This window comes from Phocoena phocoena, chromosome 1 (assembly GCF_963924675.1).
Source record: "Phocoena phocoena chromosome 1, mPhoPho1.1, whole genome shotgun sequence".
NCBI classification, from domain to species: domain Eukaryota; kingdom Metazoa; phylum Chordata; class Mammalia; order Artiodactyla; family Phocoenidae; genus Phocoena; species Phocoena phocoena.
The window spans coordinates 16,369,518-16,440,423 of record NC_089219.1 but is presented as its reverse complement, the minus strand read 5'-3'; the positions used below and the strand labels follow the sequence as shown (position 1 = coordinate 16,440,423).

General features: G+C 52.8%; 1 protein-coding gene across 1 annotated transcript; it reads left to right on the top strand.

The window, feature by feature from the left end:
• Window positions 1–11,676: 11,676 nt before the first annotated feature.
• On the top strand, window positions 11,677–66,047 carry ECE1 (endothelin converting enzyme 1). Its single transcript, XM_065879729.1, is given in 19 exon segments — window positions 11,677–11,805; window positions 19,928–20,069; window positions 26,281–26,493; window positions 36,533–36,654; window positions 40,311–40,341; window positions 40,344–40,456; window positions 41,605–41,670; window positions 42,739–42,930; window positions 48,641–48,783; window positions 50,645–50,759; window positions 54,629–54,739; window positions 55,987–56,085; window positions 56,540–56,617; window positions 58,142–58,245; window positions 61,219–61,329; window positions 62,005–62,072; window positions 62,873–63,063; window positions 65,149–65,244; window positions 65,871–66,047. Coding segments are annotated over 19 exon segments (2,301 nt in total).
• Window positions 66,048–70,906: the final 4,859 nt, after the last annotated feature.

Genomic DNA, 70,906 nt, shown 5'->3' with positions numbered 1-70,906 from the left:
TCCAAAAACCCTTGAAGAGGAAGGAATGCTTCCAAACTCATTTTAGAGGCAAGTATCACCTTGTTACCAAAAGCAGACAAAGACACCACACAAAGGAAGGGAGGGAGGGAGGGAGTTGGGGGGGAGGAAGGGAGGAAGGAAAGAAAGAAAAGAAAAAAATTATAGACCAATATCACTGATGAACATAGAAGCAAAGATCCTCAGCAAAGTATTAGCAAACCAAATTCAACAATACATCAAAAGGATCATACACAATGATCAAGTGGGATTTATCCCAGGGATGCAAGGATGGTTCAATATTTGCAAATCAATCAATGTGATACGTCGAATTAACAAATTGAAGAATAAAAATCATATGATAATCTCAATAGATGCAGAAAAAGCTTTTGACAAAATTCAACATCCATTTATGATAAAAACTCTCAATAAAGTGGGTGTAGAGGCAACATATCTCAACATAATAAAAGCCATATATGACAAGCCCACAGCTAACATCATACTCAATGTTGAAAAGCTGAAAGCATTTCCTCTAAGATCAGGAACAAGACAGAATGCCCACTCTCACCACCTTTATTCAACATAGTATTGGGAGTCCTAGCTGCAGAAATCAGGCAAGAAAAAGAAATAAAAGGAATCCAAACTGGAAAGGAAGAAGTAAAGCTGTCACTGTTTGCAGATGACATGACACCATATATAGAAAGTCCTAAAGATCTTATAAAAAACTATTAGAACTAATAAATGAATTTAGTAAAGTTGCATGATACAAAATTAATATTCAATAAACTATTGTGTTTATATGCACTAACAATGATTTATCAGAAGAAGAAATTAAGAAGACAGTCCTGTTTACAATTGCATCCAAAAGAGTAAAATACCTAGGAATAAGTTTAACCAGGGAGGTAAAAGACCTACACACTAAAAACTGTAAGACACTGATGAAATAAATTGAAGAAGACACACAAAAAATGTAAAAATATACCATGCTTATGGATTGGAAGAGTTACTGTTGTTAAAATGACCATACTGCTCAAGGCAATATACAGGTTCAATGAAATCCATATCAAAATACCAATGACATTTTTCACAGAACCGGAACAAATAATTCTAAAATTTGTATGGAAACAAAAAAGACCCCCAGATAGCCAAAACAATCTTGAAAAAGCACAAAACTAAAGATATCATGCTCCCTGATTTCCAACTATAATACAAAGCTACAGTAATCAAAACAAAGAACAAGTTTTGGCAAGGATGTGAAGAAAAGAGAACCTTCGTGAACCATTAGTAGGAATATAAATTGGTATAGCCACTATGGAAAATAATACGAAGGTTCCTCAAAAATTCAAAAATAGAACTACTATATTATCCAGCAATTCCACTTCTGGGTATTTTTCTGAAGAAAACAAAAACACTAATTTGAAAAGATATATGCACTCCAGCGTTCATTGCAGCATTATTTAAAATAGTAAAGATATGGAAGCAACCTAAGTGCCCATTGATAGTTGAATGGATAAAGAAGATGTGGTGTGTGTGTGTGCGTGTGCGTGTGTGTGTATATAAAATGGAATATTACTAAGCCATAAAAAAGAATGAAATCTTGCCATTTGCAACAACATGGATAGATCTAGAGGGTATTATGCTAAGTAAAATAAGTCAGACAGAGAAAGACAAATACAGTGTGATTTTACTTACATGTGGAATCTAAAAAACAAAACAAATGAACAAATGTAACAAAACAGAAACAGAGTCATAGATGCAGAGAGCGAACAGGTGGTTGACTGAGGGAAGGCAAGTAGGGGGATGAGTGAAATAAGTGAGGGAGATTAAGAGGTACAGACTTCTAGTGGCAAAATAAAAGAGTCACAGGAATGAAATGTACAACATGAGGAATATAGTCAATAATATTGAAATAATTTTGTATGGTGACTGATGCTAGCTGGACTTACTGTGGTGATCCTTTTGTAATGTATAGAAATATCAAATCACTATATTGTACACCTGGAACTAACATAGTGTTTAGGTCAGTTATACTTCAAAAATAAATAAAATTAAAACAATTAAAACAAAAATAAATAAAAATAAAAACTGGATGTGTTAACTAAAAATAATAAATAGAGGGCTCTATGGGGTTAAAAAGCATATGCTTTCAAACCACTGTTTGAATCCAGTAACTACCTCCCCATTTTACAGATGGAAAAACTGACTCCAAAGCACGTGCCTTTCCCATAAATGATGATAATATTCAGGCATTGTTCTGAGTTTTTTAACTTAACCCTCACAACCCTATGAGGACCATACTGGTCTCCATTTTACAGATGAGGACACTGAGGCTTAGTTGGTTAAGTGGCTTGCCCAGAGCTTAGAATCCCAGGAGCCTAGCTCCCAAGTTCACACTCTCAGCCACTCCCAGCCTGACAGGCACACCTTCTCTTTTTGTCTTGCAGAGGGGAAGTCACTAGCTGAGGCCCAGGGTAAGGCAGTGTTGGAACTCAGTCCAGAATACAGATCTCCTGCCTCCCAGCCCAAGTCCTGATTACTTCCTTATGTCTAGGACATCACCGGGCTGGAGGGGAAGGTGGGCAGGCCTGTATGGACCCTGGCTCTGTTCTTCACTGGCTGTGTGACTTTGCACAAGTGAAAGGACCTCTCCGAACCTGTTCCCTCACCCTAGAAAAGGGATAATGGGGCCCACATCATGGAGTTATCATGAAAGCTAAACAGGATTTCCACATGAGTCGGTTGGCACAGGGCCTGGCACAAAGTGTGAGAGCCCTGGCCACCTCTGTTTAGGGATCCAAGGAGTCCCCAAGGCTTCCTGCCCCGCCTGCTTCCTCCCCCTCATCCCAGTCGTCAGCATCCCACCCATGTAACACAAATACTAATTATAACCAGTTCCATGAACTGCTTCCTGGCTGAGCCTAATTACTGGGCAGCTCAGTCATCACCATCATAAATATCACTAAGGGAGACAGATTAGCTTTGTCCGAAGTTTTATGTGATTATATCGACAAATGCTTGGGCATGCTTGGTCTTCCCAGCCTGGGACTTAGCCAGCCTGGTCATCCTGCACAGCTTAGTGCCCGCTGCAGGTTCCTGGTCTGCCTTGAACTTGGTGCTTGGCTATAAGAGTGGACAACCCAGCCCCTTTAACCCGGCCAAGAGGTGGTGCCTGAAGTGGTAGGGATGGAGCAGGTTGGGGCTGCCGTCTTATTTGTCATAATGGCAAAACCACAAGTTTTGGGAATAGATACACCTGGGCTCCAACCCAGGCTTTGTTAGTTACCAGAAGTGTGACTTTAGGGAAGTTTTAGACTTTCCTTGTATTACAGTAGTTTTACGCTACGTAACCGGGAAGAGTCAAGGAGATCAGGCGCGGTGCCTGGCGTGTCATAGGTCCTCCCAGTTCCTCCTCTTCCCATCTTCCATCATCTTCAGTGTGACCTGAAGAGCCAGCCCTTTCTGAACCCACCACCACACACACTAACATCTGCTGAGCGCTGCTTCTCTGTGAGGCACTGGACTGAGGACTTTATGCATCTTGTTGAATATGTATAAAGACCCTATGGAGTGGATACCATAATCATTTGATAGATGAGGAAACCAAAGCACAGGAAGCTTTGTCAAGGTCACACAGCTGCACTTGGCTGCTGGTCACTCTGGTGGGATGAGATGCTAGAAGGCTGTGTAGCTGCCTTTGGGGAGCATAGAGCAAGGGTCACAGTAAAGTCCTAGAAGGCTGCCTGCAGGAAGATGCCTGGGAGCTGAGGGGTTAGCCAGGGGAGGGAGGAGAGCAAAGGCCAGGCAGAGGCCAGGGGACATGCAAAGGCCTGGAAGAGGAAGCATGGTGTGTTTAGGGGGGACTGACCATACTTTACTGAGGTTCGAGCATGTGAGGGAGGGTGAGAGAGGCTGGAGAGGCGCCAGGAGCCGATCAGGGCCTGGGGTGGGTGGGGGGGCAGTGCTGGAAGCCCAGCCAAGGCTCATGCTTTCTTCTGCCAGTTCCAGGAAGCCTGCGTGAGAAGGAGAGTGACTGGATCGTATCAGTTAGTTTAGAAGGTTCTGCTGGAGCCAGCTGGGAGATGGCGGACTGGGGGTCTAATCAGGGAAGGCTTCCAGGCAGAGGCGGGGCAGAGCCAAGTGGGCCTGGACAGAGGGGCAGAGGTGACAGATGGAGACCATCAGGACGGTGGGGTGGAGAGAGGCATGGTAGGAGCCTTGCAGGGGGCCTGAACAGTCAGTGGTGTGGTGGGAGGGCCTACACGGGGAAGAAGGAAGAGGTTGCCAGCCAGGTTTGGGGCTTGGGTGTGGGCGGGCCTCCTCGGCAGGCGCTGAGGCACAGTCCGTTGGCAGCACTAGGTAAGGCTCTCGGTGCCTCCGGGGGCCCCCAGGCAGGTGAGTCAACACCAGGCCAAGCAGGTGAATGTTTTTCAGTTCCCGGCATGTGTGGGCAAGTCTCCCACTGCCGGCACGTTAAGGGGAGCCCAGCCTGGGACTCTGGTCCAGACTAGGGTGATTGACTCATTGGCCGGCAGGGTTGCTACCTTCTCTGAGGAGGTGGTTAGCAGCCTTGACCTCCCATGTATGCTCTGTGCCCCTGGCCTTCCAGTCTTTCTCACCTTTAGGCCTCCCTTAACTCCTAACTAACCTCTCCTAACTGTGCCCTAGCTCCTGCCCACCTTCCCACTTTCCATGCTCAGGCCTCCAGCTCCATCTGGCACAAAGTGGAATCTCCCTTCCCAGCCCCCCACCCCCGCCGTTATATCCCTCCCTATTTCCCACATCCCGAATGGGCAGCCTACAGTCTCCAGAAGAGGTCAACCTGAAAAAGAGGAAGAGGCCCTGAGAGGGTCAGGAAGATCTGGGTTTGAGTCTCAGCTCTGCCACTAACAGGCAAGCTGCTTCCTTTCTCTGGCCTCAGTCTCCTCATCTGTAAAATGGGGATCCCTGGGCTTACTTCACAGGGTGACTGATCATGAGACACAAATAAGATGAGGGTATAAAAGAACCTTGAGAACTGGGCAGTGCTGGGCTTGTGTCAGTGCCGACAACTTTGTTTTCTGTTTTAGGGGGCAGCCAGTTATTTTTTTTAACAAGTGTTTTATTTTGGAATAGTTTTAGATTTATAGCATTATTGGGAAGATAGAACAGAGAGTTCCTTTACGCCCCACACCCAGTTCCCCTATTAGTAATACATGGTACATTTGTCACAATTAATGAACTGACATTGATACATTATTACTAACTAAAGTCTATACTTGATTCACTTTTCTTTAAGTTTCTGCCTAATGTCCTTTTTCTGTTCTAGGATCCCACTGAGGATACCCCATTACATTTAGCTGTCATGTCTCCTTAACCTCCTCTCGCCTGTGGCCGTTTCTCAGACTTTTCTCGTTTTGATGACCTTGACAGTTTTGAGGAGTCCTCAGTGGATATTCTATAGGTTGTCCCTCAATTGGGATTTGTCTGATATTTTTCTTAGGGTTAGACTGGGGTAATGTGCTTTGGGGAGGAAAGCCACAGAGGTAAAGTGCCATTCTTATCACATCGTATCAAGAGTACATACTATCTTTTGGTAATTAGACTTATTGCTGACGTTAGCCTCGACACTCAGGAAGTCAGTTGGTTTTGCCTGGAGTACAGCAACAGAGCTAAATTCACGCCAAATGTCAGCTGAACTAAGGCCAAGATCAGAAAACCTGGATGAGAGCGGAAGCAAATGGGAAAGGTGACGAAGGAAAATAAAGAAAAGCAATTTATGAGGTGGGTGCTGTAGTGTGTCCCCCAGGTGCCAGGTCACTTGGGAGTGGGACACTCTATGCCAGGCAGTGTGTTTCAGCTCATTTAATCCTTACACTGAACCTTTTCATAAATGAGGAAACTGAGGCCTTAGAAGGGAAATGACATGGTCACATGAGCCAGGGAAACTGGAGTTGGGCCCAGGTCTGTCTTTATTGCCTCACTCCCACTGTTGAATAAATACTTTGAAGCTGCATTCCCAGGAGAGTAGAATAGGGAAGGTATGTTGCTGATACAGGTTTTTTCTAATTCACTTTATTCCACAGAGGATTCCTGATGGGTTATAACTGAAACACATCCAATATAATGATATGCAGTAGAAATGAAAAATCAGGAGCAGAGAAAATAGAGTGGAAAATGTGGACAAGGACGGAGCTGAGCATAAAGGCCAGAAAAGTGCCCATAGGTGAGCTTCTGATTTGGCTGTGAGCTTCCTCAGCCAATTCCTGTGATTCCTGTAATCAAAGAGCTAAGAAGCGGTTCACTCCTCCAAGAACTTTGTGGTAAATTTAAAAAGGAATTAATCACATGGAAATTTCTCATGTAAAAGACACTGAGCAATGTCACAGATATGTAATAGTCGTAATAGATGTTACATGGTGTCATCTTCAGGAGTGATGACTATATTTTTACTATATGCCCCTTGCCCACAGTTGTCCTATTTGAATTTTACATTGTCATCAAGTAACTAAACTCCACTGTTTCTTCTTTGCTGAACTCACAGATGCCTTTGCCTTGGTGAAGATCTTGGATACAAATTAACCAGGGATGGAGGGAAATAAAATGATTGCTGCCCATCCCCCCCCCCCCAGGTCCATCCCTGGGATAAAGACAGCGAGACAGAAAGGCCTGAACAAAATGCAGGTGCTATGCCGGGGGTACACCAGAGGGAAGGGCATAATTCCCTCTGACTGAGGCGGGGGACTTCATGGAGGAGGAGGTAGGCCAGTCATGGAGAGCAGTAGTTGGGGTGGAGGGGGCACAGTCTTGGGAAACATAGGCCCCTTGAGGGTAGGGACCAAGTCCTACTCAGGGCTGCCCCCTCAGCTTGCCGCACAGGGCCTGACAAGCATCAAGGACTCAGAAAACTCCTTTTGAGTGAGGGATAGATCAGGGGTCAGGGTGACGGCCACACACCTGAGAGGTACGTGAAAAGGGTGAGTCTGGAGAGGTAGGTTTGGGCCAATTGCCAGGCGGCCTTGAATGCCAAGCTAAGGAGTTTGGGTTTTGTTCTTTAGGCGGTGGGGATCTATTGCAGGCTTTTGAGCCTCGTGTTTTATAAGAATTGATGGTACAAATAACAACAGCTAACACTTGGTGGGCACATGCTGTGTGCCCAGCACTGTTCTAAGCACTTTATATTAACCATTTAAGTATCACAACAGTCCTACGAGCGAGGTGCTGTTATTTTCATCCCCGTTTTACAGATGAGACAGCTGAGGCACAGAGAGCCTGAGTCACTTGCCCGGGCTCACGCAACTGGGAAGTGGCATAGTGGGGATCTGAACTGAGGTTTGGAACTAGAGCTTTTACTCACTCTATCATTGTGCTTGTTAAGTGTAAGTATTTAACTAACATATAACCTGAGTGTGTATTAGATGACATGTAAAGATTCAACAGATCTCAACTAATTACTGGCACGAGAGGCAAGAACTGATGGGGGCTTTGGCCACAAAGGGCAGCATCCCTAAGGAGCTGAAACTTAGAAACAGAATGTGAAAATGGCTCAGAGGATGTGGCCACGGAGTCGCAAGCCTCTGAATTTCACTTACAGCTGCCTCTGACGGGCTCCTAGATTTCTTGGAAGATACCCCCGCCCTTGAGCAAACCAACCCCAAGAGCCATCTGAATGACTAACATAGTCGGGGCAAATCCCCGGTGAGATCACACCCAGTGCCCTGCCCCTGGGCCAGAGGACTTTGTTGTCAGAAACACACAAGCATTTACAGTACTTCTCATTTCTGTTCACCCCAGGCCTTTGATTTCCACAGGGTGGGGTTTTCAGAGCTGGGCACCATCACACCCTCCATCTGGCTTTCCTCACCTTCTCTGTGTAGCGGGAGGACTGGGGACCGTGGTTCCCACTCCTCCATTCTTGGTCTCCGCCAAGCCCTTCTCACACGAACACCAGGCCCACATTTCACATCCAGGGGCTCAGCGGAGCTGGGAGAGGAGCGAGCAGATCAAGGCAGAGACTCCCCCCAGAGCAGCAGAGGTTCTTCCCCTTCCCTGAAGCTTCCTGGCTGCGGGCATCCCCACAACCGCAAATGAGGCAATTAGGGAGAACGGCGCTGGCTGCCCTGCTACTCAGCGCCTCTGGACTCCACGAGGTCCCACCTGAAGAAGAAGCTCCCCCTCCACAAAGAGCACGGGACCAGGGGGCCAGGACCCAGGTTTCAGGCCCAGCGCTGCCCCTTACTAGCTGAATGCCTGAGGTTCTCTGGAGGCAGCGTGGTGAGGTCAGGCAGTGAGGATTCACATCCTGGCATCTCACTGTCTAGCCAGGTGACTCGGGGCAGGGGCGGGGAGCAGTAGGGGCGGGGGACGGTGTGTGCCGCCACCTCCCCAATCCTCAGTCTTCTCCTCTGTAAAGTGGAGGTGGTGATCGCCACCTCACAGGGCTTCACCCGGTCAGGATAGATACATTGGGCCCAGTGGCTCATTCTAGGTGTCTGGTCTGCCCAGCCCCTCTCCCTGCCTAGTCCCCTCCCACTTCTCCTAAAAGGGAAGTGATACCTGCTGAGGTTGGGGCTCTTGGTGGGTGTGGGGATCCAGCAAGACATTGTGTGGAAGGCCCCGCCCAGAACCTGGAGGGTAAGAGATAGGGCTGCCCTGTCGTTGGAATGTCACTCGCTGACTGGGGCCCACTGTGCTCCCCATGGGGCAGAGCCAGCTAAGCCATTCCCACGTCTGAGGTGGGTTCAGTTTCACTCCCCAGCCCCGGGCCGGCAGCATTGCAGGAAGGGCCCCTCATCTTTTGTGTGCTGAAAAATAAACAGCTCTTCGTCTCAGCGGATTTCTGGATTTCTGCTCGGGAGGTATGTGAGCTTCCCTCGTCACCCCTCCACGGACAGGCTGGCCTCGGCCCCTGGGATGGGCTGCCAGCCTCCTCCTTCTCTTCTCACCTTCGCTCAGACGCCTGTGGAGGCTCCAGCCCCCGACTAGGCCTTTGGGGATATAAGGCCTGACGAGACCCAACCCCTGCCTTCAAGGTTCTCCTACTTAAAGTGCTGTGCGCTTTCAATAGGAGGAAGCATGGGATGGGGGGCTTGGGGAGGCGGAGGATACAGAGCAGGAGGCCAGATGCTGCTTGGGATCAGAGAAGAATGGTCAGGAGAGCTTTCCGGAAGGGCTGACCTCTGAGCTGAGACGGAAGGAGGAGCCGTTGCTTCACTACACCTGGGCAAGTTACTTCCCCGAGCCTCAGTTTCAGGTTCTGTAAAAGGGGCCAGGAATACCTACTTCAGAGCCAAGAGCTTAAATGAGATGATGGATGTAGAAGAACTGACAAACACCTCATACCCCTAGGTGCCTAGGAAATAGTAGCTGCTGTGCCAGGCAGTAGAGATGTTTGGTGACTTGAATTTCTTTTTCAAGGGTCTTTTCCTGGGGCAGGTAACACCTGTTGCTTAGTGTAGCTGAGAGTCCTGATTTCAGAAAAAGCCCAGCTGTAGCCCAGCATGAAATGAAGCAGCCTGGGAGCCCTTTCTCTCTCTCAGGTGGGTAATGGGAAGTCCTGCACCCAGTGGGAGTGGAGCAGAAGACCCCAGAACTCAAATTCTTCCCACGCATCCTGCCTCTCCCAGGGTGCTTAGACGTGTTTCCTTTGTCTTTGGGCATTGCAAAATTAGATGCACAGGGATTCAAAGGCAGTTCCCCAGAGTAATTTTCACTTCCCCTCTAATTGTTCTACCATTCATTTTAAGTTTATTGAGCACCTGTGGTATGCCAGGTGATGGGGATTCTCTGTGCCAGACAAGGTCCCAGCCCTGATAAAACTCACAATTCTGGGGAGGGGGAAGGAGATAGACCTAAAAACCAACATAAATAAATAAATAACAGACTGCAGTAAATACTATGAAGGGGAAAAGGGGGCGCCGTAATTGAGAATTTGGGATATTTGCGGAGGTGACATTTAAACTGACATCTGAAGCAGGAGCTGGCCATGGGAGGAGTAGAGATGAGGAAAGAATGTTCCAGGTAGAGGCAACAGCGCTATAAAGGTCTTGAGGGAAGGAGAAACTTGGAGAATCTGAGGAACAGAGGAAGGGCCAGAGAATTGGGGGCCTGAGTGAGTGAGGTGGGAGCAGCACAAGATGAGGGTCAGGGTGAGCAGGGGCCATGGGGGACTGGTAAAGGGACTGTCCCTGCAGAGTTTGAAGCAAGGGTAACAAGATCAGAATTTCCTGTTAAAGGCTCGCTCCGGCTGCAGAGAGGGCTATAAGAAGGCAGAAGGCGAAGCCAGGAGACCTCAGGAGCTGTTACTGTGGCTGTGACCCTGGATGTCCCCTCAGCCCTCTGTGCCTGTTCCTTCACACACGTGCGACTGTGAGAGTCAAATATGGGAATGAACAGAGGCGCACTTTGGAAAGCTGAAAAAAATGTATAAATGCGGGGGATCCCAGGTCTCACTGGATACGGAGGGTCCTTTGGGAAACTGCTGGGTTAGGGTTGTCTGGGGTCTCGGGTGGGAGGGAGAGTGCCTGAGCACCCCACATCTGAGGGAAGGGTCACCTTCCTGATTTTCAACTAGGCCCCAAGCTGTTAATGTTTTGAGGGTAAGGTCACACCTGTGAGCCTGGAGACAAGCATGGGATTCCCCTCCAGCCACCCAAACGCACACACATAACATTTTTCATTCTAGGCCGGGAGAGTCCTCTGGAATTTTCTGAGATCATCAGGAACTCTGACTTAAAGACCCCTGAGGGGCTTCCCTGGTGGCGCAGTGGTTGAGAGTCCGCCTGCCGATGCAGGGGACATGGGTTCGTGCCCCGGTCCGGGAAGATCCCACATGCCGCAGAGTGGCTGGGCCTGTGAGCCATGGCCGCTGGGCCTGCAAGTCCGGAGCCTGTGCTCCGCAACGGGAGAGGCCACAACAGTGAGAGGCCCGCGTACCGCAAAAAAAAAAAAAAAAAAAAAAAAAAAGACCCCTGAGCTAGAGGATGGCGGAGATGAGAGGGGAGGCACATGCCTTTTATATACCACCCCTTTTTTACCCCCTAATCTTTCTAGCCCCAGGCGGCAAGACCGCTCTTGGGGCGCCTAAGGGACAATGGTGAGGAACCTCTTTCTTGACTGTTGTAGGCCAAATTAGGGGCACTTTCCTAATATCTGACTTTTGGTATCTGCCATAGAGGTTTATTTGAAGGGGAGCTTAATGTTTCTTCGAAGGAGGGGTTGCTGCGAGCCCCCTTCCTGCCTGCTGGGGTAAGGCCCCTCCACCCCATCTCTGGGAAAGGGAGCAGCCTCCATCTCCCCGGGGACTCCGGCCCTGGGGTGGTCTCCCCCGCGCGGCCAGGGAGGGAACCGGAGCCGTGCCGATCAGGCCCCGCCCGCGAAGGTGGTGCGAAGCCCGGCCCAGCCTCACAGCCGGGCTCGCCCGGGCCAGACCCGAGGGCGCTCGGCGGCGGCGGCGGCGGGGATCCGGGCGTCGCGGGGGGCACCATGCGGAGCCTGTGGCCGCCGTGGCCGGTGGCCGCCGCGCTGTCGGCGCTGGGGGTGAGGCACGGTGTTGCATAAGCGGGGAGCGGGGTGGCGGGGGGAGGCGGGAACCCCCCTCCCCCGCCGCGGGCCGGTCCGTGGGCCGGTCTCGGTGTCCCGGCCGGGGCGGGGCGCGGCAGCGGAGGCGGCGGGTGGCCGCTTCCCCATTCGGGCGTGAGAGCCATGGAGGCGCTAAGAGAGTCCGTGCTGCACTTGGCCTTGCAGATGTCGACCTACAAGCGGGCTACGCTGGACGAGGAGGACCTGGTGGACTCGCTCTCCGAGGGTGACGTGTACCCAAACCACCTTCAGGTAGGAACCCGGGCCCTCTGTGAGGCCCCAGCCCAGGCCCACCAGGCAGTCGCGCTGTTGCCGCCCCCGCCCCGCCCCAATCCTGCCGGGAGGGAGGGAGGGGGCCAGTGCCAGACCGGCAGCTCTGGGCTCCTTGTCGGAAAAAGTCTTTCTGGATTAGAAGTGCTCCTGAGGCGCTGGACTCCCCCCACCGGCCTCCCCTCCCCAGCTCTGCACCTCTCCAAACCCTCCCGACGACCACCTGCTACTGGGGCTACAGGCCAGGTGGCAGAGTTGAAGCATCCTGTAGAAGTGAGCTGGTCCAGTTCTCTTTTCACAGAAGAGGCCGTCCCTGAGTACTGAGAGACCTGCCCAGGGTCACACAGCCCTTTACTGGCAGAGTCTAAAACTGTCCCAGTTGTAGCATGGAAAGCCCTGGAATCCCATCAGTCCTCGGTCAGCTGGGGTGGTTGGTCACCCTGTCTGGTGGGCATTACCCCATTCTTCCCCCCAGTCCCTGAGTTTGCTGGGGGTTGGAGCCCATCCTCTGCTCCCCCTTTCCCTGCCCCTTTCAGCCTACTCAGGAAGCCCAATTCCTCCCCCACCCAGGGTCTGCCCCTGTGGGATTCCAATATGCCCACTGCCTCCCTGCCTGGTAGCAGACCAGTGAGTGTGGCTCCTTTTGCTCTTCTTCCCCTGTGGGGCTGAGTTGGGACAGTCCTGACCAGGACCTCAGCCCTGGTTGGGTTTGGACTCAGGCAGGTGGATGGGAGCGAGTTGGAAATATGAAGGATGCCCAAGGGGGCCCTGTGACCTGACTTCCGAAAAACCGGCTTAAAGAGAGGCTGGAGCAGCTCAGTCCAGGAGGACTTCTGCCAGGTTGACCAAGGGGGGCATTGAGGAGAGTATTGGGGCTGCCCAGTGAACTGACAACAAATCACAACTCCTCCGAAGGGCAAACTTAGGGTGTGTGGAAACTTAGGCTGCCAGGCCCAACCCTACTCAGGCTCTTAGAAGCTGGGATAATAATATTAGTAAAGGGAAGCAGTGTTGATTGAGTCCCTCCTCCAGGCTAGTTAAATAGGCCCAGGGAGATCCAAACTCATGATTCCAAGTGGTCTGCCCACTGGAATAGAGCACCTTTACCTACATCATCCCACTTAATTTCAGGACCACCCCCATGAGCTATAGGGAATACTGTTCCCACTTACAGATGAGGAAACTGAGGCTCCAGAAGGGGAGACAATTTGCCTTAGGTCACAGAGCTAGAAATCTGGGAGTGAGAAATCAAACCCAGTCTGTCTAGACCCTCTTCCCCATAGACCCTTCTTAAGAGGCTAAATCCAGCAGGAAATTAGATTTCTGTGGCAGGCACTTTTCCCTTCCCAAATCAAAACACAGTCTAATCAGCAATCTTTTTCAGTCTCATCTTTCACAGAAGGTTCTAAATATATCAGCACAGAAGCATTTTGGAATTCACAACAAAATAATATGCTGTGTTGTCATCATCATAACAGCAGCCCACGTGGGTATAGCCTTTTTTGAGGCCACAAAGTACATTCATCCGCCTGAGGCTGCCTGGCAGAGCGGAGGCAGCCCAGTCTCTGAAGCCGGGGGCCCACCTTTGAATTTGACACCACTTGTGATCTTGGGTGAGCAGCTTGATCTCTTTAAGTCGCAATTCCCTCATCTTTAAAATGGAGTTAGAGAAAATGGATGTGATACATATTTCTGGGCCTGCTAGGATTCTTGTTTTTTCTTCTGGTCATGAGGTAAGGGCCCCTGTGGCTATGCTGCGCATGACAAAGCTGACTCTCAGAGAGGTTGGGGACATTCCTGTGGTCACACAGCAATCACGTGGTTGGAGTGCAAACTGCCACTGGTTGGCAGTACACCAAACTGCCAAACTGGGTAAAGCGCCCATTTTCACTACAGGAAAAGCCAAAAAGCTTGCCCCAAGGATTCGGAGGCGTTTCTGTGGGTACCCAGCCTGGCTTTCCTTGAGACTCCCCGACTTCCCTAAAGCAAACGTGAACTAGCTAACGATCGTTCTTCTACGAGTCAAGAACCTATTTATCTCATCTTACAAAGCAGAGTTTTCTATTAATTTTATGTTTTTAATCATAGGGATTTTTTTTCCAATATAAAAACTTTGCATGCTCATTTGTGGAAAAAAAAAAGAGTCAAGGATAAAAAAAGATTTACAAAGAAACAGTAACCCCACCACTCAGAGATCACCGCTTCTAGTTTTTCACCTTTGCTTATATATATTTTAGAATATAGTTGAGCTCACTCTAAGTACACAATATTTTGTCCTGCTTTTTTTCATTTAGTGCCACTTCATAAGCATTTTTCTGTGTTGTTAAAAACTTCGAAAACATCAACTGTACCTCAATTTTAAAAGTACTTCCAGGGAATTCCCTGGCGGTCCAGTGGTTAAGACTCGGCGCTTTCACTGCCGAGTGCCCAAGTTTGATCCCTGGTTGAGGAACTAACATCCCGCAAGCCATGTGGTGGGACCAAAAAAATAAAATACAATTAAAAAAATACTTCCAAAACATGCTACCAATAAAAATCATAATACTTTACAGTACCAATGTATAAAAGTATATTTACGCAATCTGCTACAGTTGGACAGTAGGCCCAATATCTCTAACACTGTGGGTGACCATTTTCTAGACTTTCGAATAATTTCCTGTGAGTGATTGCTAGAAACGCAACTGCTTCCTCAATTTTAGGCTTCTTAAAATGGACCCAGTCCCCCCAAATCTCCCTCTCTTGACGGGCAGCTATAAAAATCAGCTACTTGATTTTTTAAGGTTTGGAAGCCCATTGGTTCTCAGAACTTCAAAGTCGTCGATACCAACACTAGTAAATGAAAACTTGCATCTTTCAGCCAAACTTGCCACCTTTTTGCCTGAACATGCTGACAAAGTGCTGTATTTAGCTGGAGCAAATTTCTACCTGTACCTCACCTGAAAGAAAGGATTTTTCTTTCCCTTGATCTCATATTTGAGGTACAAGTTAATTACAGTCAACTAAAATTAGTCACTGTGGACTGAGTACAGAATTGAAAGCCCTGTCTCTAACACGGAGCCCCAGCTTCGCCTCTCGTGGGCTCTGAGACCTGAAAACTACTCACTTAAACCACTTTTTTTGGCAAGATGCGGTTAATATTAATCCACCTCTCAGAGCTGTTGCAAAGATTGAAATGAGACAATATAGTGAAAGCACCATGTATAATACAACAGAAAATGCATTTGGTTGTTATCGGGATCATTATAAAAACTCATCAGGCATGATATCTCAGTGATGCCCTAAATGTAATACCTTTGCCTCTGTTCTGCTCATACTGGCTGCCTGGTCTCCCCACACCCCAGTGGCTCAAAGAGAAATAGCTAAAGATACACTTGCAGCCTAAACTGGGGAGCAGAGGGCCCCAACTGTTTACCAAAACCGTTGAAACTCATCCAGTTAATCCTAAAAATCAATTTTTTCAAGAAAAAGGAAAGCTGAGATATTGAATTCTTAGTGGTGGTTTTCTCATTTTTCTACCCCCGCCCCCCACCATGCACAGAGCTGTCTTTAGCAGGTGATTTCAGAGACAGTCCCACTGAGTGCTTTACAGAGACCTCTTTGCTTACCAGGAGACCCTTTCAGCTCTACCTGCCTGTTAGATCTTTATGCTTCTGGCCTTCGAGTTGCTCTGGGATCTGAGCTGGTCAGACCTGGCACCTCATCCAACTTCCTCATTTTAAAAATAGGTGACTGAGGTCCAGAGGCCGCCCAGGGACGCATGAGGGATCTTGAAAAAGTCAAGGGTGACCTTTGACTTCTCGGATTGGTGCCCTTTCTCCAGTGCCGTCGTGTCATCAGCAGCTGGGTGTTTCTCTGGGAAGCAAAGAGAGCTGGAAAGTGCTTCTTCTAAATACTAGACTTTGATCCTGTTTAGATATAAGGAGTCCCCTCCCTCCCAACAGGTACTATACTAGAAGCTGTTCGCAGTCATTGGAAGAGAGTCAAGCACAGGGGCAGAGGGGCAGGTAGGGCTCAGGAAGGAAATGGGGAGGACAGGAGGGCATTCTAGTTTCACTCTGGCCTGGCCCCAGTGGCCTCAGCCAGAAGCTCACCATATAGAAACTGTGCTAGAAGAAACTTCCCCAACCTAACACCCTGACGGAGGCAGGATATCACGCAGGGCCAGGCTGTCCTGGTCTGTCTGCTCCGAAAGGCTGACTTCAAGGCAGGCAGCCAGACCTCCCTGCCAGCCCCCACGGAGTGGTCTGGCCTTCGGGCTGCAGCGGGTGTGCTCCCTGCCAATCCTTTGGCCAGACTGACTCCTGTGCGCTGCTCCACTCAGCCAGGTCGCTGGGGGGCCAGGCAGTGACCCAGGAAAAGACTCTGCCTTCCCTCTGGAGCCCCTGTTTCCTCTGAAAGCCAGGCTCCCCGCCCCTTCTGCTGGCTTGTCTCCTGGGCCCCGGGCGTGGTGTCCCATCCTCGCCTGCAGAACTCGTTCTTGCAGAACCTTGCCGAACCAGGCCCTCACTTCTGTAACCGAATATCTATCCCTCATCAGGGCTTTGTTCCCTTGGCTCTGGAAACCCTGGGAACTCCTGGGCTGGACAGCTAGACAGTTCCTCCCTCTTTCTCGTTCTCCAGCTCTGTTTCCTTCTCGGTCTCCCTCTCCACCTGTCTTGCCAGCGCATCCTTTCCTCTCTGTTTCATTCTCTCTCTGCCTCACACGACAGTCGCTAGGATGTTAAGCCTGCCAGCGAGCTGAGCGTTCATGGTCATCCTTACCCCATCTTCCAGACGTCAGCTGGACGTCATCTTCCAGCTCTGCGGCTTAGCTGATGCCCCTTCCCTGTTACCTCTCCAGAGACCAAGAGGGCTGCCCGTCACTAATCTCCCGACCCTCCACGTCCCTGCAGACCCTTCTCTCACGATCAGCACGCCCTCATTTCCAAAAGGCCGGCTCTGAAGGAGGCAAGGCGGGGACAAGAGGGGCTCAGGGAGGAGACAGCACGGAGCCAGACAGCAGCGCAGACCCACAGCCCCGGCCCCGTCCGTTGCACCCAGGAGTTGGACAGGCTCTCCTGGAGAGGCCTCTTGATCCCGGCGCAGTCTCCCGGTGACTTCTCCTGCCGCAGGAGGATGCCCCTGGATTTCTGCCCTCAGATATGAGGCTTGTGCAGAAACCAAGAGGCCCGTCAACCTGGTCGTTCAAGTCGAGCAAAGAACAGTACAGAGGCTAAAAACCCTATTTTCAAATTCCGTTTGCCATTTCTGCCTAGAAATATGAATTTTTAATTTAATTCTGACTTAATTCTGTTTAAGTTTTGCAGTGAACACCATCTGTTTGTTTGACGTGAAACAGTGAGGCTCAGCTCTGCTTGCGGCTCCTGGGGGGCAGCGTGGCCACTCGGCTGGGGCTGTGGGTTCTGGAGGGACGTGGGTTTTCTCACGCTGTCTCCTCGCCCCACTTCCTGTGTTTCTTCTGGAGCTAGTACTCATACCTACTCTTAGGGGTGTTGTGAAGATAGAATAGCATCATCTAGCAACAAAATAGAATGAACGTGATGCCAGAAGCACAGAAAGCCCTCAAACAATACCTGCCATGATTACTCTTTTTTTCCTTCCCTCCCTTTGTCTTTCATCCTCTCCCTTTTATTTCTTCTTTCTCTCCCTTTCACCTCCTCAGCTTCCCTGCACCTCGGTATTGCTCTGTCCACATAAGAGAGGGTTTTCTGCTTCCCCAGCCCTGAGGGCTGTGATCCTTGGCCTCCAAGGGGACTGGGTACCTGTTACACCAAGATCACTCCATCTCTTAGCTTTTCACCCCTCTCCCCCCACGAACTGAGCCTTGGTAATGGGGGCACTGAGAGGCCCAGAGTGGGAGGCAGAAGGTGAGACCAGCTCAGGGGCCCAGGGAAAGTAAATGTCAGCATCCCCAGACAGGGCAAATCCTTTGAGGGCCCTCTGAGATACCGGTGCCCGGGGTAAACTGCGTGAGAGAATTGATGCCTCTGAAAAAGCACTTTATAGACGTCGATTGCTGTGAGCATTTCAGCATCATCCCAGGCTGTGTCTGCACCAGTAGCGTGGTCAGAATCTTCATGTCTCACGTTTTTAAAAAGGTTCTTAAGGGATTCCAGGAGGCGACCCGCCCCGACCCCCACCTGACACAGCTTCTTCTGTGTCCGAACTTCCTGGACCTCCACAGCATTGTCACCAAGCCTCAAGTTCCTTTTATCGGTTGTAGGACCCACTGTTTTTTTTTTTTCCACAAAAAGTTCTTGTCTTCCTCCTTCTCTAGAGCAGTAACCCCCAGTCATTTTCTTTTTTTTTTTTTTTTTTTTTTGCTGTACGCGGACCTCTCACTGCTGTGGCCTCTTCCGTTGTGGAGCACAGGCTCCAGACACGCAGGCTCAGCGGCCATGGCTCACAGGCTCAGCCGCTCCGCGGCACGTGGGATCCTCCCGGACCGGGGCACGAACCCGTGTCCCCTGCATCGGCAGGCGGACTCCCAACCACTGCGCCACCAGGGAAGCCCCCCCAGTCATTTTCTGTTCACAAAATATCCAGTGGCGACCGTGAGGCTGTTCAATGCCCTTCCCTAAGGTGACCAGCCTCAGATTCCCCAGGCGCCAGTGTGAGGCTCCCTGAAGGCTGTGACCTGCTCCTAGGGGCCGCCATCCCCTCAGCTGTTGGGGGGCACTCGCAGGTCAGAGGCTGGGTCTCCTCATCTCCCCTGACATCATCCCCTTCACCTCCTGGAAGGCTGTGGGTCTCCCTGCCTGCATGCCTGCTCCCCTCCAAGCCTTGCTCCTGCCACCATGACTTTTCCAAAGGGTAAATCTAATCGTATCACTCCAGCCCTCAGGAGGAAGTCCCCAGTCTTTCACCTGGCTTACAGCACCCCTTAGGATCCAGGCCCCCCTTTTCCCTTCCCCTCCCCATTCACCTGGCCAGCTTCTAGTTATTCTTTAAGAGCCAGCCCAGGCATCCCCACCTCTAGGAAGCCTTCCCAGACTGAACCTCTGCCCACCCCAGTCTGTGTCTTTATCTGCCTCTCTGCTGGGCAGTGAGCAGCTGAAAGCAAGGGAGTCTGTCTTTCCCCTCGGTCTTTCCAACGTGGCCCTGAGTTGGTGCTCGACTGTTGGCCACAATGTCACTAAACTGAACCCCACCTTCAGGGGACCCTTCCTGTCCCGCGGCCCTGGCTTTTGCAGGAAGCGCCTCGTAGAACAGAGGGGAGCCCCCAGCTGGCCTTGGGTCTGAGGGCCGGGCCGAGGACTCTGAGTGCTATAGACTGGTGGGTTCCTCCTCAGCCTGGAAGGCCCTGTCACACCCTCCACTTCCTCCCATTGTGCCTCCTTTCCTGTTTAGCTGGACTGTTAGGCTGAGGACATTTTTTCCTCCCTTTGAGGACCTGCTCCAATGGAGCTATTTCTCCATTGCATCTCCCCTGACATCTCCCAAGACTCTAATCTCTGACCCACAGGCAGGCTCTAGAATCAATACACTTGGGCTCAAATCCGAGCTCTACCCATTTAGCTGTGTGATGAGAGGCAAGGGTCTCACCTCTCCGGACTTCGGTTTCCTCATTTGTAAAAAGAAACTAAGAACACAGCCCTCATGGGATTATGACGGTTTCGACAGCTAAGGCTGTCTGTGCCCCTGGGAAGTATGCACTGTGGTTGGGTTATCATGGGGGTTGTGTCACCCCCAGCCTGTTGAAGCTGAGACTCTGAAGAGAGCCCAGCTGGATGTCTGCTGGATGCCTGCGAGTCCAAACATCCTGGTTTTTTTTTGAACTCCTTACTGGAGAAACAGGGAAAAGCTGATCTTTTTTTTTTCTTCTACCCGTATCAGGTGACACAAAAAACACAAGCCCAGCTGGGTTGACTGCTTGACTCGGATGTTTAGCAGTGAATCTGAGCTGCCGAGCAGGGTGCTGGTTCCTTTCCTGGATTAGGACTGATTCCATGGGAACCAGACCACCCCTGAGGCAGGAGGGGACGGACATCAGGCAGCCCTGGTGTCTCCCCAGGGCTGGGTTCTGCCGTGGAGCCCCCTCCTCCTGGGTAGTGGGGGCCCTGGGCTCACGTTCTCCTCGCCCCGCCTGTCTCCTTCCCTACAGGTGAACTTCCGAAGCCCCCGGAGTGGCCAGAGGTGCTGGGCCGCACGGACGCAGCTGGAGAAGCGGCTGGTGATGCTGGTGGTACTTCTGGCGGCAGGAATGGTGGCCTGCTTGGCAGCGCTAGGCATCCAGTACCGGACAAGTAGGTGCACCCGTGTTGCATGATGGGCTTCACTCACTCCTGCCCCAGGCTGTGTCCACTTGTATAAGGGGGCTTCCCTGCTCAAGCCAGGACTGGCCTCCGAGGCCAAGGAGAGAGCTGGGTCTGGAGGCTGGGGTTGCTGCAACAGACCAAGACCTGGGAGCTGGGCAGATGGGTGATGTTAAGGTTTGGGGGTCAGAAGGACATGAGTTCAAATCCTGGCTGGGCAACTTATTGTCCATGTGACCTTGGACAAGTCACTCAATCTCTCAGAGCCTCTGTCTTCTCTACTTTAAATGGAGAAAATAGTGCTCAGTTTGGGGATGTCTCTGAGGATTTGAGATGATGTCTATCACATACCTGGTGCCCAATAGGCCTTCTCTAGCCTTAGCTCCAGGTACTATTATTGTTAGGATGTGGGCTGGTTCGACACACGGGCTGGCCCTTTGCTCCATCCTCAGTTCCAACAAAATAGCAATAATGGCTTCCGTTTGCTGAATACTTTCCATGTTCCAAATACCAGGCCTCTCCTTTACGGATGTAATCTCATTGCCTCCTCACAGCAGCCCTGTGAGGTGTGGTTGCTTCTGGCCCTGTTTTCCGCACAAGGGAACTGAGGCAGTGGCGCTAAGTAACTTGTCCAAGGTCACGTGGCTAGTGCGAGAGGGAGTGGGGCAGCTGGAGTTCAACCATGGGCTGGCGGGCCCCAGAGCTCAGGCTTTGTAATTCATGGTGCACTCCAGTGTGGGTTAGTGCTCCCAGAAAAGCTGTCCTTCTGTGAGCCAGGGACCTTTGTGTACCTCTGTCATCTCATTTCTCTGTCCTACCTTGTATATGATCAGACCCCACTTCAATCCCACTGTCAGTGGCCGGAGGCTGGTTCTCTGTGTCTGGCTGAGTATATGTAGCAAGTGCCTTACACAGAATCAATGATCCATAAGCTCTTATGGACCTGGAAAGGGCAGATCCAAGTTAAAAATAAGGATGGGAGTCCAGTCAATTCCAGGATCTCTCCCCTGGGCCCCAAGATCCAGCTTTCTGCTGACAGTAGGCCACCTGCTTGAGTAGCCTCTGGGGCTCTGCCAAGAGTTTAACCCCATCAACTCGGTCACCTGGTACTCATCCCATCAGAGCCATCGTGAACCTTCACAGGATCGGGGAACATCAACTGGAGGTTTTGTTGAGCCTTCTCCACTGTGAATTTCCTGGCCTGCGTGGGTGGCCATGCTGCACTGGAATGAGGAAGGGATTTGGGGGCCTGGAGGGAGGGCAGGACTTCATCTGAGTCATCCTTACATCGCTCCTGGATCAAGCACTCATTCATTCATTCATTATTCCTTCCACAAACGTTTAATGAGAACTTAATCTGTGTCAGGTGCCTAAGTGGTACCTAAGAAATAATCGCTTAATTGTTTAACTGACTATTTAATGATTTGTAGATTTTTACCAAGTGCGCCCAGCACAGCAGGTGATTAATGCGTATCTGATTGATTAATGAATGATTTCTTAACCATATGTGCTGAGCATAGTGCCTGCATGCCATAGATGTGCAAATACTTTGCAAAATGAATAGTAAACGATTGAATGAACAAAGAGCAAGAAGGAGGATTAAGTGGGGACAGTCTTTCTCTACTGATCACCCTAGTCCTGCAGCTGCCATCTTCCTTTTTTGGCCCCACCACAAGGCATGTGGGATCTTAGTTCCCCGACCAGGGATCGAACTCGTGCCCACTACATTGGAAGCGCGGAGCCTTAACCACTGGACCACCAGGGAAGTCCTGCTGCAGCCACCATCTTGCTTCATCCTAAATCAGGTTTAGTTTAGAACACCCTGCCTGGAAGTATAGGCCCTAGCCAGCCTCGTCTGCCCAGCTCTTGGCCCTGTGAACGGGGAGCAGGCTAGACTCCAGCAGGCAGTATTGCCCTGAGATTGCCCCTAGGAGTTCCCAGGCTGTTTCTCCATCAGAAACCAGAAGGGAGCCCCCAAGGCCTGGCTTCTAGTGGTTGGGCCCCAAACAGTTCTGTCATTGCCAGGTGGGGCCCGCAGGGAGGAATCCTGCTTCTGTCTGTCCCTTCTACCTCGGGGCTGCAGAAGGTTCCCCAGGCTGGACCTGGGTGAGGGGAATTCTTCCCCCAGGGTGGAGCTGGGCCGGGGATCCGGTGACCCTTGAGCCAATTCATGTGTCTTTATCAGCTGCCTGGGCCTGGGAAAGCAGAGGCCTCCCCAGATATTGACAATAACCTCATTACCCAGCAGCAGGTGCTGGCTGGCATCAGCCACATTTGTGCAAACATCAGTCAATGCAAATTCTGATGATTCTGAAAGACTCACCTTTAAATTATGTCTGGGCACTTAAATACACATTTATCCACCTTCCTGCTGCACCATCCTTTCCAGAAACTTACAGATGCTTTGCAAGCAGTGACAGCAAAACAAACGATAAATTCTCTGGAAAATGTTCTGGAGTGTCTTACTTAGTGTCGAGGCCAGGCACCATCCAGACGAGTGTCTGTGAGCTAGATCTGGCACCTGCTCGACGGATCATGCACGTCCTAAAGGGAAGAGATATCTGCTGCATCCACAGGTGGTGACCAAGGCCTGGACGAAGCTCTTTTATTCACTCAGCCATTCATTCATTCAACAAACATGTACTGGGGGCTTCCCTGGTGGCGCAGTGGTTGGGAGTCCGCCTGTGGATGCAGGGGACACGGGTTCATGCCCCGGTCCGGGAAGATCCCACATGCCGCGGAGCGGCTGGGCCCGTGAGCCATGGCCACTGAGCCTGCACATCCGGAGCCTGTGCTCCACAGTGGGAGAGGCCACAACAGTGAGAGGCCCGCGTACTGCAAAAAAAAAAAAAAAAAAAACCATGTATCGGATAGCTGCTAGGTGCCAAGTTCAATGCTGGGCAAAGGAACTATAAATGCAAGTAAGATGCTGGCTCTACCCTCAGGCTCACATTCTAGTGGGGGATGTAGGCAAGGAGACGGCCATGACATAGCATGGCCTGTGCTCAGATAGCGGACACCCAGGCAGCCAAGGGGCACAGAGAAGGATGAGGGTCTGGGAAGTTTTCCCCGAGGAGGGGGAGCCTGAGCTGAGTTTTGAACGTGTTGACAGGAGATTGGGGGGCCTGGAAACCATGTATTAATTAATCAAATGTACATTAAGCACCTGCTAGGCCAAGGATCGTTGGTAAAGCATCTACAAACCAGTAATAGTTAAATAATCAAGTGATTGTTGCTTAAGTACCACCTGGGTACCTTGCAGTGTGCCTAGCAGATTAGGTGCTTAGTGAAGAACTCAAGCCTCTCAGACTGATTCCTGGGGGCTGGCTTCTTATTTTGTTTTAAAACCAAGTCCCCCTATGATAACTACAAATACCTCTCTCTCTGACTCTCTCTCTCACACACACACACGCACACGCACACACACACACATACATCACACACACCACACACACACCACACACACACACACACACACATATTCTGATGTGTCTTTCTCCCTGAGAATCACCCTCTTAACAGCTGGCTTCTGGGTTTTCCCACCAGCCAAGTATTTGTCAAGCTTTACTTCCTGCAGTTTGTTGTATAAAAACAATAGGTATTCTTTTCCTTTTCCAGATATGAAGTTATATCATAATAGTGAATAGGCTTTTTCAAACTACACAGAAATTCTTTCCCCCCATCCCCTGCCCCCATAAAGATTCTGGTACGTTCCCTTCGTCGGGAAGTGGGGCATGCGACTCAAAGATCTCATTTAGAGATATTTTAAATGGTGCCATGTCCCCTACCATTTCCTTTCTCTGTTTTCATGCCTAAGGGCTCAATAATCTTTAATTGTTGTACGGTCATCTCAAAACAAGTAATTACCTCGACATAGAGTCGCCCTGATTTTTGTGCTGTTGTGCGACTGTTCTGAGCCCTTTGTCAGCCTTCAGGACTTTGGGTTTGTCATCAGATGTTAATAAGCACGCAGGCTGCCCAGCCCCAGCTGGCATTGTGTCTCCGAGTGCGAGGAAGACCACCCTGCCAGCCCATGCATTCTCTTCTGCTCTCTGAGGATTGGCCTGGGAACAGTGGACCCTAAGACTCCAGGGAGCTGAGCCCCCCGCCCAGCCATGAGATCATCATCACCATGAAACTGGTTCTACCGTCCTTCCTCATCTCCAGATGGAGAAACCGACCCCCAGAGAGACGAGGCCACTTGCGTGAGGCCAGAAGCAGAAAGCTGGGATTTGAACCCAAGTCTAAGAAACAGCCCCTGACACCTGCCCTGCTGCCTTCCTCCCTGTGCAGTGGGGAGCTGAACGTGCCAGAAGGGCTGCAGCAGCCCCTGGCACGACCGGCCAAGGGGTGATGAGGGAAAGTGGGAAAACCCCGGCCTTGGCATTGCCGAAGCAGCCTGGGCGCTCCCACACCACAGAGCGACTTGTTCCGTTCACTGGCTCAGAGCCTTGGCGTCCTCATCCTCCAACGGGGGTGTCGCCCCCGTATCAGGAAACGGTCCCTCTTGTTGCCAGTCAGCTTGGGTCAACAGGCGGCGCGGCGGGCCTGTGTGCTAAATCACAAGCCTCCCTCTCCTGCAGTCAGCTTCATCTCGTCACCTGGGGCTGGGCCACGGCTGAGGCTGCCCACCGTTTGCTTCCTTTGCTTGAGCCCACCGACCAACCTCGCCTCGGGAGTCCGGCCCCCTCCTCTTGCCTCTGCCCCATGTCCTGTGAGAACCGGCTCAAAGGAAGCTGGTTCCTCTGTGCACTGTGTTTTGGGGGCACTTGGAGGATTTGGCAGCCCTCCACACTGCCCACCTGCGCCAGCTCCCATCCCTCCTCATGGCAGCACCTGACAGATGGGGCTGCCCTGCCTCCTGGGCCAGTCATCACCGGAGGGCTCCCTTCCAGGCCCATAGCAGGCATAGCAGAGAGAGACTGGGGTTCAAACCCCAGTGGCCACTGAGCAGGGTTCTTAGTCTCTCTGTGCCCCAGTTTCCCTGTATGTAAAGATGGCCTTAAAGTGATCTCTTAGGGTTGTTTCATTTTTGTTTTTTTGAAGATTCAGTGAGATAACTCTGCTGCCTTGTACTCAGTGGGAATGATTTTTCATAGTTCCTTCTATTCCTAAGACTCTTTCTTCCTTCCTGAGTCCTGGCACCGTATTGTCTGCATCACCCATTTGGCATGGACTAAATATCCTCGGTCTATGTTGGTAGAATAAATGACAGACATTTCTCCTACTGTTGTCTTTTTACTTTTCTTGTGTGTATCCCCAACTAAATTATTAACTTGGAGGAAAGGACTATGCCTTTTATATCCCCCCCACCACACATACACACACACACCACACACACACCACACACACCACACACACACACACCATACACACACACACCATACACACACCACACACACACACCATACACACACCACACACACACGCCACACATACCACACACACACACCACACACACCACACACACACACACCATACACACACATGACACACACACCATACACACACACCACACACACACCACACATACCACATACACACACACCACACACACCACACACACCACACATACCACACACGCACCACACACACACATGCCACACATACCACACACACCACACATACCACACATACCACATACACACACACCACACATACCACACACGCACCACACACACATATGCCACACATACCACACACACCACACACACACACACACACACACCACACACGCCACACACACACACCACACACACACCACACACATACCACACACACACCACACACACACACACATATTCTGCAAAGAACCTGGAAGATACTCAGTAATTATTTTGTTGAATAAATGAATGCATGAGTGAGCAAATAAATTTGTTGAACATCAGGGAATAGTAAAAACATCAATGAATATTTGTGGAAGGAAGGACTGATTAAAAGAAGCACCTTGGTTCAGGATAATTTTAAAGCCATGGAAAGGATTTTAGGCAGCTAGACAGAAGTCTAATTTTACACATCAGGAGATCGTGAATCTCCTGAAATCTTTTCTCCGTAGTGGTCTAGTGACTGTCCAGTTCCAAATCTGTTTGGTCAGGGCGGGGGTGGGGCATGGCACCCCAGAGCCCCAGGCCACCAGCACTATATTCCCATAGCCTCTTCCCTGCCTTCCCTTCACTGGCCTCTTGTCCTTGACCCCTGCCAGGAACCCCCTCGGTGTGCCTAAGTGACGCCTGCATCTCGGTGACCAGCTCCATCTTGAGCTCCATGGACCCTACGGTGGACCCCTGCCAGGACTTCTTCACCTATGCCTGTGGCGGCTGGATCAAAGCCAACCCCGTGCCTGACGGCCACTCACGCTGGGGGACCTTCAGCAACCTCTGGGAACACAACCAAGCCATCATCAAGCACCTCCTCGGTAAGCACCCGGCAGCGGGACCAGTGGACGGACTGCAGAGGACGGCTGTCCGCTGGACCTACCTGGCCAGGCCTGGTTGAAGGAAGAGCTTGGCAGGATGGGGAGACGAAGGGCTGTGGAGTAGGTGAGACTGGGTTAAATGTGCCCCATCATTCGGTGCGTGATCCTGAGCAAGTCACTTATCTCTGAGCCTTACTTTCTTCATCTATGAGAAGAGGATTAATAATACCCAAACTGCAGAGGTTCAAGAACGAGTGAGCACATGTGTGAAGCATTAACGTGGCATGTGTGGCATGTAGTAGGTGCACAAGAACTGGTAGCTGTGGTCATTGCTCTCCTGGCTTTAAGCTGTTCCTTAGGTTTTGACTAGTACTGACTGTGAGTTTTGCAAGTTACGAGCAAAAGGAATGCACGCTGAGCACACTAGATCAGATTTTAAGGTTGTGAGCTGATCAAAGTTCCTCAGGTTAGAATCCCATATTGGTCTTGTTTGAAGTTGTATCTTTAGTTAATGTCTGTTGAATTAACATCTGCCTGTTGGGTGCTTCTCCATGTGGAATCAAAACACCCTGTGCTGTAACTTCTAGAGGTCCCGACTTAAACCCTTCAGGGCCGAGACCTTCACCGTACCTGTCTCCTGCTGACCCCTGCTCCATCCTGGGACCCTAAATGCTGGGAGAGGCTAGGTCATGAAAAGCCAGTCAATCCATCAATGACAGAGCTTAGATTTGACAAATACTTATTCAGTTTAAAAAAAAAAAAGCATCTTGATACTCAAAAGTAGGTAAATTGAAGAAGATACCTAAAAGGTGGCAGATCTTCCCAAAGGGACAGAAACCTTCTCATGAGATAGGAAAAGAGTCTAATTTGATGATTATGAATTTCAGGCAACTGTGTCTTTAAGACGAAAGTGGAAATAAGCTAACTAGGTTAAGGAGACCTTTGCTTGTTTTCCCCACCTCAGCCCCAGGGGGCGTGGCTGCTGCAGGGTGGAACTCACCCACCACTTCTGGGCCCCCAGCAGCTGCTGGGCAGGGCCCCCTGGCAGCTCCCTGCTTGTCTCCCTGAGGGACAGAGCCGGGTGGTGTGTGAAGGCGGGGCTGAGGGAACCCCATATGTCAGGAGCAGCAAAGCCCCCTGTGCGCTTTGTGCTACCCGAGTGCCTTTGCAAGGGGACCCAGCCTTTTATTTCAGAACTAAAGGCAAATATGTCTGTGGTAGCCAGACTGGGACTCAGGGATGTCCCTTCCCCAGCACCTAAAGACACAGCCAGGGACTGCGCAGGGACCATCAACCAAAGCAGGGGAACAGTCCAGATAGGATAACGAGATGGGCTAGTGCCTCTGCTTCAGTCACCGGGACCTGGGTTCAAGTCCTGGTTCTGCTACTTACTGTGTGATCTTGGGTCAGTTACATAACCTCTCTGTGCTCTTGTCTCATCAGTACAATGGGAACCATGCCTCCTCCAGGTTTGGAAAATTAAATGGGAAGCTTTAAAGCGCTTTACCTAGGCCAGGTGTATTGTGGTGGCTGCTGTCTGTGTTGGTTTTACCATTATTATTTACCCTTGACCTTTGCCCAGTACTTTTCAGTTTACAGAGCTCTTTTGTAGATACCACCCTATGTGACCCTGTAGGGTAGGAGCTAGGAAACTGTTGCTCACCCCGCTTGATAGACGAGGAAACTGAAATCCAGAGAGCTCCTCAAGACAGGCTAGCAGGTGGCAAAGCTGGGACTGCCTGACTCCTGGTCACATGTCCTTTCCCTGTCCCACACCACCTCCAGCAGGTGCCAGGGGCAGTACGACTCCCTGCCCATCTTGTTGGGGAGAGCCTGCAGGAAGCACGGAGCTCTGAGAGTCTGAAGGAAAGAAGGAAAGAGGTTGGCATTTGCTGAGTGTCTGCTATGTGCCGTGCTCTGTACCAGGCTCATCATATCCACTGCCTCCTCAATCCTCGCAGCTACCCTGGGACTTAGGAACTGTGGTTCCCATTTCATGGATGAGGAACCTGAGAAAAGTTAAGCTTGCCAAGGACACCCTGCCAGTCCAGGATGAAGAGGGTCTCCAGCCAGGGGAAGCAGTTAGCACCCAGAGGGGATGGGGGAGACAGGCGGATGGGCCCTCTAACTCCCCAGTCAGGTCCAGAACTGCCCCTTGTGTAGGACCCCCATGGGTCCTGATCCTGCTAGCTCTAGGAGGATCTTGGGTCCTATCAGGAAGACCTTGGGTCTAGGCCAGGACCGAGCTCATCCCCCTCCCCTACCCCGCAAGCAGCAGTCCTGGGCTCTGGCCTTACATCCCCGCTGTCCCTGGGGGTCAAGGTAGGGGTGGGGGAGTGCACTGAGCCGGGCACGGAGCAGCCGGAACCCTGACCCCGGGGCCGGGCCCAGTGGTATCAGGAGTGAGCCCTAGCATGCTAGCTCATCACGTGTGGCCTTGGACGAGTGACCCGGCTTCTCTATAACTTAGTTTCACTATCTGTGAGATGGGAATAACGGTGCCAGCTAACACTCAGGGTTACTCTGGGTACTGTCTCACTGTGATGGGTCAGAGTCCGTAGCACAGAGTCTGGCACCCAGTAGGTACTCAGCAGAGTAGGCCTGCCCTCCTCGGTGGTGGTGGGTGAGCTCCAGCCCAGACATCTGCCTACAAGCGGTGTGACTAGAGAGGCTGCTCAGCCTGCCCCAGCCCTTCGCCTATGGAGTGGGAACTAACTCCGAGCATTGGCAGGTGTGTTCTAAGGATTAATTGGGTGGTTGAAGAAAGAGTAATTATTGCTTATTTTATTTCTTATAGAAGCACCGATAGAGCTTCTTATCGGGAAAGGAGGGATAGGGTGTATCCATGACTATGCTGGGTTGTTTACTTGTATTATTTTATTCACGCCATGGAGTATATGCCCATTTTACAGATGAGACTCACAAATACAAAGGAAACATATTTCCTAGGAAATGGTGGAGCTGGAATTCAGTCCCAGACCTGTGAGGCCTCAGACCTGTATCCTTTCTTTCCTGATTCCGCTGTGCACACAGCGGTCATAGGGCCCCGCAAGTATGGTTTGCCAACCTCCTTTCCCCCAAGGCCGATTGATATTGTCCTCCAGGCCAGGCGAGACCTGCCCGAGGCCTGATGAACACAGTAGTTGGGGTCACCTCATGTCGTAGTGACCGAGAGCTTCCCCACAAGGCACATCCTGGCATCCCCTCTCCCCGGGCTCACTCCTGGAAACCAGTCTGGATACGGCGCCTCACTTATGGGCCTTGATACCTGGGACTTTGATACCTGGAAACTCCCGAAGAGGCAGGAAGTAGGTGAGTGGGTGACCAAAATATGCAGGAGTGTGGGCCAGTGCATTCTTGGGCTTAAGGCCAGCCTGGTTTCAGCTCCCCCAAGACAAAGGGGTCAGCCAGCAGGCCTCAGGAGGGAGCTGGAGCTGGTGGGGATTGGAGCACACAGGGGTGCCCTGCTGTCCAGGCTGGCTTGGGGAGCGGCTTCTCTAGGAGAAGAAGGACAATTCAGAGGCGTAAGGATTGTGTCAGCTGGCCAGGCAGGACAGCTGTTACCATCAACTTGCCGTGAGACCTTGGGCAAGCCACTTCTTTCTGTGAACGGTGAGTTTACTCCGGCGCCCTCAGAGGAAATCCAGGCAGATCTGTAGCAGGTGGGTTGAACTGGGCCAGGTGCCACCGTGGCATGTTCTGGCTGCCTGCCGGCTGGAGGGGGGTGACCTCAGCTGCACGAGATACAGATGCCTCTCCCAAAAGACACTCTGCCATCCACCCAAGCTGCCAGCTTGGGCTGTCCTCGTAGGCTTTGGGGAGACAAGAGTGTCCTCACTTCATCAGAGGAAAGGCACAGCTGGACCCGTCACCCCTTAGGCTGGGCCTTGCCTTAGGGCTTTTAGCACAGGCTATTCTGCCATCGGGAACACCTCCCAGTCCTTCAAGACTCTGGTCAAACCTGCTTCTCCCGTTATGCCTTCTGTGGATACCCAAGGGCCTCTCCGGGCTTGAGCTACAGTTATATTTTGTGTACTTGTCATATTTACTACATTTTATATTCTAAGATTAATCACGAAAAAAAAAATTGATGCCTGCTTGTTGTAACAATTCAAGTAACACAGATTCCATAAAGAAAAAGCTAGTGGTCTCCCTTTCTTCTACTCCTGACACCAGTCTCCCTGAGAAATACATGCAGAATCATTCCAGTAGCATTAAACTTGTCCATGTCAGTGACTTGGCAGTTAATCGTGTCACGCTGTGACATCTCTTGTATTTTCATTTTGATCTTTTTCCAGTATTTACTGTCTAATGTAGTTTCATCTTCCTGTAAACACTGGAAATTCTACAGACAAGCTCTGCATCTGAAATGCTTTCTATCCAATTTCACGCCTGCAGCTGCAGGCCTTGCTTTTTCTTTCATGCTTGGGGAGTGGTGAGATGGACAGATTGATAAATCGATCCGAGGATGGGAGTAGGTATCCAGGGCTTCTTAGGGGTGGCTGGACTGCTTCAGATCTACCTCTGGTTTTCCAAGCCAACCTGCAGAAGAGGAAAGGGAAGCAGAGAGAGCTTAGGCCTCTGCTTTGGCCTCAGCCACTCACTGGTGTGACCTTGGACCGGTTACCCAGCTTCTTGCCTATAAATTGGCACCCGCTGGTGGAAACGGCTGTGACAAGATACACACATGCAGCCATGCCCACACACAGAGGAAGTAGCTCGTTTTCTCCGGGAGGCTTAAAAATGCGTGGGTTCAAATTCCGGCCTGCCGCCCATTAGCTCTGCCTCCATAGGCAAGTTCCTTCGTCTCCCTGGACCTCATTTTCCTTCTGTATGAAACGGGGTGGCCGTGTCCACCTCAGGGTGTCAGTGTGGTGATGAAAAGATCCCAGCACATGGCCTAACGAGCAGTAGTCACCAGTAAATGGGAATGGTCTTATCATGACTTTTGTTCTTCTACAGAAAAAGGCACTGCCTTGTCAGCTCCCCCTCTTACCCTCACCGGATGGGGCTCCTGAGGCCTGTGACTGTCTGAATTGTGTCTGTGGTTTTATCTAAAACAAACGCTGGTCCTGCCCTGATGTGGAGTCGGGGCCCCACAGGCTCCTGGCCAGCCGGTCTGGCCGCAGCACAGGGGAGGGGGTGGTGGCAGTGCCACAGAATCCTAGGAACCCCCATCTCTGTAGCCTCCCAGCTGCTGGAGCATTTGTTTCCTCCCCAGGGGTGATGTGGGAAATGGTGTTCCAATAAAAACTCCCAGAGGAAGAAGCGGGCCGATTAAATGGTATGCTATCTTTCCTCTCTGGGACTTTGGGGAAGTGACTGAGGAAGTTTCTGGAATTTGGGGTCCCTAAAAGGAAGTACCCAGGCAGTTGGGAGTCCTATTATCTGGTCCTGGGCTGCCAGATTGTTTCCAGACCACTGGGGCCCTGGAAGTGCCACCATCTCAAAAATGTGGCCCCCTGCTGGGTCCTGGGTGCTGACCTGTCCATTCCTCCCAGGCTGTTCCCTACTTCTGAGAAGTAAACAGGTCGGGGGGTGTCTTAAAGGAAACCAAGCTTTTCCTCAGGAGAAAATTAACTGTGCCCGACTTCACTCTGAAACCCAGCCTCCTCCCTCAGGCTGAAGTGATGGATGCCTTTCTCTGTGGCACTCCCAGACACGCCTTCATTCACTCTCTCAACAGTTACATACTGTCCACTAACTGTGTGCCAGCATCCCTAGGTGCCTAGGATCCTGTGAGGAATAACAGTCTTTTGTGTGTGTGGAACTTACATTCTCACAGGGGAGACAGACAATAAACAAATAAATGAGTTAATAGATAACATGGTTGTGAACAGTTAGGGCCTTGAAAAAAATCAAGTAGGATGCAGGGCCAGAGAAGGGAGAGGTCATGGTAGCCACGGTGATCAGGAAGGATGGGCCTGCAGAGAAGGGGACATTTGAGCAGAAGCTTGAATTGAGGGAGAGAAGAGACCACAAGGATGTGAGGGGAAGAGTGTGGCCGGCAGGAGGAACAGTGAGCACGGTGGCCCTGGGGTAGGAGCATGGAATCGAGAGGGGAGGAACAGAAGACAGGCTAGAGCTGGCAGCCAGGAGGTGGCAGGGCCCAAATCATCCAAGACAGTGTCTCTCAACCTTTTTTAATGACTGCTTCCTTCCTAAAATTTTAATACCACGGATATACTGTATGCTTGTTTCTGGACTGTATGTATGCATAAAAAGAATAAGATGTTTCTGGGGGACTTCCCTGGCGGTCCAGTGGTTAAGACCCCACACTTCCACTGCAGAGGGCATGGGTTCAATCCCTGGTTGGGGAACTAAGATCCTGCATGCGGTGCGGTGCGGCCAAAAAAAAAAAAAAAAAGATGTTTCTGCCATCCAAGAACTAATTCTCTCCCCACTTTTAGGAGCAATATTGTCCCAGTTGAGAATGCATGCTATAGGGCCTTCTAGGAAATTTTAAGGAATGTGTATACTCCAGTGCCTATTTGAACTGAAAGTATTCGAGACAACAGCTCTATAAACTCCCCCCAGGGTTCCACTTGGATGTTTAATAGACATCTCAAACTTAAAACATCTAAAACCGAATTGCTTATTCCAGTCCCCGAGCCTACCCTCCATCCCCAGTTTCTGCATCTTAGCACCCCCTTGCTCAGGCCAAGGAAGCCTGGCAGCATCTTGACTCCTGTTTCTCTCGCGTTCCCCCTGCTTCTCACCGCTTCTGTGCTGGCACCCTGGCCCAAGCCCCCACCATCACTCCATCGCTCACCTGGTCTGTTGCAGCGGCCTCTTACCTGGCCATCTCGCTTTGATTCCTGTCCCCCAAGGAGCCTGCCAGGTAGTAGGTGCCCTGTGAGTAAGGAGGAAGGAGAGGAGGTGGAGAATGTGCCATGGGCTGTCCTGATGGGCACAGGAGCCAGGGGGCGGCTGTGGGGCAGTGGAGGAGATTTACCTGCTCCTGGGGCCCCTGCCCCAGCCAGCATCAGCGTGGGAAGCCGGGGTGAGGGAGGGGGAGGACACGTGCTAACCCCTGGTGGGGCTCACACTCCTGTCCCTTCCTGCCCCACCTGCCTCATTTCCTCCCCGTGCAAGCCTCCAGCGGTACCCGGGCTCATCACCCTCTCATCCCCCAGATAGGGCATCCTTCCTCATCAGAAGCAGATCCTGAACTCTGTTCTTCCATCAAGCGTCGCTGAGGGCCACCGTGTGCCCGCCGGTGCTGGGGGAACAGGGGCGACTAGGATATGGACTAGTGGGCGAGGCAGCCCCAGCACAGCCCCCACTGCCACTCCACTTGCAACTCATCCTTCATCCCCAGGGCTCCGGCAGGGAGTTCCCAGGCCTCCCCCTGCCGTCCTCTCCAGCCCCCCTGGACTTTCTCCTTATAGCAGTCGCCCCACGTATAATCAGATGCCTTGCAATGCTCGCACTGCTGTCCGCCTGACCCACCAGGCTGGCCCCGTGCCTGTAGCCGTGTTGCCTGCTCCCTCCCCACACCCAGCCCGGCAGCCTCCAAACCTTCAGAACTTACTAAACATTTGTGGGAAAACAAGCGGAGGTAACAGCCAGGGTGTGGAGCTGAAAGGAAGGAAGTTTGACCTTGACAGTGAAGGAGAGAGGGAGGCGATGCATTCCCCCTCCTCTCAGCAATCATATGGGGCTTGTGTACAGGTGTCCAGGAACGGGGGTTCCGCCTGGAACTCGCTGTAATCAACACAGCCGGGCTGTTCCTTGGGAGTCTTTCTTCGGGCCTCTTATCTTGGTGGCCTTGGGGCCATGGAGGAGGGAGATGCCAGGCCCTTTCATGGGCCAGAGCACACAGGACACGCCTCCCCCGACACTGGCCTGGCATTTCAGGGTCATGGCCAGTCAGATGCTGCTTCTGGAGTCTGGTGAGCAGTGATGATTCTTCAAAAGCCTAGGTGATAGAGCTGATTCGCTTTGTTATACAGCAGAAACTAACACACCATCGTAAAGCGATTATACTCCAATAAAGATGTGGAAAATAAATAAATAAAGCCTAGCTGCTGGGGGCGGGTGTTGTCACAGAAACGAGGCCCCTGGGAGGGGTTTTGCCTTCCCTCATGTTGTGCTCTGTGAGTCTGAGAAGCAGGGCGAAGTTCAGCTCTCCCCACGTCTGCGTTCCCCCTCCAGAAGGCTCTTTTCATGCTCCAGTAGGGCCTGGGGCACACTCGGGTGTTTCCGGGGCTCAGCAGTGGTTGCCTGTGGTTTCCAGGGCTGTGTGTGCCCTCCACAGACCCTCAGCACGCAGGCCCCTGGACCTCTGTCTCTGTATCTCCCTTCAACTAGCCCCAGGCTTGTCCCATCCCCTGTTGAGGGCTGTCACTCTGACTGCAGCAAGATGGGGGCTGATGCTGTCTGACCATTGACACCCGTGATGCTGTTCATGGTAAGAACTGGGGGGCAGAGGAGCTCTCGGGAGAGGGGCTGGGAAAGCTAATTAGGCCAGTCAGGAAATGACTCCAACCCTTTTGAAACAGGCTACACCAGACATTTCTTCTCTCCCATGCCCTTTTATGCTTCCTTGCTTTTCCTCATACTGTCCACTCCCCCCAAACCCAGTACCCTTTCCCCTCATTTCTACCTGGTGGGTAACTTTTCATCTTTCAGAACCAGCTCAAATCATAGAACATCCTCTGGAGAAACGGCACCCCCCCCCCACCCCTCCCCACTCCACCAAAGGGCGTGACTTTTCTCTGGGTTCTAGAACCATTTGCGTTAGTCAAAGCACTATCTTGTCTTGGGGTCATGTCTTTGCATGTATGTGTCACCATTTGACCATGACCTCCCTGGAGGCAGGAGCGGGTCTTACTTGTGTCCATAAAACCTAGTGGCCAGCCCAGTGCTTGGCACCCAGTAGGTGCTCAGTGTTGAGGCCCTTCGTGAATGAACCTCTCAGGAGAAGCTTCATAGGCAAGATGGCCTCTGAGAGGCCTTGAAGGCTGAGTGGGGTTTGACAGTGTCCTATGCAGAAGGCCAAGGGGAGCTCTTTCTTCGTGTGTTTACTTGTTTGTTACTTGTGTCCTCACACTGGAAAGGAAGCTCCATGGAGACAGGGACGTTGTCTTTTGTGTCCCCAAAGCTGGCACAGAGCCTAACACGGAGTGAGCAGCTAGTACCCACTTAGTGAATGAATGGATGAAGCTCTGCCGGAAAAGGAAAGCAAAGGAAGGGGTTTCGGGGTCCAGGAGGGATGAGAATGAAATGAGGAAAAGTGGCCAGAGCAGTGAGGAGTTCCCCAAGGCGGGGCGGGAGCGGAGGGAACCGGGGGCCCGGCGGGGTGGGGGTCTGGAGCAGGGCTCTGAGAGAAAGGCGGATCCTCTGTGCCCTGGCTGCAGATGGGACACTGCCCCCACTTGTGCCCGTGCAGGAGCGTGGCCTCAGCAGTGGTTATTTCTGCTTTTTATTTCTTTATACATTTCTGCATTGTTTGAACTTTTTAAAATGGTGAGCATGTGTTTTTTATAATCTGGTGGGGGGTGGGAAGGGACATGGCAAAGGGCCTCTGAGTCAGCTCTCAGTCTGATGAACATGCCCGGCCCCTCTGAGGAAGAAGCGGAGAGTCAGTTTGTAATGAACGAGGCCTTAAAGCTTCCGTCCAAGCCCTGTCTTTACCACAAGAAAGGTTCTCTGGGATCTGAAAAAAAAAACAGACAGGTCTCTGTCCCACGCACCGGGCAGGGGTATCTGGGTCACACGCTAGCCGGCAGGGAAGGCAGACTGTCCTCCCGTTGGGTGGCCCGTGCTGCCAGGCCAGGGACACGTCTGAGAACCCATCCAACAGAGGGGGAGAAGCACAGTCTCCTCTCCTTACCTGTGCTCGGCGAATGAGGAGCCCTCCAGTCTGCCCACGGCGGTCAGATGCCCACCGTGGCGGTTTCCTCGCCTGCACTGACAGGCCCAAGTCCCAGCTCTTGTCACAGCTGAGAACACCGAGACTCCAAGAGGGACTCGCCCAGGGCCACCCAGTGTGCAAATGGGGGTGTGTTGCAAACTGCTGTCCTTGTCGTTCCAGAAAACTCCACGGCCAGTGTAAGTGAGGCAGAAAGGAAGGCCCAGGTATACTACCGTGCGTGTATGAACGAAAGCAGGATTGAGGAGCTCAAGGCCAAACCCCTGATGGAGCTGATCGAGAAGGTGAACCCCTACGCCCCATCTCCTCCTGCCCCTGCCCCCCATCTCCTACCCCTGCCTCCCATCTCCTCCTGGCCCCTGTCCCCTTCCCCCATCTCTTCCTGCCCCTGCCCCCGTCTCTTGCCCCTACGCCCCATCTCCTCCTGCCCCTGCCCCCTTCCCCCATCTCCTCCTGCCCCTGCCCCCCGTCTCTTGCCCCTGCCCCCATCTCCTACCCCTGCCCCCTGCCCCCATCTCCTACCCCTGCCCCCTGCCCCCATCTCCTACACCTGCCCCCTGCCCCTCATCTCCTACCCCTGCCCCCACCTCCCATCTCCTACCCCTGCCTCCTGCCCCCCATCTCCTATCCCTGCCCCCTGCCCCCATCTCCTCCTGCCCCTGCCCCCATCTGCTCCTGCCCTGCCCCCATCTCCTCCTGCCCCTGCCCCCTACCCCCATCTCCTCCTGCCCCTGCCCCCTACCCCCATCTCCTCCTGCCCCTGCCCCCTACCCCCATCTCCTCCTGCCCCTGCCCCCTGCCCCCATCTCCTCCTGCCCTGCCACTGCCCCCATCTCCTCCTGCCCCTGCCACCTGCCCCCATCTCCTCCTGCCCCTGCCCCATCTCCTCCTGCCCCTGCCCCGTACCCCCATCTCCTCCTGCCCCTGCCCCCTACCCCCATCTCCTCCTGCCCCTGCCACCTGCCCCCATCTCCTCCTGCCCCTGCCCCCTACCCCCATCTCCTCCTGCCCCTGCCCCGTACCCCCATCTCCTCCTGCCCCTGCCCCCTACCCCCTCTCCTCCTGCCCCTGCCCCCTACCCTCATCTCCTCCTGCCCCTGCCCCGTACCCCCCATCTCCTTCTGCCCCTGCCACCTGCCCCCATCTCCTCCTGCCCCTGCCCCCTGCCCCCATCTCCTTCTGCCCCTGCCCCCTACCCCCATCTCCTCCTGCCCCTGCCACCTGCCCCCATCTCCTTCTGCCCCTGCCCCCTACCCCCATCTCCTCCTGCCCCTGCCCCCTACCCCCATCTCCTCCTGCCCCTGCCCCCTACCCCCATCTCCTCCTGCCCCTGCCCCGTACCCCCATCTCCTCCTGTCCCTGCCCCGTACCCCCCATCTCCTCCTGTCCCTGCCCCGTACCCCCATCTCCTCCTGCCCCTGCCACCTGCCCCCATCTCCTCCTGCCCCTGCCGCGTACCCCCCATCTCCTCCTGCCCCTGCCCCGTACCCCCCATCTCCTCCTGCCCCTGCCCCCTACCCCCATCTCCTCTTGCCCCTGCCACCTGCCCCCATCTCCTCCTGCCCCTGCCCCGTACCCCCCATCTCCTCCTGCCCCTGCCCCCTACCCCCATCTCCTCCTGCCCCTGCCACCTGCCCCCATCTCCTCCTGCCCCTGCCCCGTACCCCCATCTCCTTCTGCCCCTGCCCCCTACCCCCATCTCCTCCTGCCCCTGCCACCTGCCCCCATCTCCTCCTGCCCCTGCCCCCTGCCCCCATCTCCTTCTGCCCCTGCCCCCTACCCCATCTCCTCCTGCCCCTGCCACCTGCCCCCATCTCCTCCTGTCCCTGCCCCGTACCCCCCATCTCCTTCTGCCCCTGCCCCCTGCCCCTCATCTCCTCCTGCCGCTGTCCCCTGTCCCCATCTCCTTCTGCCCCTGCCCCGTACCCCCCATCTCCTTCTGCCCCTGCCCCCTGCCCCCATCTCCTCCTGCCCCTGCCCCCTACCCCCATCTCCTCCTGCCCCTGCCACCTGCCCCCCATCTCCTCCTGCCCCTGCCCCCTGCCCCCATCTCCTTCTGCCCCTGCCCCCTGCCCCCCATCTCCTCCTGCCCCTGCCACCTGCCCCCATCTCCTCCTGTCCCTGCCCCGTACGCCCCATCTCCTTCTGCCCCTGCCCCCTGCCCCCCATCTCCTCCTGCCGCTGTCCCCTGTCCCCATCTCCTCCTGCCCCTGCCCCGTACCCCCCATCTCCTCCTGCCCCTGCCACCAGCCTGTACCCCTGGCTTCTGCCCCAGCTCTCAGCTGCCACCAGGGCCCAGCCACCTCACACCTCCAGCCACCTTGACCAGCTGGATCATGGAGTCTGTCTGTCTGCTGACGTGTGTCAGATTGTCTGAGTGAGTGTGTATGTGTGTGTGTACGTGCACATCTCTGTGTAGGTGGGAATGTCTATATGTATTTATGTGGGGCTGTCTGTCACATGTATATGTCTCTGGGCGTCTGTGAGTGGGACAAGGGCCCTATGTACAGGGAAGATGTTTCTCTACGTTGCTACTTCCATTTCCTCAGGCTACTTCCATTTCCTCAGGGAGCATGTTTGTGTGTGAGGAGGGGTGTGTTCTGGAAGGACCAACAGAAAGTCTGGGATCAGAAGCAGAGCCTTCCCTGTGAGGAGGGCCACGCTGACCCGGACCCCCCGTCACCCTGAGCAGAATGAGTCTTCTTCCTGGGCTCCTGCCAGTCAGCCTTGGATGGACTTGGGGGTCGGGGGGGCGCCCAAGGCTGGCCGCACTGCCCAGTGCACACAGAAGGGTGGCCGTGGGTGTTTTCGGGGGAACTGCTGCTCCCCGGAGGCCCGCCTCCTAGGTGGGCTCAGGGGAGGCACTGCAGCCGGGTGGGGAGCTGTGGGCATCCGGGACGGACAGCCCCTCCTCGCTGGCACAGGCCTCACGTGCCAGCACGTGCCCAACCGGGGAAGACTGAGGAGATGAAAAGCATCCCAACTCGGGGAGAAACTCTGATAGACCTTAACTCACCAACCTTTAAAGAATAAGGACCCTTTTTTTATAGGCACAATTGAATTTCTGCTTTAATAGGAATTACATTATGTGATGGAGTACTCAAAAGTGAACAGAGTACAGGAAAATTCTCCTTCCCATCCCCATCCCCAGCTACCTAGGAGCAGCCGCCATATGTTTTCATGACTGGTCCGAAACCCCTAATGAAGACAGACCAGGGACTTCCCTGGCGGTCCAGTGGTTAGGACTCTGCGCTTCCACTGCAGGGGGCGTGGGTTCAATCCCTGGTCAGAGAACTAAGATCCCACAAGCTGCGCAACATGGCACGGCGAGAAGAAAAAGAGAGAGAGGAAGGAAGGAGGGAAAGGAGGGAGGGAGGGGGGAGAGAGAGAGAGACAGAGAGAGGGAGGAAGGAAGGAAGGGAGGGGGAGGAGGGAGGGGAGGGAGAGGGGGAGGGAGGGGGAGGGAGGGAGAGGGAGGGGAGGGGAGGGAGAGGGGAGGGGAGGGAGGAGGGGGAGAGGAGGGAGGGGGAGGGAGGGGAGAGGAGGGGGGAGGGGAGGGGAGGGAGGGGAGGGGGAGGGGAGGGGAGGGGAGGGAGGGGAGGGGAGGGGAGGGGGAGGGGAGGGGAGGGGAGGGGGAGGGGAGGGAGGGGGAGGGGAGGGGAGGGGAGGGGAGGGGGAGGGGAGGGGAGGGGAGGGAGGGAGGGGAGGGAAGGAGGAAGGGAGGGAGAGGGAGGGGGGAGGGAGGAAGAGAGAGAGGAAGAAAAAAAGAAGAAGACAGACCAGCCCTTTCATTTACGCCTGAGGCTCAGAGAGGTCAGAGGAATGCAGAGGGTCACAGAGCAAGTCAGCAGCAGAGTCAGAATCCACACCCCAGTCTCTCCCCCCCCCACCCCCGCCCGACCCCGCTCATCCCCTCCCCGGCCCCCCTCCCTCCCCACAGCTCGGGGGCTGGAACATCACGGGGCCCTGGGACAGAACAACTTCCAGGGCACGCTGCAGGTGGTGACGTCCCACTACCGCACCTCGCCCTTCTTCTCCGTCTATGTCAGCGCCGACTCTAAGAACTCCAGCAGCAATGTGATCCAGGTGAGAGGCCGGGGGAGAGGGCCGGGCCTGACCCCAGGGCCTGTTTTGAGTTTAGCAAGCAGCACCGTGAGGGCAGACCTGCCCTGGGCGACAGGCTTCTGGTTTCTGAGCTTGGTTAATTCTGGAGGCTCCCGACTGTGAAATTTTTGCAGGAAAGTTGTGAAAGGGCAGGCTTGCCTTCCTTGGGTAGGTGGGGGTCACTGCAGCACAGGTGAATCTTTGGGGTTCTGACTGGTTACTGTGGGTCCCAGGAGTGATGTCAAGTCCTGGGCACAGCTGGAGTCACCTCCCGGTCACCCCAGCTCAGTCTCTGGCCTTTGTGGCTCTGCTCAGAATAGCTTTGAGTCCACCTCTTCCTGCCAGAGCCTGCCCCAGACTGAGTACCAGCACACCCAGGGGACCCCAGCCCTGCTCTGCCCACCCTCAGAGGCAGAAGCGAGAAACCCGGGTTGGGCCTCCTGAAGGCTAAGTTCCCACCCACCTCTGCCACTCACTCACTGCGTGACCATGGGCAAGTGCCTCAGCCTCTCTGAGATGCAATTTCCTTGTCAGTCAAATGAACTATAGCAATACCTACTCTAGGTATGTCAAGGTGTGGCCCAGGGCTCTGATAGGAGCTATCAGGGATTGACCCTCCCTACCTGCCCAGCACCCAACAAGGCCCTCACTGGCACTCTCTCCTTGAATCCTCATTCCAGCTCTGTGGGTTAGATAGTTCTCCTATTTTCCAGGTAAAGAACCTGAGGATCAGAAAGGTTCAGCAACTTGACCAAGGTGACACAGCCGTGAGTGGCTCTGGACTGCTCACCACCTTGGGAAGTGTTTAATGAAGCATAAGTGCTCTGCCAAGCCTAGAAGGAGTTTAAAGAGGAGGGTGGTTCCGTCTGACCTTCAGAAGGGCCCCAGATCCCCATGGCTGACCACATGTATGGGAAGGCATGTAGCCCAACATGTGTCTGTCCCCTCGCTGGGGGGCCCATCCCAGGGATGGCCTCGGCTACCAGCTTGTGCCGCTGCTGGGGCCTGAGCTGCTCCTCCATTGCCATGTGCCTGCCGTCCCTGGAGCGAACAGAGACTGCGTGCAGGTGTGCGTGTGCAGGTGTGCGAGTGCAATGGGAGATCCCCTCTCACCCCGCCTTTCTCTTCAGGTGGACCAGTCTGGCCTGGGCTTACCCTCCAGGGATTATTACCTGAACAAAACCGAGAATGAGAAGGTAGGTGTGCCTCTTCAGAGAGTGGCTCCCGCCCAGACCCCCTCTCTCCATGGTTCATCCCCCTGGGTGTTCCCTCAGTGTACACACCTCTGCAGGTCTTTGAAGCTAGAGGAGCATAGAGGTGTCCCTTACCTGACAGTCCCTGGCAGGGGAGGGGTATCATTTGTCCCCATTCTAGAACGAGGCAGTGATAACGCCCACCACCTTATACACACATCACCTCTGGCCCTCCCAGTAACCCTGCAGGTACTGAACATCTCTGAACTTCATTCGCCTCATGTGTCACATGGACATTATTTTTACCTGGCCTGTTACAGAGGAGGAAATAAGGCTCAGAGATGCTAAGTGACCTTATCAAGGTCACACAGCCAGTCATCAGTGGTGAGGCTGAGATTCTCATCCAGATCCGCTAACTCCAAAGCCCACACCTTTCCCTCCCCCTGGCTGCCTTCTGTGATGTCCCAGGGAGACCTGGCCTGAAGTTGGTTGACTGTCCATTCATGATTCCACCCACTGTGCTGAGCAAGTGGCTACCAAGTGCCTGATGCTAGGGAGACAGTGGGGAACAGGACCAGCCTGGTCCCTGCCCCATGGGGCTTCGAGTCTAGGAGGGGAGGCAGATGTTATGTAACTAACCACCCGATTAGAGGCATGATGATAAATTGTGAGAAGGGAAGGGTGAGCTGAGAAAGTAACCTGGAGACCTAATTCAGATCTGGGGGCCTGGTAGAGCAGGGTGGCTCAGAAGTGCGTTCCAATGATTGAGCGATGGCCCAATTGGTGGCTTCCATGTGATGAGCGTCCAGGAGGGAGTATGGGCTGGGACAGCAGGGACCAGCCCACTTCGGGACCTTTGTGGGCTTTATCCTGAGGGCCATGGGGAACCAGTGAAGGAGTGCACTGCCAAAACCGTTCTTGAAGCTGGTTTCCAGCGGGTATCCTGGGTGAAACCCCCCAGCCCCCTGGCTCCCTGCGCGGGGCTGCAGCTGGCCTGCCCCACCCTGCCCGCCTTGTCCAGTGGGCAGTGGGTAGCAGCCACTGACGGATGGGGGGTGCTGGGTCCCACAGGTGCTGACGGGATACCTGAACTACATGGTCCAGCTGGGAAAGCTGCTGGGCGGAGGGGACGAGGACACCATCCGGTCCCAGATGCAGCAGATCCTGGACTTTGAGACAGCGCTGGCCAACATCACCATCCCCCAGGAGAAGCGCCGGGACGAGGAGCTCCTCTACCACAAAGTGACAGCAGCCGAACTGCAGGTAGCTGAGCTCTGCTGACGCGGAGGCTGAGGCACCACAGAATTCAGGATGGAGGGCACTAGACTGGGGTGTTTACACCCCCTTCACCAGACCCTCAGAACAACCGCATGAAGCAGGGATGGTCGTTGTCCCCAGTTCACAGACGGAACTGAGGCTTAGGGAATTTGAGTTGCCTGCTGAAGGCCACACAGCCGGAGACCAGCCAAAGCCAGTCTCTTGCCCTACGCCAGGCTGCTTTTCTGCAACCGCAGCTACCTGGGGAGACTCTGTGGTCGTGATAATATTGGCTCACATTGGGCATTTCCAGTCTCTCAAGCTCAAGTACGTCAAGTACGTGAAGCTTGGGTTCTGATGTCACCTCCCTTTTCCGAGCCGGGAGGTCAGGTGATGTGCTCAAGGCCTCTAGGCTCCTAAGTGGCAGGGGAGCTGGGACCTGGGCTCAGGCTTGGCTCACTGGAGCTCTGCTTTTGACCACGACCCCTGGTGACCTCCTGGAGCTGTAACAGGGTTGGGGTCAGACGCCCTCTGCACTGGGTGTACCCATCTGAGAAGTCGATGGCTCTTCTGTAGGTCAGCCTCTATCAAAGCCTGCCCCCTGGTGGCTGCTTGGGACTTGCAGATAGTGAGGTGATTGCCTGCCAGTTCCTTCTTTCCAGTTCGTGGCATGTTGGTGTCCAGCCTTCCCCCAGGCTCTGGGGTCGCAGAGGAATCAGCAGAATGGCCTTAGTCAATCTTCCTGTTTCCTGCCATCGCCCAGGAATGCTCGGCTAGGCCGTGCTTCCCTGCTCGGAAGGATGTCCAGGCCACCTGTGGTGAGGCTTCACTCTTCCTCTGCCCAGCCGAGTCCTGCCCATCCATTAGATTTTGGCTCATCTCTGCTGCTTTAGGGAAGAACACCTAGGTCCCTACCCCTTTTTCTCTCTCCATCCCTCCCTCCAACAGGTGTCTGTGGGGCTACCTTGGGGCCTTTCTCTTGACGTGCTTCCAGGCGAGTAAGGGACACCAGCGAGGAAACAAGCTCAGTCTCGTTGCCGAGTGCTTTGGGCAAAAGAAGCAGGGCACTGGGGCCAGGGGCAGAGCTAAGTCAGGGAGGGTGAGTCTAATGAATAAGAGAGCAGGGGCCAGGCTGACTGAGTGTCCCAGGCGGAGGTGCAGCCCACACAAAGGCTGGGGATGAGGGCAAGAGAGCCTGGCCTCCTTCTGGGTGCCAGCTGCCCTTTAGGTCCCCAGAGGAGCTGGCATCAGGGGGAGTGGTGCTGAGTGGATTGTTATGGAGATCAGCAGCCCGTGCTGGGCACCATCTGGCACTGTTTTTCCGCTCCGAGGCCAGGAAGTCGAGGAAGATGCTGTTTGTGCAACATGATTTGGTTTGCTCCAGCTGCCCAGTTCTCAGCCCAGAGGGCTCCAGCAGTCCCTCTCCCCCCTGCATGGCCACGAAGGCAACTGACAGCCCGAGAGTGGCCGAGAAAGCACAGTAGCCCTGGGCACATCTGCCCCAGCGTGGCTTCCAGGCTCTGCCCCTAGATGTCTTTTCATCATTGCTTTTGCTCTATTCTTCCAAGCAAGCAAGGAAAGGCTTTTCCTCCCTCCCAGCTACAGAGCTCCCAGGTTGGGGAGGATTTTAGCAGAGGCAGCAGCCTGGAGTTGTGTGAGTCCTGGGCTTGGAGTCAGAAGACTGCTCTGGCCCAGCCCCACCGTGAGCCTTGGGCAAGTCACATAACCCCCTCTTTGAGCCTCGGTTTCCTTCCTTGTAAAATGGGCTTTGCTTGCTCATTTACACCTGCTCCGTTGCAGAACACAGAGACAAATGAGGGACAGCCCCTGCCCTCATAAGGGGCAGTGGTTCTTAACTTTAAGTCACAGAATTCTTTGAGGACAGGTTGAAAACTGTGGCGCGTCTCCCAGGAGAAATGGGCATGGTTACGTATAAAAAAATTATATCTCGTGTTTAAAGAAGTCCTGGACCCCTGAAGCCTGGTGTCCTGGATGAGAATCGGCCTGCCCTGCCCATGGGGTTGCATGACGGTGAGATAAGGCAAAGGATGAGTTCTCATCTTGTAAACTGACATGCAATTCGAACATATTACAGTAATCGATCTTAGTATTATTCCTGTGTCATCGGTGATGACAGCCCACGTGTCCAGCCCTAAACCAGTTTGATTCATTCCACCCTTGGACAGAGAATGTCTTTTTGTTCCCTGGTATCTGGAAATTTGGTGTTCTTCCCAGACTCCAGGAGGCTCAGGGAAAGGCGCCCCAGCCTTTCACAGTGTGGTTCTAGGAATACATGGCGGTTCCAGGCAAGCCCCCAGCAGCAGAGTCTGAATTCAGACCTATGAATCCAACATCCTTCTGTTGCTTCTCTAGGGGCTTGAGGACCTTCCTGTTCCTTTCTAGGACCTTCCACACCAAAAATTGATTGGGAATGAGCCCCACCCTCTGCTCTAAATTCTTCAGCTGAGATAGAGCCTGGGAGCACCCTCGTTCCTCTCCCAGTTTGCAAGCCTACTTGAGCTGGGTGCTTGGTGACCAGCAGTGCTCTTTGGCTGCGGGTGTGGAAAATAGAGCTCATCTGTGTGCCCCAAAGGCTTTGAGTCACAAGTGGAATGTCCTGGTTGGTTAAAACAGCCGTCTCCATGGAGATGGACCCAGGCACTCGGGTTTAAGTTAAGTGTTCACTAAATCAGTAAAGATTGAAAATGTGAAAATCCTGGTATTCAACATGCACTCTGTTTCAGAGTTGTGGGAATTTACCTGCACAGAACACCTGCTCTCCCAAAAGGAACAGGCTTGTGTTAAGTATACGGGGATTTATCATCACCTGTATCTGTACCCTGATCAGAGAGTTCCAATCACCTGCAGTTTATGAAGCTCTTGTTAATTGTATAAACAGCAACATTTTGTAAACTTGGCGATTTTCCCGGGGGACTTTGCCAGCAGGTCACACTGTCAGGTGGCTCTAAGTGTTGAGCCCTGTCTGACCATCTCACCTGGACACCTTCAAGTTTTGCAGCCATAGAAATTTGATGGAGAGCCCCAGAGGTCACCTGCTTAAGGAGCTCTTGCCAGGAAGAGAGGGAGGAATGGACAAGCTACGGGGAAGAAGAAGCTCGATTTATTGTATAAGCTGTCCCGAGAGGCACAGAGTAGCCCACCCTTGGCAGGGATTTTTTTTTTAACTTATTTTTATTTTATCTGTGGCTGCGTCAGCTTTTTTTTTTTAATTAATTAATTAATTAATTATTTTTGGCTGCGTTGGGTCTTCGTTTCTGTGCGAGGGCTTTCTCCAGTTGTGAGCGGGAGCCACTCTTTATCGCGATGCGCGGGCCTCTCACTGTCATGGCCTCTCGTTGCGGAGCACAGACTCCAGACGTGCAGGCTCAGGAGTTGTGGCTCACGGGCCCAGTTGCTCCGCGGCATGTGGGATCCTCCCAGACCAGGGCTCGAACCCGTGTCCCCTGCATTGGCAGGCAGACTCTCAACCACTGCGCCACCTGGGTAGGGATTTTTGTCTCCATTTGAGAGAAAGGCTGCAAAGTGACTTGAGGTCTAGAGCTGGTTCATGATGGGGACCCCAGTCTAGGTCTTCTCCAAAACAGGGCTCTTCCCAGCTCACCTTGGTGCCAGGCAGATGGGGATGTATTGGGGCCCACTGGGCACAGCTCTTCCCAACTCTGTGGGTAGTTTGCAATAGGTCATGGTGGGAATGCAAATTATCCGGCATCACTGAGAGCCAGTTGTTAAATGTTTACCAGCACACCACTGCCCACGGGACCTGCCCTCCTCAGTCCTTTGAGGTCCTTGTTCCCCAGCAGCTGAGCTGCCCTTTAAAACCAGAGAGACTGTCAAGTGGGAGGTTTTTATGGCTGCCTCTGTCACTGAGGACATCATAAGTATTTACCAGCAGGTTATAGATTCATTGATGTCACAGATTGATTTTACGTTCTTAATTGATCTTCCTGTATGAAGGCCATTTATAAGGCATCTCTCGCTTCCTTTATCTGTCTTACATTTTGCCCGTTTTCAAGGGAACAAAGAACAGAATTTGGAATCAGTCCCAGGACCACTCTTGGGAGACTTTGAGCAATGATTACAATAGCTCATCAATGATTATAATAGCTAACATTGATTGCTTGCTAAATGCCAGATACCATTGACGTTACAGGCGTTTTTGCTGTAACACAGTATATGCAGTCCTGAAAAACCTTGCATCCTGTAAAACTACAGGACTGAAAAGAACTAAAAACGACAGAACATATGGGGAAAATAGGACTAGAGCAGTCCATTCAAAAGTTGTGTAACTTGAGGACATTATGCTAAGTTAAATAAGCCAGTCCCAAGGACAAATAGACTGCATGGTTCCACTTAGATGAGGTACATAGAGTAGTCAGGTTCACAGACAGAAAGTAGAATGGTGGTTGTCTAGGGCTGAGGGAGGGGGATGGGGGGAGTTATTTTTAATAGATTCAGAGTTTCAGTTTTGCAAGATGAACTCTGTGGATGGATGGTGGTGATGGTTGCACAACGTGAATATATTATGTTTAATGCCACTGAACTGAACATTTAAACGTGGCTAAGGTGGTAAATTTTATGTTACCCCAATTTTTTTTTAAAGTTGCGCCACTTGGTCATCAAAACACTCAAAAGACAGTAATTGGAACCTTGAGAAATAGCTCGCATGGCTGGAGGCTGCCTGGTGGGAAATGGAACTCCTGGCTGTGGACACGGAGACCCCGAAGATAGACAGATGGGAGCTCTATGCAGTGGGGCTGCCGTTAGGCGGGCCAAGGGCAAGTGCAGCCCTCTGGGAGCTGAGAGTTATGCAAAGTGGCATGTGCCTCTGTGGGGAGGGTTGTGTGCAGGTGCTCCTTTTAAATTATCTTAAAATAGAGCTGACTGGCTTCCTGTGTGGGCATGGGCTGAGCTGAGGGCTTTTCCTCTCTTGCTGAGGTTATCCTCCTATGCTTGCTTTTCCAGATCCCATGCCTGAGAAAGACCTGTGCATAGAGAATTCTGTGCACTCTACTGCTGTTATTCTTGTAGTTACCAATCGTACAGAAGACTGATCATATAGAATCTAGTTGATGTTACAGGACCACACGTTGAGTAGAGCAGACAGGATTGTTTAATTCTCACACTAACCCTGTGGGGTGGGTTTTATGATGATGATGAGCCTCACTTTTCAGATGAGATTCCCGAGGCACAGAGGGGCTCATCCACTTACTCCAGGTCACACAGCTAGTAAGCGTATGAACCCAGGCAGTTGGCTCCGGATTCTACACACATCCATTGCAGACCCCTCTAAGGCTCAGTTTCTTCATTAGTAAAATGGGGGTAATGGTACCTACCGCCTAGGCTTGTCATGAGGTCCAACTGAGAGAAGATGTGTGTCACTGATGGTGGCCCCTGGCACTGGAGGGGCTTGACCAACAGTGGCTGCCGCTGTTGTCACTGTGTCTCCTCTTATTCCATTTCGAGTTACAGTTTGGTGTTTGGTGCCTTACAGTTCTATACGTACAGCGTCTCTGACAACAGTCAGCCAGCCTGGGTTTGACATCACATCTGCCCAGTGCACCGTCAGCCAGCGCCCAGCTCTTTGCTTTGTCTGCGGTGAGGGCTTGATGGTGCCTTCTTCAGAAGAATGACCTAGAGTCCTGGGCTCTGAGGAGAAGCAGCCCAGCCAGAGTCATGCTGTCTGCTTCCCTTCCAGGCCTTGGCGCCCGCCATCAACTGGCTGCCCTTCCTCAACACCATCTTCTACCCCGTGGAGATCAACGAATCCGAGCCTATAGTCGTCTATGACAAAGAGTACCTGAGCCAGGTCTCCACTCTCATCAACATCACAGACAAATGGTAAGGGCACCCGGCCACCTGGGATGGGCTTCTCATGGGCAGCCTCTTGGTCACACACGGCCCCTCTCCTCAGCCAGGACGGGGGCCACACTGACTAGGAACATGGGCCCTGGGCTGGCTTCTGTGAGAGGCTGCAGGGTACCCAGGCTCCTCCGCCCGCCAGCTTGGTAGCCTTGGGCATGTTTCTTTCCCTTTTTCGGGTTCATTTTCCTCATCCATAAAATGGGGATACGAATACAGAGAACTGAGTGAAATAATCTGTGTGAAGTATTTTAACACAGTGCCCGACACTGAATGGGACTCAGTAAATGTTAGCTAATAATTTAGTTAATATTTATGATTTTTTAAAAATATTTATTTAGTGGGCTTCCTTGGGGGTGTAGTGGTTAGGAGTCCGCCTGCCAGTGGAGGGGGACGCGGGTTTGAGCTCTGGTCCGGGAAGATACCACATGCCACAGAGCAACTAGGCCTGTGTGCCACAACTACTGAGCCTGTGCTCTAGAGCCCGTGAGCCACAACTACTGAGCATGTGTGCCACTGCTCTTGAAGCCCGCGCACCTAGAGTCCGTGCTCCGCAACAAGAGAAGCCACCACAATGAGAAGCCCGCGCCCCACAATGAAGAGTAGCCCCCGCTCGCCGCAACTAGAGAAAGCCCACGCACAGCAATGAAGACCCAAAATAATAAATAATTTTTTAAATTATTTATTTGTTTGGCTGCGTCAGGTCTTAGTTGTGGCACACGGGCTCTCTAGTTGTGGCATGCAGGCTCTAGAGCGTGCAGGCTTAGTTGCCTCCCGGCATGTGGAATCTTAGTTCCCCGACCAGGGATTGAACCTGCGTCCCCTGCATTGGAAGGCAGATTCTTTTTTTTTTTTTTTTTTTTTTTGCGGTACGCAGGCCTCTCACTGCTGTGGCCTCTCCCGTTGCGGAGCACAGGCTCCGGACGCACAGGCTCAGCAGCCATGGCTCACAGGCCCAGCCGCTCCACGGCATGTGGGATCTTCCCGGACCGGGGCACGAACCCGTGTCCCCTGCATCGGCAGGCGGACTCTCAACCACGGCGCCACCAGGGAAGCCCCGGAAGGCAGATTCTTAACCACTGGACCACCAGGGAAGTCCTATGATTTTTTAATTGTAAAGATTTGTTGCAGAAATGTATTTAACTACAGAAAAAAATTCAAATTACCCAAAACACTCATGTTGATCTTATGGGATGTGTATGTGTGTTTGTGGAGAGAAGCAGGTATGTGAGAGAGAGAGCAAGAGGTGGATTTTCTAATACATGGTTCCTTTTTTTGCCATCATCGTGACCACATGTATAGTCTGCTTTTCCCTTGACCTTTACCATAAGCACTTTCCCCATGTCGTCCCAGACCCTCTGCAGGTCTCATTTTTCATGGCTGCATAATATTCCATCAAGTATAAATATGATTATTTACTCACTGTTCCCCACTTGTCAGACTTTCAGGTTGGTTCCAGTTTGAGGCTGGATGTTCACCATAGTGAACACTATATCTATGTGTGAAGGTGACTTGTTTGCAAAGGTGACACCAGCCACAGATGGTTCTCTGTGCCCTGGGGATGGGGGCAGTGAGAGCTCTCATTCATAGAGAACTTGGCCTGGCTGGCCAGAGCTTCCTTCCTTCCCCTCCGATTATTAGGCCCCCTTTCCCACCTTTGGCCTTCTGGCTGGGTCTTCCCCAAACATTGGAAATGGCCACTCCTTCCCTTCTTCAGCCCAGTACCACACAGCATCCAGGGTGCATCTCCGTGAGCGCCCCCTAGAGGCCAGTGGGGGGAATGCTGCTGTGCGTCCAACCTGGGGCACTTCTGAGCCTGTCTGTCATCTTCTTGCCCCAGCCTACTGAACAACTACATGATCTGGAACCTGGTGCGGAAAACAAGCTCCTTCCTCGATCAGCGCTTTCAGGACGCCGACGAGAAGTTCATGGAAGTCATGTACGGGACTAAGAAGGTGAGCACCTGCTGTGCGCCAGGCCCTAGAACTCGCGAGGGAGGTAGACAACAGGCAGAGGATGAAGAGGGCCACTGAAGGGATCCACCATGGTGTCCCTGGGTGCACAGGAGGGGATCTAAGCCAGCCAGGGGTGGGCAGAAGTTTCCAGGAAGAGGTGATTACACCGTCTTCAAGTGTAAAGAGGACTCTCAGTGATTTAGCTAATTTACAGCAAAAGGTGGCTTCTGGGCTTTCCCTTCCGACTCCTTCTCAATGGTGATGGTGATAAGGCTTTCCTTGTGTAACTCATGTGACTGTCACATCCCTGCAAGGTGGGTATGATCATCAGCCCCCTCTCACACAGGGGCCCCCCCCCAATAATACTACTTCTTCACCATAAATGTAAAACCCTTGGAGCAGCCCCTGACTCACGGTAAGTACGACACGAGTGTCCACTGATACCATTATCCTCCCAAGCCCCAGACCAGGTGGTTTCCACCAGCTTTATTTTATTTTATTTTATCTTTCAGTACTTATTTATTTATCTTTATTTGGCTGTGCCAGGTCTTAGTTGAGGCATGCGGGATCTTTTTTTTAGTTGCGGCATGTGGGCTTCTTAGTTGCGGCACGCATGTGGGATCTAGTTCCCCGACCAGGGATCAAACCCGGGCCCCCTGCACTGGGAGCCTGGGGTCTTAACCACTGGACCACCAGGGAAGTCCCTTCACCAGCTTTAACTGCCCCACTGTGACCCCTGCCCTCCAGCTACTTCCACCTCCCCAAGGAAGTGGAGGTCATTGTGTCGTTCACACGGCCAGCTAGTGCGTGTTCACTGACACCCTGACACCATGTGCCAGATTCTGAGCCCAGTACGGAGACACTGAGATGGGGTCTGTGCCCCAGGCCCCCACGTCTGCTGAGGGGGCTGAGAGAAACCGATCAGTCCTCACGTGCTGAGGGGATACACCAAGCCGGGACCCCTGCAGGCAGCTAGGAGGTACCCCAGCCACAGAGCAGTGGAGGCTCGAGTGCCAAGCCCCCCTACCCCGGCACACCCTGCCCACGCCCAGGACCGCAGCTAGCAAGACCCCAGGGGGCGAGCAGAGCTGGCGCCAGGTGGACTCTGCTCCTGCAGCCCCTCCCAGAGTCCAGGGCAGTGGGCAGAGCCAGATGAGGACTGGCAGAGAATGGCAGCATGTGGGTCCCGGAGTTGATCCTGGGGAAAGTTCTGTCTCTCCCTCCCCTTGTACACCCACCTCTGGCAGGAAGGGGACAGAGGGAGAGGGAGGCTGGGAACAATCCCTGCTCCTGACAAGAGGGGCTTGCTCAGCCACGAAGGCCACCCTGGGCCCGCAGAGAAGGGCCAGGGGAAGAGCTGGCTGCCCTGCCCTCCTTCCTGCCCCACCTGCTGCTATCTTGGACCAGCCCTGGGTGAGCGCCTGGGTCACAGACGCGACAAGGCAGGGACTCTGTCCCCTGAACACGTGGTCTCCCAGGCTCTCTGAGCCTCAGTTTTCTCATCTGTTGTTTGGGATCATCCCTGACCTCATCTCACAGGACCCTTGGGAATGGCCTCCATTTGGGAAAACACTTTTAATTTGTAAAGCCTTATACGGCATCCAGGTGCCCATCCTCGTAGGGAGGTAATAGCACAGAGCTTTGGGTCAGAAGTTCTGAGTTTGCAATGCTTCCTCTAACCATACAGCCTTGGGCAAATCACTTCATTGGATCAGGGAGCTCAGTCTTCCCATCTGTAAAAAGGGGTAACTCATCACTGCCCTATTTACCAGAGGGTTGTCTGAGATTACATGAGGGAATCCCTGCAAAGTCTGCTGTGAAGGCTACCATACTGCACACCGTGTTCTTCAGCTGCAGAAAGGAGCACAGGGGGTACCTGCCTCGTCGGGTTAACAGCGAGGATTCTGCAGGGTAGGGCCCCGCACCCAGTAAACACTTACTAAACATTTACTACTATTGCTGATGCTGTTACGCTTTTTATGCACCTGTCTCTCCCCCGAATGTTCTGGGCATTTCAGCTGAGCCCAGAGGGCAAGACCTAGCACAGTCAGGGCACAGCAGAACTGCTCAGAGAACACTGGCTGTGTGAGTTAATGAACGCATGCGTGAATGAACGGGTTTACGCGAAGAACCCCCTGAGAAGACAATAAGAATCAGTCCGTGATTCAGCCGTCCCAGCCTGGAGCCCCCACAGAGCCCAGCAGTTAGAATCCCCCTGGGCCCAACCTCCTGTGGGGTCAGGCTCCGCCAGATCCGGTACAGCCCGTGTCCAGCTGTAGGCTTTGAAGCTGAGGAAGAGCAGTGGGTGGGGTTGGGGGGAGGAGAGGGGTGGCCAAGTGGACACACAGCTGGGAGAGTTTAAAAGAACTTAGAGGGGCTTCCCTGGTGGCGCAGTGGTTGGGAGTCTGCCTGCCGATGTAGGGGACACGGGTTCGTGCCCCGGTCCGGGAAGATCCCATATGCTGCGGAGTGGCAGAGCCCGTGAGCCATGGCCGCTGAGCCTGCGCGTCTGGAGCCTGTGCTCTGCAACGGGAAAGGCCACAATAGTGAGAGGCCCGTGTACTGCAAAAAAAAAAAAGAACTTAGTGAAGGCTGGAGTGCCTTTTTCTTCCTTCCTTTCTTCCTTCTTGCCTTTAAGAAACTTTTTTAAAAGGTGTAATTTAGGGCTTCCCTGGTGGCGCAGTGGTTGAGAGTCCGCCTGCCGATGCAGGGGACATGGGTTCGTGCCCCGGTCTGGGAGGATCCCACATGCCGTGGAGCGACTGGGCCTGTGAGCCATGGCCGCTGAGCCTGCGCGTCCGCAGTCTGTGCTCCTCAACGGGAGAGGCCACAGCATGAGAAGCCCGCGTACCGCAAAAAAAAAAAAAAAAAAAAGGTGTAATTTACTACACACAATAAAATGTATACACTAAGTATACAGGTTAGTGAGTTTGGACAAATGAAATCACTTCTGTAACCACCAACCCAATCAAGACAGAGAACATTTTCATCAGCCGTTTGTCCAGCATGCTCTGCCCAGGAGGGTCCCTTGCCCGCCATTCCCATCAGTCTTCCCGATCCAGCATCCCCAGAGGTGGGCGTAGATGGGACCACACAACTGTGCGGGCTTCTTTTGCTCAGCAAAACAGCTGTGAAATTCATCCATGTTGTGTACATCAGTTGTTCCTTCCCTTTTGTTTCCAAGTCGTGTGCTGTTGTATAAAAATACCACATTTTGTTTATCCATCTGCCTGGCGATGGGCATTTGTGTTGTTTTCAGTTGATGGCTGTTATGAAGCAGGCTACCCTGAGCCTGGGTGGTTTTTACCACCTGCTCTTCAGGGTTAAGAAGACTGGGCTTCCTCTGCAGCACAGGGGTTTATGTGAGCAGGGCCACCACTTGTGGTCATACGGACTGTCCCCAAAGGCTGCCAGGGCAGGGGAGCAGGTGGGGCTGAAGCTAGCGCCTCACCGGGGGGTAGAAAGTTAACTGCCCAAGGCTCTCTGCCACCAGGATCCTCGTCCTCTTCCAGGAGGGGTGTGGGGTGTGGAATCAGGCACGTGAGAGTTCCGGTGGCTGGGGGCCTCTGGACCAGCGGTTTCCCCTTGCTGAGTATCTGTTTCCTCATCAGGCTCCCAGGTTCATTTTGATGGCTCCGGAGGATACCATCAGCATCTGTGAAGTGCTCTGCAGGAAGTAGTAGATGCCGGTGATTAGGGCTATCCCGTGGCCTCTTGGTCCAGTGCCTAAAATAACTTCCACTGGGTCAGAAAAGGTCTCCCTCAAGTTCTGGACAGGAGCACGGGCCTAGCTGGTGCCACCTCCCAGACAGACAGGGGTTGGGAAGAAGGATGGGGGCCAAGTAACCCCTCTGACTTGTGTTTTCCAGACCTGTCTTCCTCGCTGGAAGTTTTGCGTGAGTGACACAGAGAACACCTTGGGCTTCGCCCTGGGCCCCATGTTCGTCAAAGCGACCTTCGCCGAGGACAGCAAGAACATAGTAAGTGTCTCCCTGTGCACACAGGCTGTGACATCACTCCTGAGATGGCCCCTCACGAGCCTGACAGCCCACGCTCTGGTCTGCTCTGGACCTTCCCTACCCCAGGCCAGGGCTCCAACTTTAACTCCAAGGTCCTGTTTTCTAAAGCCTTGAATAATCTGAGTTATGCACAATAGCTGCTATGATCGGGTACCAGGCACCTTATCTGTAGTAGCTCATGTAACCCTCACCACAGCCCGGCCAGGTTATTCCAGCCGTCTCCACCTCCAAGAGGCAGGGAGGACCCAGAGAGGTAATGTTGACAGAGCACCCTGACCTCGAGGGGTGACGGACAGAGGAACCTCATGGCTGAGCACCAGGAGACAGCCAGGCCCCAGCTCAGATCCTGGCTTTACCTCTTCCTGGCTGGGTGACTTGGGATAATCTCACTCCGTGAACATGGAAGTGGGAGTGTCCATCCTGCCAGTGGAGACTAAATGACATAGTGCACACAAGAGGGCACCTGGCACAGAAGAAGGGGTCAATAAATGGTAGCTGTTAACGTCGTTGGTACCACTTTTATTTCTAACTTTAACTGCATAGATATTATTTGCAGTCAGAGGTTAGCAAACTGAGACTCAAATCTGTTACGTGACTGACCATGACCTACCTGTTAGTGGCTGATGCCATCAGTCCCTCTGCTCTTTCTGCTGCCCGACTCCACCTTCCCCTGCCCTAGAGTCTTCAGTCTCCGGGTCTGCTCTCAACGTTATCACCCTCAAAAGCAGCCATTCATCTCCAGCCCAAGCAGAGCATTTCTGAAACCGCTCCTCAGAACTCGACCTCTCTAGATTTTAAAGCCCAGTCCATCAGAAAGGAATTCTGTGGTCCAGTACATCTGAGAACAGCTACATATTCTGGCATCTCTAAAAAGAGTTGCAGCGCCTGGTACCCAGTAAAGGCTCTGAAAAGTCCCGCAGCAAAGAGACTTTTCCAACGTTCCCAAAGCTTGCCCTGAGTGTATTTGACCAGGGAGCCCTGTTTACAGAAGTCCAGTCTCATCTCACAGGATGTTAGTGTTCAGAGGAACGAGTTTGGGGGAACATGGCTGTGGCCCCCCTCCTTAGCCCAGCACCTTGGAGCACAAGACCTCAAGCCAGGATCTGAGTTGAGTCTCTGGCCTGGTGTCATCCTTCTCCCTGGGATGCCCACTGCCTTTAGGCAAGTCCAGTGCCCAGACCTGACTGGTTCAGCTGCTGTCTTCTCAGGCCAGCGAGATAATCCTGGAGATCAAGAAGGCGTTTGAAGAGAGCCTGAGCACCCTGAAGTGGATGGATGAAGACACTCGGAAATCAGCCAAGGAAAAGGTGAGGCTGGACGGGTGCTGGGAGGGGTCCCGCACAGAGGGCAGCAGCCTCAGAGAGACGAGGGTGGATGAAGAAGGGACTAGTTTTATCCAGTGAGCGCAGCACGGTCGCTGTCCTGTGTTCAGGAGGTGGAAAGTCCAGCACGATGGAGGGACAGCCTTGAACACATGATCGGATTAACGACTGTATGAAAACAAACTGTGCTAAGTGTGCAAGGGAGGTGTGACCATGGATCAGATGCGGCCCAGCAGGGGGTGGTGACCAGGGAAGGCTTCCCTTGGGACATGACATTTAGGCAGAGACCCCAAGGATAAGTGGAAGTTAGACAAGAGGAAGGGACGTGAAAGCTCTGAGATGGGAGGAGCTGGGCCGTTTCCCCTTGGCCCAGACCCTGAGCCCGGCATCCACAGAGCACTGCTGGGCGTTCACTGTCCTCTGTGTCTCTCCTGCCCAGGCGGATGCGATCTACAACATGATAGGCTACCCCAACTTTATCATGGACCCCAAGGAGCTGGACAAAGTGTTCAGTGATGTGAGTGGCTCCCACCCTGCCCCTTTGCATTCCTGAATACCCATGGGGACCCCGCTTGGGAAAGGGCAGAGGCTGGGTCTGGGTGGGCCGCTGGAGGCACCATGACTGTCAAGACATCTGGAGATGATGTGGTGTGGGGTTTGGGCATGGACTGCGAACTAAGGAGCCGTTATCTGCTCCTTCCTCTCCTGGGCCAGCCGGTGACCCCCACCTCCCCAGAGCCGCCAGCAGTCAATGACCAGCACAGCACAGTCAGCTCTACTGAATGAGTGGGAAATAATGGGGGAAAACAGATCCTAGAAGGTGTAGAGAGAATCGGTGTCCCTAAAGCATCAGGGGGTAGAGTACAGAGTGGAACCCCTCATACACTTCCCAGCCCCCCGAGTTGCCTCCTATCCCCAGGCTTCTCCCCAACCTCCCCAGAGAAACCTGGACCTCTCATTCGGACTTCGAAATGCTAATGGGAAAGAGGAAGAATAAATCCCAAGTGCACGTTTAAGCTTAATTTAGGCAACAAGCGTAGTTGATACATCCCTGGTGGTTAGACCTTTGGGCAAATCACTCCTTTAAACGGATTGTGCTTCTGCCCCGAAAGATAAAGTTTTATACCTTATAATTGAAATTTGTGAATTCAGGCATTTTAGAAATTGTAATAACCGCTCATCATGGTTATATTTAAAACCAAAGAACATTAAAACTACTTCTGAGAATATGGGGCTCATATTCTCAGCCTTTTTCCTTGAGAGTAATTTTAGATGCTCCAGGGTATCATGGTATAAGACGAGGGGCTCCTGGAGACAGCCCAGGCAGACCCCACAGGATTGGAGTCATGACCCCAAGGGCCTAGCATTTTACCAGAGCCCTGATGTAAAGCCAAAAAGTCCTAGAGCAGATCTAAGGGAGAACCTTGCCCCTGGCAAGAGCTGAAAGGCCGGGCTGAGTGGTGAGGAAGGTGTGCAGTAATGCCTGTCCCCTGAGGTTTCACAGATCCCAGCTGGATTTATGAGGTCTGTGCTGGCCAGCGTGGTAGCTACTAGCCACAGATGGCTAATTAATTAAAATCAAAATGAATTAAATAATTAAGTTAAAAGGTTGCACTAGCCACATTTGAAATGCTCAGAAGCCACATGTGGCTGCTGTCGACCGTATCCGACAACATAGGCGTAGAACATGTCCATCATCGCAGAAAGTTCTGGACCCCACTGGACATATTTCCCACCTAAGGCCCTGGCACGGCTGCAGGGGCTTCCTGCTGCCTGGAGACACTGTTGGGTGCTGGTTGGCCCTGGGTGAAGCTCTTGGTGTGTCCTTGGAAGGCGGCGGTGGGGTGGGGGGGCGGTGGGGGGGGGATGAGGGCCAAGGGAAGAGCCCAAGCCTGCAGCTCTGAGCCCTCCGTTCTAGTCTCTGCCCTGCGGACCAGCCCCTGACTGCATGGGGTCTCAGTTTTCTCAGTTTTAGAAGACACGGTTTGCGTTCAGGGACCTGAGTGGGCTCTGACCCTGTGGCTTGCTCCCGCCTGTCCAGTACACCGCGGTTCCAGACCTCTACTTCGAGAACGCCATGCGGTTTTTCAACTTCTCATGGAGGGTCACTGCCGACCAGCTCCGGAAAGCGCCCAACAGAGATCAGTGAGTCCCCGGGCCTCGCTGGGAGGGCATGGGCTCCTGCAGGCAGGTATGGGGGCCCAGCTCTCCTTCAGCACGAGCAGGGTGCGGGATGTGACTGTCACGAGGGCCCTCTGAGGAGCGGGGGCGGCTGTTACCCAGCTCAGAAGCCGGGAGCTGAGATCAGCCCAAGTCTGTGTGCCCTTAGAGCCCAGCCTGTTGCCAGACGGAGCTTTCGCCCCTGGAGTTGAGCAGGCCTGGCATCACCGCCCAGCTCCACCACTTCAGCGTTCGGAGCCTTTGCTTCATTATCTGTAGATAGGATGGGAGGAGCTTAATAGCCTCCTAGAAAACTCAGATGTAATCAGCCTAGTACTAGTTCTCAGACTAAACTCCCTCCATGCCTAAAACATTTTGCAGGGTAAATGTTAGAGAAAAGAGAAAGCAACTTCTTTGCCTCTGGCTCCCTCTTGTGGACAACAGGGGTTTGAGTTGTCGTCAACCAGGGCTCCCCATAAACGTACAAGAAGGTGGTTTTTGATCTCCAGAATAAGGCACAGGCACTGCCCCAGTGTTGTGAATTTATTTGAAGTCTTTTAATTTAGCTTAAAATTTTCCATCTAAAGTTAGTCTCCTACTCATTAATATACCCACCCCTTAATACATCTCTGTGGGACTTACTGGAGGAGACATAGTGACTGTCGAGGCTCTTGGAGAAAATATCCTTTCTGTCTCACTCCACTCCCCACTGGCCCTTCCCACCAGAAAAACCATTTGGAATCCAAGTGTTTCATTACTATCTACCATCAGGGCCCCTTCTACACTCTTAAAATCATTGAACCCCCCAAAGCTTTTTTGTTTATGGGAGTTATATATATATATATATTTTTTTTTTTTTAACAAATTTATTTTATTTATTTATTTTTGGCTGCATTGGGTCTTCGTTGCTGCACGCGGGCTTTCTCTAGCTGTGACGAACGGGGGCTACTCTTCGTTGCAGTGTGCAGGCTTCTCATTGCAGTGGTTTCTCTTGTTGCAGAGCATGGGCTCTAGGCACGTGGGCTTCAGTTGTTGTGACACATGGGCTCAGTAGTTGTGGCTCACAGGCTCTAGAGCGCAGGCTCAGTAGTTGTGGCACACGAGCTTAGTTGCTCCGCTGCATGTGGGATCTTCCTGGACCAGGGCTCGAACCTGTGTCCCCTGCATTGGCAGGCGGTTCTTAACCACTGCGCCACCAGGGAAGCCCTATGGGAGTTATATTGATTTTTCTGAAAATTTTATGAAAAAGAACAATTTTTTTTTTAATTTATTGAGAAGAGAGGTATTGTTTTACTTTTTGCAAATTTCTTTAATGTTTGGCTTAATAGAAGACAGCCAGATTCTCACATCTGCTTCTGCCTTCATTCTGGTACAATATATTGTTTTGAAATATATAAAGAAATTCTAGGACTTCCCCAGTGGTCCAGTGGTTAAGACGCCACGCTTCCAGTACAGGGGACACAGGTTCAGTTCCTGGTTGGGGATGTTCCACATGCAGTGTGGCCGAAAAAAAAAAAGAAAAGATAGGAATAAAGAAATTCTAGCCTCACACAGACATGTAGTTAGAAAACGGAGGGACCTTTGAACAGGCTTTTTGATACATGTGCACATCCTTCGTTGATACTATACCAAAACGCGACAGGTGTAACTTTCTTAAAGGTTAGTTGCACCGCCCTCCGAAACCATATTCATAAACTTTTCATACTCTGTTACACTGAAATCCATCGGTCTGTCTTGCGCTTTGAATGGATCTTTTACCGCGGTATGATTTTGTAACACCGTGCATTGGTCATTGGGAAAACAGTGCTTCGTTGAATTTCACATATCTTGCAAACAGTAACTTCTTCATTTTAGAATATCCAAAAAAATCCACCTTTGGTAATATCCCTGCTGACCTCCAGAGAGAAGTCTTTAAATATTGGGCAGCTGTCAAGTTAGTGGTGGCCGATACCAGTTTTTCAAAATTTTGCTTGAAACTTCAGGTTTTTGGAAACCTTGCATTTTTATCATTGGCAACAAACGGTGTCGGTTGTTTTCCTTGAGGTGATGAGTTCACTCTATTCATTTTCAAGGATATGTCTGTCAAACACCAGTCATCCTCTCAAGTACAAATGGTGTTCCATGAAAAAAACAGAAATGCTTATGAGTGGTTCCCATCTGGTCACGCATAATATTTAGAGACTTGTACTCAAGGGTCTAGATTTAATGAAGTTAATAGCTATGCTGTGTCATCAAGGATGTTCTTAAGTGAAAATGACTTTTTTTTTCTGGTGAAGAACATGGTGACCAATTGAACAGCTGGTGCCACCAGCCTGACTCAGCTAGGACTCCAGCAGTTTTACCCAGCGTTGCTTTTACACCATCAATGTAACGTCAACACGATGGGAAAGGCAAATAACATCTTAACATTATTATGAAAATAGTTTGACCTCACAGAACCCCTGAAAGGGAATTGAGGGATTCCCATCCCGCCAGGTATCCACAGAGCACACTTTGAAAACTGCTGACAAATACATTTTGAGCCTGGATTGTAATGACTTTTTAGTATGTAATGGTCCATTTTGTTCTTTTTTTTTTTTCTGAGATGCTCAACATTTTTTTAATTTTGTATTTGACCACGCAGCATGGCATGGGGGATCTTAGTACCCCGACCAGGGATGGAACCTGTGCCCCCCGCGGTGGGAGCGCAGAGTCTTAACCACTGGACCACCAGGGAAGTCCTGAGATGCTCAGCATTTTTAATAGTCAGTGAAATGAAATTAAACGTAAAGTAAGATTTCACTACGCTTGCTCACATGGCTAAAGTTATAGTTTCTGGGACTGTGTGTGCTTGTGTGGCCTGGGGCCTGGGGTCAAGGGGAATCCACACTTTTAGGGCTCTGGACACTCTCCAGATGGGCCATCCCCACCTGCGCTCCCCCAGCAGGCTCTGAGCTTGCCCGTGTGTCTCGCTTGCAGGTGGAGCATGACGCCACCCATGGTGAACGCTTACTACTCGCCCACCAAGAATGAGATCGTGTTTCCAGCTGGAATCCTGCAGGCACCGTTCTACACCCGCTCTTCACCCAAGTACGCGATGCTTCTGTTGCTCCCGCCCCGTCTCCTCCCCACACCCCTCAGTGGATCCCCCGGCCCAGCCCGGCCCTGTGGCCCACAGCTGACCCCACGCGCACACCCACCTCGCTGAGAGCTCCTCGTCCCACCGGCCAGGAGATGTTGCCATGGAAACAACAGCCTTACTCCCTGTGCTTCCCTCCGGGGTCTCCGGGACCGGGGAAGCCCCTGCACGGTGGGAACTTGGGGGTAGGAGCCACATATAGGGAAATTCCCCTCTAACAGCGTTCTAGAACAGTCTCAGCTGGGAAGGTGGGAAGAGTGAGGGCACTGTCTCGGAAATGAAATCCACACAGGCCTGGGTCCGAATCCCAGACCTGCTCTCTGCTGACTGTGTGGCCCTTGGGCAAAGTGCCTGAACCATTCCACGCCTCTGTCTGCTCACTTATAGAGTTAGTTACCAAGGCCTAAGTCTTTGGGATGACCAAAGAAGACCGTGCGGTGCCACAGAGCACCTGGCACAATGCTTGGCATCCAGCGGGCACAGGCAGGGCAGAGCAGACTCACCAGGCTCTGACTGGCTCAGGGGCCTGGCTGGAGCCCTGCGGGACTCTGCCGTGTCTCCAGGCTGGGAAGGCAGTGGTCCCTCCCCACATGGCATCACTCTCACCTTCGTGTCCTCCCCTTCAGTGCCTTAAACTTTGGTGGCATCGGTGTCGTCGTGGGCCACGAGCTGACTCATGCTTTTGACGATCAAGGTACAGGTTCCTTGGGGTCCCCTTCAGATGATTTCCCCACCAGCTTCCTGGCCCCACTGCTTCTGCCTTTGCTCCCTTCACGTCTAAGGGTCTTAGCCTTAGAGACAGAAGGATCTGGGTTCATATCCTGGCCCGGCCACCTGCCAATTGTGTGGACCTTAGCAAGTCCCATCAGTTCTGTAGGCCTCTGTTTTCTGCTCTGTAAAATGGGCATGATGCTTTTGTGGTGGTTGTGAGGACAGGGCAGACTCACAGGGGAGCACCCTGCTCCAGGACGGTGTGCAGTGCCAGGGGTGGGTATCAGTAGTCAGCGGGGAGAGAACATTTCTCCACCACTCCAGAGATTTCTCTGGTCCAACCACAGTCAGAAGAGTTAGCACCTCACCAGCTAATGTCCAGAATCCTCCTCATTGCCTCCTGCCTTGGGGACTCCAAGGCGAAGAAGGAGGAGGCAGGGCCTTGGAGGCCGGGCCCTGTCCCATGAGCCTAGCACTGCTGGCTGCGTTCACCTCCTCCTGGCTCAGGGTCAGAGGCCCTTCACCAGCCTTGACAGTGAATCCAGCTCCACCGAAGATTTGAACATGCTGGCCCTTTGCTGAGATCAGGTTCCTCTACCCCCCACCCCCACCCCAGCAGCTGATTCATGCAGCTCCTTTAGCACCCAGACCAGCCTCATCTCCCCGGTGCTGGGTGGTAGATGGGTGGGTCATTTCTCCCTGGGAGGAGAGGCACAACCAGCAGCACGGGTCCCGGCTCTGCCTCTTCTCCCCCTGACCTGACGCTTCTGTCTGACCCCGCAGGACGGGAGTATGACAAGGACGGGAACCTTCGGCCCTGGTGGAAGAACTCATCCGTGGAGGCTTTCAAGCAGCAGACCGAGTGCATGGTGGAACAGTACGGCAACTACAGCGTGAACGGGGAGCCGGTGAACGGCCGGCACACCCTCGGGGAGAACATCGCTGATAATGGGGGCCTCAAGGCGGCCTATCGGGTAAGAGGCCCCCTCCTCACACACCCCAGGCCAAGGTTAGGACTGTCCAGCTGCTTCTCAGTTAAGGGTGGTTGTAGACAAGCTGGGGCAAGTCTACCCTGCGAGCCTCAGTTGCCACATCTGTGGAATGGGTGGCAGTGAGAACTGATTGAAAGGGTGTCTGTGAAGCACCTAGCATGGAACTGGCACATAAAAGGCTGTCTGCTCTGAGTCCAGCCCGACTGAAGGTCACCAGAAAGGGCTTGGGCTAGACCCACCTGAAGACCTGCCTGTTCTTCCCTTTACAGGGGAAGCCACCACTGACTCAGGCAGCAGTGGGCCCAGGAAAGGAGGGAGGGGTCAGTGGTCTTGGAGCCACTTCCGGCTCACGTCCTGGGTCTGGAGTAAGTCACTCAGCCTCCTTGAGCCTCAGAATACATGGCTGTGGCTACCTAGTCCCTGCATCGCTGGGTGTTAGAAAGATAGCATGTGACCACTTGGGCTCAGGGCCTGGTCCGGAGTGGCACTCGGAGATGTTAGCTGAGTTGGAAGGGAGATACCAGAGGCCAGTGCAGAGCCTCCAGCTCCCCGTGGTAGTGAGAACAGAAATCCCACGAGGTGCCCGGTATTGAGGCCTTACTGTGCGCCAGGTGCTGTGCTCAGCGCCCCCGACAGCTTTACAATTAGGTATCACACGCCCGTTTTGCAGGTGAGGAAACCACCCCAGAAACGTTCAGCAACTTGCCTGACGTCCATTAGTCAGTGAAAGGGAATCGCGAACTTTCTACCCACCGTGTACTGTTGTTGGCGCCGGAGATTCTGTGACAAAACAGACAGGGATCCTGCTGTCCTAAAGCTCCCAATTTTAATGGGGTGGGGAGGGGGAGAAAGGCAATACATACCTACACAAATAAATGAGGTAACTCCAGGTATTGATAAGGAGAAGAAGAATATAAACTAGGCCAAAGTAATAAAGGAAAATGGGGGGAAGGATGGCCAGGGGAGGCCTTCTGGAGGGGATGACATTTGAATTGAGACCTAAATGATGAGGAAGAGGCAGGGAAAGCTGGGAAAGAAGAGTAAGTACGGAGGCCATGAGATGGACCCAAGCCTGGCGTGGTCAAGGACAGGAAGGAGGACGGGGGCAGCGTGGAGGGAGGGCAGGGCCCAGGGCAGGGGGGAGGCCGGAGGAGGGGCTGGACAAGGCTGCCGGCCTCTGCCGGCTGAGCAAGGAGCTTGGGTTTTATTCTGGCGACAATGAGAGCTGCTGCAGGGGTTTTAAGTAGAGGAATGAAATGATCTAAGTTATCCTGTACGACAGGGTCAGCAGACCTACAGTCCCTGGGCCACATCCAGCCCTCAGCTGGATAAATCAATAAAAATAAATAAAAATTGGGGGGGACACAGCCATGCCCATTCGTCTCCACGGTGCCTGTGTCTGCTTTCACACAACAGCGGCGCCCTTGAGTTGCTGCGGAAAAGTGTTTGGCTTCCGAAGCTGAAAATAGTTACTCTCCAGCCTTTTACAGAAAATTTTGCCAACCCCTGCTTTACGAGGATGACTTGAGTTGCTAAGTTGGGAGGGGATTGGAATTGGACCAGTTTGAGTCACGGAAGACTAGGTAGAAAGCTGCTGTGAGGTTGTCCAGGCAAGAGACAGGATAGAGCAATGGGAAAGGTGAGAAGTGGTTAGATTTGGGTTGTTCGGTGGATTGAAAGAGAAGAATCAAGGGAGAGTCCTGGGGTTTGGGCCTGAGTAACTGGGGGGTTGGTGATGTCACTTACTGTGATGGGAAAGTGATTGTGTGTGTGTGTGTGTGTGTGTTAAGTTTGGGATGCATCTTGGATATCCAGCTGGGGCAGTTGAATATACCCAAGAAGAGGCTGGAGCTAGAAGGGCGTGCATTTGAGAGCCGTCGGTATTTAGATGTAGATGGTATTCAAAGCCATAGTGTTGAATGAGCTCCCCTCAGAATGAGTGCAGGTAAAGAGGACAGCTCTTCTAGGCTGAGCTGGTAGACCATCCCCGACCTCCCACGGTAGCCCCCACCCCACCCCGCTTGCTCCTGTGTCATGGGGACCCTGAGCTCTGTTCTCTCCCCCCAGGCCTACCAGAACTGGGTGAAGAAGTACGGGGCTGAGCAGACGTTGCCCACCCTGGGTCTCACCAATAACCAGCTCTTCTTCCTGGGGTTTGCACAGGTGAGTTCATTAGAGAAAAGCCAAACTCAGACAGAATCTGCCATCTTGAGTTCCAGGAGCTCTGAAAATCAAAAGGCAAGTTTCCTCAAATTGGGAAGCCCTAGCTCACGGGTCCATCCACAGGGCATTTACCCGGTAAGGAGGTGAGCTTCATCATTAGAGAAATTCAAGGAAGGGCCAAGAATGCTGTTAGAGGAATTCCTGCATCAGGTAGGTAAGAGGACGAGGTGACTGCTAAGGGCCCTTCTGCTTCTGGGATTCTAGCAATGTCTTGAAAACTCAAGACATCCCGGGCTGTTCCTTGAGCTGGCATTCAACATGTAGCCTTCTGTTGGTGCCCGGAGCCACCAGGCCATTAGACAGTTTGATCTGGACTCAAAGTGGTTTTGGGGCAGAATCCTTCGTTCAGGTGAAATGTCACGAAGATGCCCGGAACAGACAGAGAGCTGCTGTGGCTGCAGCAGAGGAAGCTGGGATGGGGTCCCACCAGCCCCTGTCTCTTCCTAACCCACTTGACAGGCTCTCCTGGCCCCCCGGGGTCTCAGAACCAGGCGGGGCCCTTATTTCCCTGCTGTGGTGATGGGGCCATTGGTGACCCCGGCCTCTCCCATGTCTCTCCCCCGAAGGTCTGGTGCTCCGTCCGCACGCCCGAGAGCTCGCACGAAGGTCTCATCACCGATCCTCATAGCCCGTCCCGCTTCCGGGTCATCGGCTCCATCTCCAACTCCAGGGAGTTCTCGGAACACTTCCACTGCCCGCCCGGCTCACCCATGAACCCTCGTCACAAGTGTGAAGTGTGGTGAGAGGGGTGGAGCATCAAGAGCCAAGGAGGAAGCAGGGCAGGGGCCGAGGACCGCCCCTGGGGCGGGGCCAACAAGGCTGCCCGCTCCTTCCGGCGCCCAGGGCGGTGCCTGGCCACCTCGGGCCCCCTTCCCCTCGCTGGAGGGTTTTCAGCCCGAACCAAGTCTGTGATGTGGGTTCTCACATTAATCCGAGATTTGCTCCCCTGTGAAGACCCGGTCATCCCAGGCACACGTGTGTCAACTCTGATGGGCATTTGGGTGTCAGGCCAGTTGCTCACCAGGCCTGGGCCCCACGCCGACACGGGCAGCAGGACACAGCCTCCTGCCCACATCCAGCGCCAGATACGCCACAAACACCACTGTGTCAGTGCTTTAAAGATGTATTTTTGGGGAAACTATTTTTTAAACATTGTGGAATACACTGGAAATCTTCAGGGAAATAACGCATTTGAAACACTTTTTTTTTTTTTAAAGGAAAGGATTGGTATATTTATTATGTTCTGTTTTTCTAAATAACCTGTGGACAAGCCCCACTGATTTACCCCCCGCCTCGCTTCCTCACTTGCTGCAAGGTTGGGCTGAAGCAGGATCCCCAGCCACTGGAGAGCTGCCTCAGTCCCTGCGGTATGCGGTTTCAGCCTCCTCCCCTGGTTCTTGGTCCCCTGGTGCAGAGAGGAGAGGCATAGAGGCCCGGCAGAGGGAGGGGCCAACTCGTTGGTACCACCCCCTCAGTGTGCCTGCCTCTGTCCCCAGAGTCCAACAGTGGGAACCTCAGCAAGGAAGATCTGACCCCGAAGTCACAGCAGAGGACTGATGGCTGCATGAGGCCAGGTGAGGGCCCTCAAACCCTGTCTGGAGGTGCCCGAGCACCCTGGATCCGGGTCACAGGAGCCCTGCGAGGCTGAGACATCACCATCAGGTGTACTCCACCATGCCATGGATGTCCTCTTTCCGTCCAGCTTCTTTTGACTGCCCCCCGTCAGTCCCGGGGCCTGTTGTTTCTCTGCAACATCCTGCCATCCCAGCCACTTTGGGGTCTCTGCCTTGCAGACCCTCTTCTCCCAGAGAAGAAGGAAAGAGAAAGCAGCTCTCATTGCCCAAGGGCCCAGATCCTCCCTTCGAGCTCCCTCCTCTACCACTGGCCCGGGCCAGGCTCCCAGGACCACAGCCAGGCCCGCCCTCCCTTCTCTAGTGCCTTATCCAAGGCTGCGCCTGGGCTCCCCGCAAGGAGACAGCCTCTGCCCCTAGGGGCCCCTTGGCCTCCTCAATGAAGCCCCCCAAGTGTCCTGACTGGAACACAAGGCCATACCCCCTACTCCAGTGCCACACAGCTGCCCCTCATAGCCACCCAGAGGCTCTGGCCTACAGGTCTACGGCACTGAGGTCAGGAATCTGAAGAGCCCCTGAACTTGCCCTGGGCTTCAGCCCACCCTCAGCCCCTTGGGCTGAATCAAGACAATACTTGTAGCAAGATCCACTGCTCTTCTTGGGGGATGCTCTTAGCCACGGGAGGCTGCGAGGGGAAGGCTCCCCCAACCTGGTTGGTCTGGCCTGAGGTGTAGGGACCAGGAATGTCGTCCCTTCCCTGTGGCCTCATTTTCTCCAGACTCCCCCACCTGGTGGAGCTCATGTAGCCCCAGGCTGGCCCTGAGGAAGCAGGCACCCCTGACCAAGGCAGGAGCTGCCTCAGCCCTCCTGCCTGGTAGCCAGGCCACCGGGCCAGCCCCGCTCCCACAGGGAGCCAGCGTTCTTCTCGCCCAAGATGAGCAGAGGCTCAGCCACTGCCTCGCCCACCTTCAGGTCGGCCCTGGAGCTGGGGCAGGGGTGTTGGCAGTGGGCTCCAGGTGAGGCCCCTGGCCCCCACCAGCGGCAGGCCTAATGTCTCTTCAGAGGAAATGGAGGACAGGAGCCAGAGAAGGAGCTGGAGTCGGGAGCCCGCCAGGCACACCTCACCACGGAGGGACCGGCTCTCCTGGGCCTGGCGCCCTCCCCTCCCCCACCCCACCCTCCTGCCCTCCGGCCTTCCCTGAGGAGGGTCGCAGTCCCGGCACCATGGACTGGGACCTGCCAGCCAGAAGCAGGGGTCCTAGGGCTGAGGGTCCAGCCGGAGGGAACATCCTCTGCCCTCATTGCTTCAGGGAGTGGGAGAGGGCAGGCCGAGGAGGACTTGGGACCAGCGGGGATGGAAGCAAAGGAAGCACTCCCACTGCCTCCCCTGCAGAGCGCAGGGCAGCTGCGCTCTGAGAGGCCCCTTCCTCCTAGGCCTGGGGAGCCATAGGGGCGGCTTCTCCGTGGACGTGGGGTTTGGAGCTGGGAATCTGTTTTTTGTAGTATCATGTTTTGTGCTACTGTAGTTTGGGTGTGGCACTACTGTAACTGACATAAAGTACTTGTGCCGAGGGCCATGTTGGTCCAAGTGTGTGTCCTTCTGGGGCGGTGTGTGTCCTGTGGAGCTGAGGGAGGGCACCCGGCCAGCACAGAGCTGCTAGCACCCCCAGGGCCTACGGCACCTCCTCCCCAGAGCAGAGGCCTTGGACCCTGACAAATGCCAGAAGGTTACGCAGTACCTATGCCCACCTGGCCACACTTCATCCAGATGACCGTGTAAGGGCCCCCTGCTGGTGAGAATGATGCATGTCACCACATGAGCTCAAGGGACCTGGTAAAAATAATTTTTCCCTTATCTTGGAGCAAAGGATGTCAGCAGTGGGTTTCCAGGCCTCAGGTGCTTGGGCAGGGCCAGGCGGGAGAAGGGGCATTCGAAGAAGTTCAAGGAAGAGTCTCTGACATACACTCACGCCTCCTCCTGGGTTTTGCATGTATTCTTCCCTCTGCCTGGAATACTCTTCGCTGACTTCTTTTGGCTGATAAACTCCTACCCATACTTCAATGCCCAGCTCAGCATCACCTCTAGGAAGCCATTCCTGACCTCCATTCCCGATCAGGTGGCTCATACAGGCTTCCCTCTCCTACCAGAGTGTCTTAGTGCCAGGGCTGCCATAACGAACTATGACAACGTGGTGGCTAATACAACAGAAATTTATGGTCTCACAGTTCTGGAGGCTAGAAGTCTGAGACTGAGGTGTCGGCAGAGTTGATTCCTGCTGAGGAATGTGAGGGAGAATCTAGGCTAGAAGCCTGGTTTCTGGTGATTTGCTGGCAGTCTTTAGAAGACTTTAGATGCTTTAGAAGCATCACTCCAGTCTGTCTTCATCTCCCATGAAAATATGAGAGGCTGCTAAAAACAGTACCGCCTCGGGAAGCGCAAACACACACACACACACACACACACACACACACACACACACAGGCTGAAGGTGCAGAAGGGAGACATTTTTTGCTGCAGAGGCCCATCTTACTGACACTCTCCGTTTCCTAATGACCGAGTGAACAGGCTCCTTTCTCTTCCCCACTCTGAGCCCTGGGGCCTCTGCTTCTCCCTTCCCGAACTGCCTCCCTTTTTTGTTACCAGCAGGTCCTCCGCTTCCAAAGCATGCCCCCCTCCCCAAGCAGGAATTAAAACCCCAGCTCGACCCTCTAGGCGTTTATCCTACAGTTAAGGAGATAGAAACACATGCAAGATGCGATTGAGAACAACTAGAAAATGTATACAACCTATAATAACAATTAATTGTGAATGCAAAAGGATTCAGCAGAAACTCTCCATAAGCGTTGAGGAACTGCAGAGGGAGGGATGAGACAATATTCTAAACTTTAAAGAATCTACTACAATAATAAAACAAAAATGGGTGAGACCTTTACAAAGAAAACTAAAACTTTCCAGAAGACCATAAAAGAAGACCTGAATAAATGCAGATGAATACCCTTATCATGAATGGAAAAGTTCAACATAATAAAAGATGTCAGTTCTCCCCCACGTTAATCTATAATTTCCATGTACTTTCAACCAAACTTCCAAGATAATTTTCATGGAATTTGATAAGCGGATTCACATGGAATAGAAAATGCACCATGGCCAAGACAATTTTGAAAAAGAATAATGAGGGAGCTGGTTCTCTCAAAATATGCTATAAAGCTTTAGTAAGTAGCATGATGTCGTGTTGGTGTAGGATTAGAGAAATGAAACAACATGAATAGATTAGGGAGACAATCCTATGTATACGTGGGAACTAGTATAGGATAAAGGAAGCCCTTTAAATCAGTTGGGAAATGATGAACCATTTAATAAATCGTGTTAGGATATCCACTTGGGAAAAAATGAATCTAGATCTTGCCTCTCTCACACAGTTCTCACACACAGTGATCACAGCGATAAATTCTACACATATGGAGACCTAAACATGCAGTAACTATAAAAGTGTTAGATGAAATATTACAGAAGATGTTCATGACTTTGGGTAGGCAAAGTCATCTTTGAAAAGACACTATTCACAAATATGAAGGTAATTGTAGAATTTCTAAAAATATTTTTAAAAAAACTCTAAAGAAATGAAAATCTACCATAATCCTATCATCCAAAGACACACACACACACACACACACACACACACACACACACACACACTTTGACTTCCCTGGTGGCGCAGTTAAGAATCTGCCTGCCAATGCAGAGGACACGGGCTCAAGCCCTGGTCCAGAAAGATCCCACACGCTGCAGAGCAACTAAGCCCGTGCGCCATAACTACTGAGCCCACGTGCCACAACTACTGAAGCCTGCACACCTGGAGCCTGTGCTCCACAACAAGAGAGGCCACCGCAATGAGAGGCCTGAGCCCTGCAATGAAGAGTAGCCCCCGCTCACCGCAACTAGAGAAAGCCCGCAGGCAGCAACAAAGACCCAACGCAGCCAAAAATAAATAAATTAAAATTTTTAAAAAGCCCTTTAAAGACACATACAC